The 72,089-nt window shown below is 38.5% G+C and overlaps 2 protein-coding genes across 2 annotated transcripts; both read left to right on the forward strand.

Moving 5' to 3' along the window:
* The first annotated feature begins 29,250 nt into the window (after positions 1-29,250).
* On the forward strand, positions 29,251-29,634 carry LOC147637147 (uncharacterized). The gene has a single exon (XM_086801012.1). It carries the CDS (start codon positions 29,251-29,253, stop codon positions 29,632-29,634), a length of 384 nt encoding a protein of 127 aa, XP_086657138.1.
* A 17,789-nt stretch (positions 29,635-47,423) lies between these two features.
* Positions 47,424-50,792, forward strand: LOC147637148 (G-type lectin S-receptor-like serine/threonine-protein kinase SD2-5). Its single transcript, XM_086800748.1, has one exon. The coding sequence runs from the start codon at positions 47,605-47,607 to the stop codon at positions 50,527-50,529; it is 2,925 nt and encodes a 974-aa protein (XP_086656874.1). The 5' UTR covers positions 47,424-47,604; the 3' UTR covers positions 50,530-50,792.
* The last annotated feature ends 21,297 nt before the right edge of the window (positions 50,793-72,089 follow it).

Here is a 72,089-nt window from a genome sequence, read left to right on the forward strand (position 1 = left end):
TTTGTTGTATTCGTGCCATCAACAAATAATATTTAATCGTTAACTTGAAATTGAAATCACAATACAAGTAGACACTTGGCAAGAATAAAAAAAATATTTTCATTAAATAAAGCATTTACATCATGATCACATGAGATTACATTGTGAAATATACATGAGATTATCCTAAACCCTAAACTACAGCTCATCATCACCATAATCTTCCCTCCACTTTCACATGCGTAGAACTAGCTGCATATCTTTGTCAGTGATGGCCCGTGACTCTTTTGGCATGGACTGCTACGTACATTGTGTCACCATATATGTCCACTAAAAAAGCTTCAGCAACCTCTTGAAGAGCTTCCAAAGCTACTACTGTCCATCGTGTGGGAGACTCACTATTGTCGACCCGACGATGCCATTGAGATAGCCGACTCGCGTTAAAATCATCCATAATCTCCCTAATGAGGGGTGATAAAAATGCCTCCTCGGGATCAGAAGGTATGCCGCCTTCTGATACTTTTTGATTTCCCGAAGAGCAACAGTGCCGGGTTTCCAACCAGTGACGTTTGCGATGTGTGGGTGGTGGTGGGGGCCTGACCTTCATGGGATTAACCCTCTTAGCAGTCTGCTTCGTGCAAGCCATGTTCTTGAAGAAGATAAACAAGAATAGAATGAAAATGAAAGACTCTAAACTTATATTTATAACTTCAAAAACTGAAAATATAACTTATATTTATTTTTATAGAATGAAAATAAATAGGTCTTAAATTTTTTAGTAATTTTTATTATATTTAGTAATTTTCTTATTTATAAGAGCCCCTCTAATGTAACATCTCACTAATTTCCTAGGGTTTCTAGAACTTCGTTCCATGTTTAAAGTAATATAATTTTTAGAGTAATTTTTATTATATTTTTTTAGTAAAGATAAAATTTTTAAAACTTCTAAATTCATTGAAATTTTATACACATAGTCTTTCATGCACACATGTTGTGTGAAAAATCCTAAATCCATATAAGGCCTGTGAAATAAAAAATAATGCTTTCGATAAACTTGAAAAACTTTACGAGAGAAAAAGATAATAACACCCAAGATATTGAGAAAGAAACATCAAATTGTACTTGTATTAAAAACACTTCTCATAGATTACAAGTACATTGAAACACAGGTTTACAACATATTGTATGATTTACTCAAATCATATTATCCATATTCAAACTAAAGGCATCACCATTATTACAAATCCTTTGTACAAGTCTCAAATCCTTTGTACAAGTCTCAAATCCTTGTCCATAAGAGTGATACGCCTGGCATGAATAGCTGCCAACTAACCATCATGCATGAGGTCCACCGAATATGCCTCAGCTACTTCTTGAAGAGCTAGTAACATTTGGGCTGACCATCTCGGCACATTGTTGACTGTAGAACTAAGTCTTGCATAGAACCTATTACGAGACATTCACTAGAGATCTTGCAATATCTCTCTCACCAATCTTGCAAATGGCGCCCTCGGTATGATTAAGTTTGTACTTTTCTGATACTTCCTTATTTCTCGAAGAGCAGCAGTGCCTGGTCTCCATCTACGCTTCTTGTGATGTGGCGGATGTGGATGCGTTGTACCTGTAGTAGTGCCTCCTGGATTGTTAGATTGAGTGCGCTCACTATCAGTCTCCGTTGGTATATTGACCTCGGGCTATGTTGGGCGAGTCTTAGTAGGGTACCTCTTAGCACTTTGCTTGGTGTGTGCCATGGCTTGAAAGCTAGAAGACGATAAAATGTAAATGTCTCACCACTTATAAGCACTTATAAGTAATAGTTTAGTCAACTTTAAAAATAACACAACTATTCACACACAAGTATGTATATACTCTCACACACAAGTATGCATATCAACACTATCAAAAAGTTATCCATGTTGACTTTAGTAAACAGTTATTTTGAAAAAGTTATCCATGTTGACTTTAGAAAACACCTATTTCTTCAAAACATTGGATTGCTCCGATACTCTCATAAACATCAAATGTTATTTCATAATTACGATTCTATTGATATTTTCATTTGCTACCGACTCTCTCTTGGGTTGTCAACCATCCTGCATGATGTACCACTCTAACTATATCATGTGTAATGCAATTTGAAGTCCATGCCTCTGTCATTGAGTTATGAAAGTTTACAACCGCCTCTTTAAATGCATTGGCATCATCAGAAAACAACTATAATTTGCTATTTTATACATGACTAAATCACATTTAGAACAATAAGATGGTCAAAATAGAAAAGAAAACAAAATAGCTCAGACAATATTAAATCATAACAAAACAATCCAAATAGCACAGAAATAACATCATTAAACTCAACTATTATCTTATATTTCACACATGACTAAATCACATTTAGAATAACAAGATTAACATTAATAAAAAAACATAATAACTCAGACAAAATTAAACCATAACAAAATACAATAACAGATAACAGTAATGATCATACCTCCATTGCTCTCTTGTTCTTGATTCTTTTGCAGAGATTGATGAATAGAAATAGCCACAAAATAGTCTTCGCCACCAAATCGAGACATAACATATTATTAAACATAACATATAGACTTCAATATATCCTAAAACTAAATCATAACTATTTATTAATCAACAATTATATTTCACATACTTATTTCACTCAAAAAATCACTAATAAACAATCTAAATAACACAGAAATAGCATCCTTAAACTCAACTATTATCTGCTATTTTATACATGACTAAATCACATTTAGAACAATAAGATGGTCAAAATAGAAAAGAAAACAAAATAACTCAGACAATATTAAATCATAACAAAACAATTCAAATAGCACAAAAATAACATCATTAAACTCAACTATTATCTTCTATTTCACACATGACTAAATCACATTTAGAATAACAAGATTAACATTAATAGAAAAGAAAACATAATAATTCAGACAAAACAACATAACAGATAACAGTAATGATCATACCTCCATTGCTCTCTTGTTCTTGATTCTTTTGCAGAAATTGATAAACAGAAAGATGATTGAAGGGGAAGATGAATATGTGGTTCTAACTAAATGACACCCAATAATCAACCTACCTGTCAATTTCTCTGCTACTACAGAAGAGAATAAACCCCATGATTGAGAATATCTAAACTCATTAATGTGGTTTAGGAGGGAAAGAAAGCTCTTGAGCATAGCTACTAAAGAAAACAAACACAGATTTGAATTTCCTCTGTACAAAGGAGGGAAAGTGAAAAACCTAAAGCAATATCTCATCAAAGCAAACTAAAATCACCCTAAACTGAAAACCCTACTTTTCTTATTCTAAAAAATCTAGAGAAGTCTCTAAATGAAGAAAATATTCATAAACCCCTGTATACTTAATGAAAAATGACAAAAATTAACAGTCACACTCTTAGAGCATAGAGGTAGGCGTGGGTAAAAAGAAATTTAAAAATCTGATATCTACATCAAGTTATTCCGTTTTTTAACTTTTTCCATTTTGAAATACGTAAATGTAATCTATTTGGAAGGATTTAGAAGCTGAAAAGTCAAGTGGGCATTTAAGATAGTCACATCTTAGATGCTTCACATTTTTAGATCAAATAGAATATTATTATTTCAGATTTGAGAATTTTGAGGACAGGTGGTCCTAACTTTGGAGATGGGATAGTACTACAATAAAATAATAGGTGAATCTCTTTTAAAAACAATATAAAGAGATCTCCTTGATTCTACAAGAGCTAATATTATAACATTATTTTAGAATCTTTTTCTAGAGAGAGAGAAGTGAGAGAAACCCCTTAAGGGGAAAAATGGAGAGTCCATATTTCTCCTAATGATAAGGCTAAGTGCCTTAGAGCTAGAGAATTGTTACATCCTCTAGAGATTCCTTTTAGCAAGTGGGAAAGTTGGAAAACTCCCTCGATGAACGCTTTCTAACAACATATAATCATGCTCTATGATGAGCACTATTAATAGATTACAATGCATTGCATATCTGCTGAGAAATATATAGCCGCATCAATCTTTATGCCCTTAAGTCTTGATATAGTTACCGGAGATCTATGTTGGTAATCGTACATCAGCATAAATAGAATGTAAGCATTAGTCAAATACTTTGCACTATTGTAGGAGGGCAACTCGACCATTGAGATGTATGTCTCCCAATTTGAGGTGTATGCACAAAGCATACCCTCCAGAACCTGATTCCCTCTCTTTGGCTGCCCATCAAAGTGAGTATGATTAGAGGAACTCATACTTAGTGTAGTCTCCAACTTCTCGAAACTAGCTACTAGAAGTGTCCAAAAAACTGAGTCCCTGACACTTACTATGTCACAAGGCAACCCATATGACTTGAAATGCTACACAACAAATTGTTGCATACCAAACCAATTGCTGTAGGTGAAAGTCTCACCGTCTTTGTCAGCCTGTCTACTACCCTCCAGAACCTGATTCCCTCTCTTTGGCTGCCCATCAAAGTGAGTATGATTAGAGGAACTCATACTTAGTGTAGTCTCCAACTTCTCGAAACTAGCTACTAGAAGTGTCCAAAAAACTTTGAGTCCCTGACACTTACTATGTCACAAGGCAACCCATATGACTTGAAATGCTACACAACAAATTGTTGCATACCAAACCAATTGCTGTAGGTGAAAGTCTCACCGTCTTTGTCAGCCTGTCTACTACCACCACCCAGATAGTATCATGCCCTCTGCTAGTTCGTGGAAATTTGATAATAAAATCCATGGAAATAGGGAATGCTTGTTATCTACAAATAACCAAGGGAGTTTTTCGAGGGAGTTTTCCAAGGGAATGATTGGTTATCCAAGATTTCTAAGATGTTATAGAAAGGGAAGGTAAGGAAGTTATCCCTTAGGTACTGTGGACCTTACCCAATCCTAAAAGAGTTGATAAGATGGCTTATAAGTTAGAATTTCCCCCTAATGTAAAAGTTCATCCAATTTTTCATGTGAGAAGACTCAAGAAGAATCTAGGAATTGAGGATACATCTCAAGAACTGGTCGAGGTTAAGCACTTGTCCTTTGTTTCTCATATGAGCCAGAGCTTATAATAGATTTTAGGGTCAGGAAGCTTAGAAATAAGCCGATCCCTGAGTTAAGATTAAGGGGAGAGACAAGGCGGTGCAAGACTCAACTTAGGAGATAGTTTCTAGTTTAGAGTGGAGATTCCCTAACTTTGTTTTGTGGTGAGGAAATGTCTTAGGAGGGAAAGTATGTTATGTACCTAGCACTAATCCTCAAGATTAGGTCCTACGCTAGGCAAGGTTGGGAAGCCCTGAGAGTAGGGAGAAGGCTGTAGCATATAGGTTAAGGTGGCTAGGGCTTATTATTATTGATAATCCAAGGTTTTGCTAGCTATTTATGACTGGATGGTTATTTGGTGACAATAGTCACTATATAAATTACTTATGGGTTATTCAGTTCTTAAGTTGTCTCACTGGTGGACAGTTGGTTAGTGTGCCGCCTGACCGGAGTAGTCTTGCTCCCTCATAGCATAAACATGGCGGTACACATGCGATCTTGTCGAGGGTCCCTTAGGGCATGCTCTAGTGGTATGGGATGCCATGGCTAACTAGCTTGGCCTATAGGGAGTGAAACCTTAGCCTCTGGCTCATGAGAGATTCTTGATGGAATCTACAATCGTCGGGAGGTGAGTTTGTCTGCACCCTTCTATATGTCCTAACTGTTTTCATTTAGCTTGTGTATCAAGTGATCTTAACCCTCAAGATTCCTAATAGAATCTATGGTTGGAAGGTGAGTTTGCCTCCACCCTTCTATGTGTCCTAACCTTGTGTGTTTAGCTTGTGTATAAGGTGATCTTATGGGAGCTTCACAATGGAGAAGGTGAATCAGGGGATTCCACCTACGGCCTGGGTGGATGCTTTCTAGGAGTCCATGTGAGGGGGTAGAATCTCTCTCCAACCTAGTACATGGTAAAACACTTTGGTGAGGAAATGCCCAACCACTATCTTGGTCTAGGGATGCTTGCATTGGTATGATAGCTCATTGTGGTAGTACCCTACCTATTTGCAAATCCCTAGATCACTCACAACCATGCTAGTGTGTTGATTGTGCACTTGTTGTACCTGGTTGTTGGCCACTTCAAATGGGTGTAGATGGTCATACCTTGTGCTAGCAGGACACGTTATGGGCCTTAGAATATGTTCCCACTTTACTATGATGTGGGCCTTATGATATGTTCTTGATCTACTATGATGTGGGTTTCATTAGTGTCAATGATTCCATGCACATGCATACTTCTCCTCGTGCAAGACTTAAGTGTTCTTTATTTGGTGAATAAAATAGTAGGTCTCTTAGTTCTTACTTTCTTTATCTCAACACTAGGAGGTGAGTGTTTGCTACTTGCCTTTCTCTATCTCAACACTAGAAAGTTCAGTGTTTGTCTATAGGAACCCATCTGGTGGTACTATCCAATCCCTATCAAAGTGGCCTTTAGTCCCACACTTAAAAGCATGTATTAGGGGTATTATGGAGATTCCTATAATCTACCCTTTGGGAGAAGCATTCCCCTATATTGAGCCACTATGTCAATTTTCCCTGACAAATCATCTTGAGGATCTAGCATGAGACAAACTTGTGTGAATGGGGTTTGAGGGTGACAAATTCTTCCACTTACAACATATGAACTTGTCCTATGGTTGAAGTTATGGTCAGAAGGAAGGGACATTGACAAATCTCAATCTAAGGAATTCAACCCAAACAGCTATCTTCTTAGGCTAGGGTTTTTCAAGATGAAAACCTCGAAAGGCTGTTGTTTCTAATAGAGTAGGAGTTCCGAGGTACAACTCTTCTAAATATTACAAGTGACTCCATAGATGAAGCAAATATACCCAATGATCATAAATCTAATATGACAGACGTTGATGCCTCGCTTACCCCAAACATCCCTCACCCAATGAGTTAACACGTGAAGGGAGGGTCTTGAGCCATGGACAAAACCTATAATTGTTTGAGCAAACATCGAGAGAGTATTGTCTTCTACATCAGAGAGGCAATAAGAGGGACACGAGGCTTACCCGAGCCAGTTTCTCTCCAAAGTGAGAATAAGACGATCCGATCGAGCGAATTCCATAAATAAATAAATAAAAGTAGCTATTGCATGAATAAAAGATTTCTTTTGGCACACTCATGCCCATTGCAAGGGGAGTTAACTCGAGGCCTGACGCCTCTTTAAAAGTACTTGTGTTTATAATCACAAATTTTACCAAAAATTGACTTGGTTTTATAATCACAACCTTTAGAAATGATTCTATGAACTCATCATTAATGACTCTTGGCAAAAGCAAAGCGTACTCATCATTCTACGTCTCTATTAATTAATTAGTTCCCTTACACGCACTAATTAATTAATCGAGGCATAAGGTTTAAACCTTAATCGTTAAGGTTTAAACCGTGTTCTCAGGTTTCGCTTCTATGAACCACACGCCCTTTCGCTTTCCCTTCTCTCCCGCATCCTCTCTCTCACCGGCCTTTCGATTTCCCTTCTCTCCCGCATCCTCTCTCTCTCTCTCTCTCTCTCGTAGCCTTTCGCCCAGGATGAGTTGTGCGGTAAGCCGGTTCTCGAATGATTTTTCTCTTTTTTTTTAATCTCCCTATAGACACGTTAGCTGCCTACGGTTAATAAACCTAAAGAAAATTAAACCTAAGCGTAAGGTCCTGTTGCCTCAACTAATTAATTAATGCCAAAGAAAATTTGGCACCCATATTGGGAACTCACATAAAATAAAAACCTCCCAACAAGCCTTCAACATTAGAACTCATATATTTTTATGGCATGGTGACACCATAAGATGAAAATGATAAGGGTCTCAAGGGACCTCTTGTTCTATGTGTGAATACAATCTTTATGCAGTGTCTTATTCCCCTATGGTTTATCCCATTACTATCACATGCATACAACATACATGAAGACTAACAGGCCTCTTTAGTTCTTTGATAAACCTACTATGCACCAAGTCACATAAAGCAATACTTTGAGAATCATCTTATATTTTTAAAATATTTTAAACCATGTGTTTGAGTAATGTAACCCTTGCTTGCTTGACTCCAATATCATGCCCCATTATCTCAAGGATAAGAACATTGCACCATTCTATAACAACATGCTTTACAAGATTTTATAATCAATCTTTCAAAACATACAGCATGAAGGAGGTCAATAGCATGTGGTACTTAATCATTTCTTTTGAGCACACCACTAGAGAGTCCAAACACTTCTTTTCCTTTCACAAGACCCTAGTTACATCTCCTTGAAATGAGCAAGATGTTTTCTCAATTTACCTCTTTACTTCATGACTATTATTGCATAGCTCAACATTTTGTGCTTCCATTGACTTTAGCTTTGCATCATGAAGTTATTCCATTATCACTTATCATGACCATATGTCTTCATCACCCTATCGATCATATTGCTAAAGTTTCATCTCTTAACTATTTGTTGACCAAGTGATCACACTTTCTACTTACAATTTTCTTTAAGCCTCTGCACATGTAACTAAGTGTAGCCAACTACGATATCCTATAAATGCATGAAGTCGAGGATAATAGACACCAAACGGCTGAAATCGAGCGAATAACATTTTTGAGCAAGTGAAAATAGTTTAGGCTTTGAATCTATGTATGAAAATATAAAATCATATTGTTACTATGTGGTAAGATAAACACATAAAAATATGAGAAACAAAAGTTACCAAAACACAACCGTATATATAAACCAATCATCCCCAAAGAAAGTAGGCATACTCGAGAGATTTAAAGGATTTCACTAAAGAAACACCACGCACACCAAAACATTTACTTGCGTCCAACACCACAAAACAAGTCTCATGTCTCTTCATAATCCTATCTACATAAGTAGTGCTTGAGAGCTGTAAAAGAACACACCAAAGAAATAACACACACACACCAGAAAATTTACTTCTTTCCAACACCATAAAATAAGATTCATTTCTCTTCATAATTCTATCTACATAACTACTGCTAAATCCCCCATTCATCACCATGCCATATCGTCATGTGAAGTAGTGTGACCTATGGCCTGAGAGTGCTTGGAACAATTCGACCTTTGATAGAGCTACTTGGTGCATGAAGCAATGAGCATGTGCATCCAAGTTGAGCCCTTCAAGAACACAAAGTTAATGTGTTTACATGGAACATAAGTAAGATGTATGCTCTCTCGTTTTTGAAATTCCTCTCACAAGTGCAATGAGGCAGATTTGAAATCATGACTGAAAAGTTCACACCCTTGGCACGTGATCCTTAGGTGTTGACATAAAATACATGTGATTCATAATTTACACAAGATGACCGCTTCATGCACCGCTTCAGTGTTGAGAGTTTTTCCCTTTTCTATTTTGTCATGGAATTCTTTTGTCAACTACTCTCTCCAATCAAACAACCCTGCCATCTCTATATTTAGGGCACATACTACTAATTGTCCTTGGAGGGGTAGGGTGAATTCTCTAGCTCTTGGAGTGCAAGGCTCTTGACTCCAAAACAAATCCGTTTGTGGGAAGATATGTAATCTCACCATCGGTCAGACATGTTTCCAAGGCAACGGGCCACACACTAGGAGAGCGGTGGGGCCTGTGGCCCAAGCACCTAGGAAGTATCAACATCCTATGAGTGGGTATTAATGGTGTTGTAGAACCATTTGAAACCCTCCAAAGTACCACCAAGGTAACGACGACACGACCCCAAAAACCAAGCACAAGGTTTCCCTCCTACATAGATTTGCCAGTAGGATTGATTTATTTTCCACAACGCATCTTGTTCTCAAGTAACAATCCAAAGCATGTGACCATGTTGTGTGGCTCACTTCTACAAATAGCCCAAAAGGTCTTGTTAACATTTTCCTTGACAACATCTCCACTGAATTGCCTTTCCTGTGACTATCATTCTCCAAAACTACTCCAAGGGTTGTGAGCATGGGGCATTTATTATACGACGCATGCTACATTGCTCTATGTTAACTTTGTTGCATCTTACGTGAGTTGATGCCTGCCTCCTCCACTGTTGAATGTGTCAAATTCACTAGCTTCTTAGTAGAGGTTGTACTTATCATCTCCCCACTATAGAACTTGTTTCTTGTGCCCTCGAGGCATGGTCTAGTTCCCAATTACTTCCCTATAAGGTATGCGTTATAGTTTATACTTTACAAAACTACCATTGGTGGCAAGTCAACACCAGTCACTTTGCACAAGGAAATTTGATTTTTAAATCCTACACTAGTCCTTATGCTGGAGTGTTTTGCCTCAGTACAAACAACCCTTCCTCATTCTGTGTAAGAAACCAAGACCCCCAATGGAAGGCCCTCATATCCCACCATGTAAGATAAGCTTCCAAGTAGAGAATCTCCCCCTACACACCATGATTCTTTCTCAAAAAAATTTGCAGCTCTTGCTTGCACTGTTTGGCTACCATATCCATGCGAGCATTTCTCCATTTTTTGCACAGAATCTTGTAATCCTTGCGAGCAGGCACATATACATTTTCTTGTGTGATTGATCATGCTCTGCTCCAAGTGGAAAACACATGATCTTTCCTTGCCCTTCATAACCTTTTTAGCACCACCATCATATACATTATGCACAACTATCCAATTTGCACTAGCCTCATCTGCCATGAATCCTAAAAATTCAGGAGTTACAAAGCCACACTTCTTCACCACAGAATTCAACATCTTCTAGAACTCAATTTAGGCATACCTATCTTCCACTTTGAACTCACATATTGCTATTTTCAACAAGGTGAATCCACGTGTCTTGCAGATTGCCTTCAGGGTGCATTCTATTGACAAAGTCCAAGCTACTCCTAGGGCCTAGAGTGGACATTTTAAATACATGTGGTTGTTATTTAGTGTCTAGGAAATAGAATGCTGTGAATAAACATATATCTACATTAAATTTTATTTTTAAGATCTAGCACTACATCCAAGCCTTTTGCACAAACCAAACTTGCCTTTTCTGCATCTTCCAACATTTTTGAACCCTCCTTTTATCCGAAAGTAGAATCATAACATCTAGAAGCTCTTCCTCACCAAACTAGCATGGCTTACATCCCCATCACCTAATAACATTTTCAGTACTAGTTCTTGGGCCACAATAACCCCCAATTGTTTAGCACAGTAGTGAGAGGATTGAATTGTGCACATGTAGCAGTAGAGAGAGGAATGAATTATGCATGCATAGAAATATTTTCCTCCACACACTACCTCTTCTACCTTGATGAACCCTCTTCATATCGATGATCAAGAAAACTCAGATGCATAGCACATCTTGTGGTAGAAAAGTGGTCCCTAGGTATGCAATGGTAGATCACTACTGGAAAAGTCAGTATACATTCAGGCATCTCACCACAATGTCTACACGCCAAACTTCCATGCTCTATACCAACCATTCCTACTAAGAATGTTCTTTTCAATCTTCCTTTCCACCAAAGGGTAAAGAAAAGCAAGGTAGAAAACCATTAGTGGGTTTTGAAAAACCACAAAACCACCTTCCTCAATTTTAATCCTCTTCATAGTCCATCCGTATGGATTGAATCAACAAATTGAGGAGGTCAAATCTCTGATTTTAGAATTGCTAAACCTATCCTCTTCTCAATTTGTATAATAGAGGGTTCTAAATTTTCCTTTCCCCTTTCTCCAAAAGCGTGCTACGTAGCTGATTTCAAGAGAGGAAGGAAGATTAAAGTCTTTATATATATATATATATATTCTCCTTCAAATTTTCTCTCATCTTCCTCTATTCGACCGAACAGCAACGTGAATTTCGATAGTGGCGAGAAGGTAGACTTCGCAAGGTGGCTTGAATGGTGGTTGTTAGGGGCTAATTCAAACATGCAAGTTTTTAAGCTTTTCTTTACAAAGCTTCATAAAATAAAAAATATATAAGCTTTTCTTTAGGCTGGATAATGCGCTGATGGCGGGTTTTATATTTTCTCTCTTCTTCGTTTCCATACTGTGCTTCACAGTGGGTTGCCTGTTTCGTCAAGCTTTTGATAAAGCTTAGTAAGCTTTACTTCAGGTTTAGTAGAGCTTTTATTAAAGCTTACACTTAAAAGCTTTAAAACTCAAAGCTTTAATCTTTATAAAAGTTTAATAAAAAAAGGGGGGCTAGATATTATGCTGGTTCATAGCCGTGATGAAGAAGGTTATTAAAAAAGCAGCTTAATACAAAAGCTTTAACATAAAGCTTATATATATATATATATATTTAAAGAGGCATTACACGTGGGAATCATCATGAATATTTCTGAATCCTTCTGGCTTCGACTTTCCATCTCAATTATTTGTTTTCAAAATTTATGAACGGAAAGTAGGATTATATTTTTGACAATGATATTTTCTCTGAATATGGCATTTATTGACTTCTTCGACATACCAATAAATAAAGATGTTTAATCTCTGGGGATTAGTTTGAATTTATATTATGAATTGAAACTAACTTGTAGACTAGTATATGTAATATCTCTAATGATTTGCCAATTAAGTATTTGCCTTGTGTAATTTGATTACTTGCATAAAATAAAAAATGTTATTTGTCAATTCGTTTTCTTCTAACAAATATTTTGTAGTCCAACCTAGGTAAGTTTCTCCAATTTCAATAATTTTAATCATCAACAAATTAAAACATCACATATACTTGTGATATTTATGTCCTTTTAATGATGTATTTTATAGCAAAGCTATCCAACACTTGCAAGTAAGTTGCTACACTGTGTAACTTAGTAAATAATTTCTCTGATATTTCTATGTAAGCTTTATCTTTCAAACAATGATCAAGCACTTTCCAAGTAAGCTTCTCATTATTATCCTTGCAATAGTGAGCATGCTTTAAATATAATCTTGTTGTATTTAACAAGTATAATATTTTTAATTCAATTGTTAAATAAGTTCATAATTATATTAACTAATTGTTTGTAGGAAAATCGATTTCTTATAATATTCTTGGAAGGTCTCTTTTGTGGTCGTGAATACAAATAACCAGTTTCATATTGAATTCGATCATTCGATAAATTCACACCCCAACCTCGGCATCAACATTTTTTAAACCTAAAATCTCTCGAAAATTATTTGACACATCTCTTAATGACCATAACACAAGTATTGACACCAAGGTAGATGTTTCACAAAAAGCTAATAAACATGATTCAAAGAAATGTTACAGGTGTAACGAGATTGGACATATCGCATCAAATTGTCCACGGAAGTCAAAGTTTATTTCACTTGGACTCAATATGACCAATGATGATGAAGAAGAAGAATACCATGACGACTACTCTGACTCTTGAGATAACATATTTATTTCATTTGATTATTTAACACTTTTTGGTAAATTTTAAGGAGAGATTTTATGCATCAAAAGTAGAATTTCTTGAAGGAATTAGCCCTTCCATCTTGAGCTATACATTATGAATTTTTCACTATGTATTAGTATTGTGGTATGGGACACGAGATTAATCCTATGTGAAAGATTCTGATGTATTAGTATTGTGGTATGGGACACGAGATTAATCCTATGTGAAAGATTAATCCTATGTGAAAGATTCCGATGCATACTTATCTCTAAATCTATATGGGATAATTTATAATCGTATGGGACACTAGAATTTATTACACATAGAATTCCTTGATATAATGTATTTTATTATAATTAGAAAAGATACTTGAATTCATATAGTATACGACAATTGATTTCCTTTGCTTGCAATAAGCAAACATGCATCTGAGGCCAGTTGCTTATCCAAGCAGGAGGGACGTTACATAATGTCCACCCTTTAGTTGTACAGTGACGCTCGGCTGCTAGTGCGCCATCCTAGTGAATTGGTATCATGGGTGACTCCACATTAAATATTGGTTACCTAGTGGTATTGGCATAGCTCGAGACCATGCTTGATGGGTGTTGTTGAGGTGTAATAAGTAGTGCCATATGCTTGACAACTGTATTGTGGTCAAAGTGAAACAAGTGGACTATGCTAGAAAACTCCACATGATCGAAGTGAAACAAGTGGTTTATGCAATTGATGTGCTATGCTCATTGGAGTGTAACAAGTGGTAACTCACAACATGCTAGATGATGTGTATAATTACACTCTCATCATAGCGAAACAAGTGGTGAATATATGTTGTGTTTGTGCGTATCAACGTTTCATATTGGGATTAACTGTAGAGAAACGCAATTAATTGTGATATATTTATAGAAATAGGTGATGAGCAGTGTGTGTGTCACACATAAGGGATCTTGTCTATATCATATTATTTTTATTTGATGAGTGAGGGTCACCAATTCAGGTGTCGTATGAGTTTTAGTGTTGTAGTTCATGTTCACCCGAGCCTCTGAGCCATGCTAGATCAATGAACCTTTGAGTCTGTTTGTGGTATTCCATGGCCTTAAGGACCTCTAAGCCATGACTTTGTGCCTCTATGCCATGTTTGGACCTCTAAGTTTACCTTGCAGTTTATGACATGGATAGGTACGAGCATAACGTTGTTGTTGTAGCATTTTCTTCTACAAAAGTGAGGATAGTTGCTTCCTCAAATGGGAGGACGGTTGCTTGATTTAATGTGTTTAGAGATCAGCTTAATGGAATGTGCAAATGTGCACAAGGTTATTATATGTGTGAATGGGTACAATGTTATTTATGAGATATTTTTGTTGGCCACGTGCCAAATGTTTGTACAAATTATTTATGCATGCTTGTGTATGGTGTTGCTATATTCCTAGCACATATACTAATTTTTTTTTTGATTATTTACACTTAGTGTGTAAATAAGCTCTAGTGCTTGAGCTATTTTTGTAAAAGTGGAAAAGTAAGCCCATTTTTTTTGTACAACTATTAATAGCTCCTTGGGCTATTTATTGAATACAATTCTCAAAATACTCATCTCCTGGAAGTGGAGCTACAGGCATGAGGAGGGAGATTTCACCCAATCTTGTCTTGATGGTGATGTTATTCTATTTCTCTTGTTTTATGCTATGCTATGCTCTTTCATATCAATTTGATTCAAGTCTTTGCTTCAATGTTTGATGTATTTGTGAGTTTTTAATTATTTCTTCAAGAAGTACAAAAGGTCTCGTGACATCTATGTTGATCTGTTAATTATCACGGGTGATGATGGTGATAACATTCATGAGGTGAAGATGATTCTTAAGAAAAGGTTTAAAATGAAGGATTTGGGTGAGTTACAATACTTTGTTGATATAGATGTTAGATGATGTGATGGGGTTTAGCTTTTTTAGAGGTAGTATTCTTTAGGTATAGGATGATATAGTGTAAGATAATCTTAGTGCTATTAGAATAGAACATGATGGTGTCTGAAAATATAGGTGCTCTTTTAGAGGACCTTAGTGTGTATGTGTATAGATTACTTTACATGACTATCACTAGACTAGATTACAGCTATTTGGTTGGACTAGGATGAGTCAGTCTATGTAGGCCCTGAGTAAGCTACATTTAGATGCAGCTAGGAGTATACTCAGGTATAAAGACCATAGCATAGTATGGACTTTTCTATGAGATTGGATTATAGGTTACATGTGCATGGATACACATAGATGCAACTTGGGCTGGGAGTGTCTCAGAGAGGATATCTACCAATGACTTTATGTTTTCTTTTAGGAGTGTTGTAAGCTAGAGTAGCAAGAAGTGATAGATGGTTGCTTTGTTAAGTGCAGGGGCTGAGTACATGGGTAATTCTATGCTTGCTGAAATTTGTGGTGTCGTTGAGGGCATGGTATGAGTAGAGGACTAAGATCAAGAGCATGCAACCACATCATCACACTTGGAAATTATCCCACATGAGCACACCTATAAGTGGTGTACCTTCCTTATATAAAAAGGGTCATTTTCAAGCAATGAGCTCTCAAGCCTCTCTATGAGAACAAGTTTTCATCTTGTAAAACCTGGTTGTGCTTAAGGCAATCTTGATAAAGTCATTTAGGATTATCATTATATTGTTAATTAGGCTACACCCACCATAGGATTAGTGTTCTTTAATCAAAATAATTAGGGTTAAGGACACCATAACCATGCATGCTTGAGGATCCATGTTTAATATTTTGACATAGTATCAGAGCCACTCCTCTCTTCATGAGCTTCTCCACTAGCTTAGCTTTAGTCCTCTCTAATCATTTTTTAGTTTCTTAGTGTTAATAAATCTCATTAAGCTAATTATCCCCAAGCTTATCCACACACCTCCTTGTGGACCAAATTTGAAGAGCTTCATTCTCTCATTCTCTATTTCCTTATAGCCATTGCTTAATCCATTCAAGGAGCAACTTCATCACATTAAGGCATTGAACTTCACCAAAAGAATTAAGTAATTTCATCACCACATTGTTTTGTTGACTAGTTTTTTTTGCCATTCGGCCTATGTGCGTCGAATTGAGCTAAGAACCTTTAGGGGTACCTTAGCAATCGTATGAGCTATCTTTAACCAAAGTTTCACCCCCTATTTCATCCATGGGTCACAACACTAGAAGGAAAAACATGGTCACCCATTTTCTGACTAATGCACATGTTTAAGGGTTGTTTAAATTACTTCTTTCTACTCTAGCATTTACATCTAATCAAGGCAAAGAGCTCTATGCAAAAACCCCCATCAATATTCCTTTCCATGAGCTCAATGGATCCCTCCAAATTCCATTCATACTAATTACCTTGTTTTCTCACTAAACACAATCATTAAGTGGTGATTAGTTAAAATTGGGTTCAATCAAGAGTAAAAGTAATATCTTTGGGGTATATTCATTTTGTACAAACATAAACATTCATCATTTGTCATTTGCTTAGGTTTTGGAAAGCCTTTAGAGCAGATTTCACGGGATCACATAACTACTTGCAACAACATTCAAAATGCCACTCTTGTAAGCAATTAGACACTACCGAGAAAAAAACTCTGGTAAGAGCATTATCATGAATGTTGAGAAGTTCTATGGGGAAGTATTTTACAACTGGGCCACACAAATGAAGTATCTTCTCATGCACAAGAAGATATGAAAATTAATTAAGGAGAATACACCCACTAATCCAATGGATGATTGGACTAAAAAAGATGAACATGAACTATCATTAATTAGATTGCACTTGGGTACAAACCTTATTCTTCAAATCGATTCCAAAACCATAGCAAAACAAAAATGGAATGAGTTAAACTTAATATTTGGTTCCAAGGCCAAAAATCAAGAAATCCATTTGAAAATAGAATTTTATGGCTTAAAGATGGAATTTCATGAGTCACTAGCACAATTCATAAGCAAAACAAAAAGCATCATGACCTAATTGGATGGCATTGATGCAAAGATAGGTGAAAAGGATGGCATTTGTTGCCACACTTATAGAAAGCATGCCAAAGGAATACGATGCAGTAGTGACCACTCTAAAGAATTTACCTAAACCAACATATTAGGGTTGTATTTCATCCCTACTTGAAGAAGAGAAGAGGCTAATGAATTGAACACAAATTACAATAAGGGAATAAACATTCTACACCAACAAAGGCATAAAAGAATTCTACCAGCGCGAAAGCAAAGGACACTTTAAAAGAGAGTGCAAACTCAAACACAAACCCAAATGTGGACACTACAATAAACTTGGGCATAAGGAAGAAGAATACAGACTGAAGAACTAGGAAGAAAACTACATGGAGGCTTCAAAAGCAAAGAACAAATCCCTTGAGGAGCATCTCTTCTAAGCCAAAGCTACATCAACAAGCCTCACCACCTTAGCCCATGATTATAAAAGATCACCAAATGAGTGGACAGTCTTTTGCTTTTACCACACCTGACCATCTGAGGATAGCAATTTATGCACCAAGGGAGGTGATGACATATTGTAACACCACACTTGACCACCTTAAGTAGCATGTTACACTAAGAGGAAGTGATGGATATTTTGTAACTCACATCCAACCACCTTGCAGTAGCCTATACATCATGGCACCAAGGGGGCTGTTAAAATTTGTGGTGCCATTGAGGGCAAGGTATGAGTAGAGGACCAAGATCAAAGGAGAATGCAACGACATCACACTTGGACATTATCCCACATGAGCACATCTATAAGAGGTGTACCCTCCTCACATAAAAAGGGTCATTTTCAAGAAATGAATGCAAGCTACTCTCAAGCCTCTCTATGAGTACAAGTTTCCATCTTATAACTAATTGTTCTTGAGGCAAGCTTAAGTTGTTAGGATCGTCATTATGTTGTTAATTAGGCTACACCCACCATAGCTTTAGTGCTCTTTAATCATAATAATTAGGATTAAGAACACCATAGCCATGCATGCTTAAGGGTCCATGTTCAATCTTCTAAAAATGATAACATGTGAGGAAGCTTGGTTTCACAAGCTACTTATAGATATGGGTGATTCAATCGATAGGTAGATGTCATTATTTGTGACAATAGGAGTATCATACAATTGGCCAAGGACCTAGTGTATTATGATAGGGGGAAGCACATTAAGGAGATGCACATTATCATTTTATGAGGGAGAAGGTTCTAGCAATAAGTGATCTGGATTGGTCTATGGTGGCACATAGGATCAAGTGACTCTAGGTTCTTCACGAAGGCAATGTGATGTGGATTGGTCTATGGTGGCACATAGGATCAAGTGATTCTAGCTTCTTCACGAAGGCAATGTGTACAAAGAAACTTCATAGGTTTAGAAGCTTGGAGTGTAGGGTATGGAGTATAGTTCAAGGGGGAGTATTGAGATATCGAGCTCAACTAATGTGGATATGGATGTGGATATGGATGATAAGGTGCCTGGAAAACATCTTCTCACTTATTCCACTAGCATGGTTGATAAGATTATGGTTGATATTCCACTAGTGGTTTATAGGTTGTATGTCACTTTAGTTTTACTAGAGCTATGGCATAATTACAATGCCAGCTTATATTATTGGGTCCACACTATGGACCTTATATATTCTAGGGTAGAGTACTTTCTCTTAGATTTGAGAAAGGTCCACACTATGACAAAGGCTCATGCCATCTAATGAGTTCCCCTCTTCATTTCTTTCTAAGTTATTGATGTGTATCCTCCATACATCTTAAGTAGCATACAATTCACCCAAAGAGAAATGTCGTAGCTTCTCAAAACATAGGGTCATGTCAACAATCACAGGAACCAAACACACATAGCTCATAGTCAGCATCATGCAAAGTTAAATGGGAATTGTCAATGCTGTCTTCCAATGTAGAATAACTTGGAAAATCTGAGGCACGATCCACTATGTGTATGTGCATGACCTAAACTATGCACCCCTCCCCCTGATATGTAAATCCCTTTATATGTATGTGTGATCCTCCAAGATAAGAATATGATCAATAGGACTATCATAATCATCATCATCATTGAAGATTGACCAAGTATCCAAATATGAGAGATAAGTGGAATCATTATCTATAAAATTGCTAACCCTAGAATCTCCAAATTCAATGAAGTGATCCACATAGAGGTAGGATATATCTCCATCAATAATGGATCTAAGAAAATATCTAAGTCAAATGTGAAACTCTCTAGATCCATATCAATAATAATGTGTCTCCTATGAGATATCACCTCAATAAAATTAACATTACCCTCATACTGATCAATACACCTGATAGCTCAAATGTATGCACTATAAAATTGCTAACCCTAGAATCTCCAAATTCAATGAAGTGATCCACATAGAGGTAGGATATATCTCCATCCATAATGGATCTAAGAAAATATCTAAATCAAATGTGAAACTCTCTAGATCCATATCAATAATAATGTGTCTCCTATGAGATATCACCTCAATAAAATTAACATTACCCTCATACTGATCAATACACCTGATAGCTCAAATGTATGCACTATATCCACATAAACATTTCTAGGTAAGCTATGAGAACTATGAGTAGTGGTATCATCAATATCCCCACATGAAAAGCCCTAGAAGAATAGCTTGCTAGATCTAGTAGAAGAAACTTAGGTCTATTCTCATGTGTATCCCATGACTCCACATACGAAGTAACAGTAACCTTGTGTGTGCTAATGAATGCATCACTAATGTTAATCTGTAAGGTCACATTAGGGGAAATTTAGACTCAAATCGGGCCCTTTAAGGATTGCTACATATTCTCTCTCTACAAAAATGGGCACATGGTGAAATGTTTGCAAATCAAAAGTCTCATAATATGACATACTCTCCCATTATGCAATTGATTCTTACTCTTTCTAATCCTCTTACTAATCTCTCTTCCTAATGCATGCTAGTGAGTGTGTGTGAGTGAAGTGAGGTGAGAGGAGGGACGAGTACCCATAGTGCAATGCGGCGGTGTGACAACGCTCGCGGGATGAGTGAAATTGCTTCTCAAGGAGTTTTAGAGCTTGGAGACCTCAAGGGTTATGAGCTCGGCCATTGGAAAGATCCTCAAGACAATTTTGGTTCACTAGGTAATCTCTTTTTGGATGTGTTTCAAGGAGAGTTAGGGTGAGCTATAACATTTTTTGTGCCATTGTCGGGGAGCCATCCCTTGTCTTTTTCCATCATTTTTCCTCTAATCTATGCATTACCCATTTTCGATTATCTTTATTAATGGTTTCCCATGAAAAATATGTGGATTTGATGGTGATTTATGTGTGATTTGTTTTAGAATAGCTCTCTTTTTTGTTTTTGAAAAGAATGCCTTTTGCTTATTTTTTAGCTTAATTTGTTGTTTTTGTTGTTTTTATTGTGGTTTTTCATGTTCTTAGGGCTTGCACATAGTTCGTATTAGGCTCAGTTTTGCATCCATTGCATCAAAAATGCAATTTTTAGTGAATGTTAGATCTCTTTAGTGTTAAACATAGAACTAAAATAATTAATTTTAGTACAATTGTGTGTTTGTTGTTGAAATTGTTTGCATTAGAGTGTTAGCAAGCATTAGGAGTAGCTTAATCTTTCAAAAAAAATTTGAAAATCATTAAAAAATTAAATTTAACTAATTTCTCTTAATGGACTGGTTTTGTCATTAACGATGATTAATCTTGTTCAAGAGAGGCAAAGAATTTAGAAAATGTGTTAATTGGGGTCTAAATTGATCATATGAGTAGTCAAAATTGGTGTTTTTAAGTGTTTTGAGAGCATCTAGATGCATCAAAACACCTAATTACATCAATTGTTTCATTAATTGGAGAAATTTGACGGTCTTTGCTTAATGATGTGCTCAATTATGTGAATTAATTATGGATTAGTAGTTAATTCAAGCCCTTGATTAGTATAACACAGGGAAAGATTAGTGAAAGGATTAATCTTGGATTAATTCTTAATCACTTTTTTTACATAACTTATTAAGGATAATGAGCATTAAATGAGTAGACTCTCATGAGTTGTCAAATTGTGCATTTTGGGGGTAATTTATGAAGGGTGTAAAGAGTGTCATAAAAAGGTTGACTTTTTTGATTCCCACTTACCTTTTTGGAAAAATGCCCATATCTCCTTAATTTTAAATTTAAAAAAATCCCCCCCCCCAAAAAGAAAATTCGTATTTCCCACTAGATTCTATTTTTTTTAAAATGGTTCACGCCATGAACCATTTCTGCAACTTCACGGCGTGAAACCCTAAGGGTTCACGGCGTGAGATCCTTCGTTCACGTGGCTTAAAAAAAGTCAAATTTAACTTTTCATGAAGTCCGCTTCATGACGTGAACTGTTGAGGGTTCATGACGTGAGACCCTTTGTTCATGCGACAAAAAAAATGAATTTAATTTTTTCGTGAAGTTTGCTTCACGACGTGAATTGTTAAGGGTTCACGATGTGAGACTCTTCATTCACGCAGCCCAAAAAAATCAAATTTAATTTTTTCGTGAAGTCTGCTTCATGACGTGAACTGTTAAGGGTTCATGGCGTAAGACCCTTGGTTCACGTAGCAAAAAAAAGACCAAAATTTATAAAATTCATCAATTCCGCTTCACAGCGTGAACTGCACCTTGCTAGTTCACGACGTGAAAGGGGATCCATCGACTCTGAAAAACACCCGTATTTGGAGGCCTCTATCTCCTAAATCGTATATCCAATGAAGGCTCCAGGGCTCATCAAAAAGCTAATATCGAGCTCTTAAACTTTGTACATGGCCATCCGAAGTCAAAATCGATCATTTTGGCCTCCAACCAGCAGCCTCAAAATTTGACCCGAAAAATCAAAGCAAAAAACAACACAAAAACCACTGCAAATCGTAAAAAACAGCTCTAAAACGATGACAAACCATATTCAGGCTATTTTTGAGAATCTAGAAACTGGCTCGGGTAAGCCTCGTGTCCCTCTTATTGCCTCTCTGATGTGGAAGACAATACTATTTGGATGTTTACTCAAACAATTATAGGTTTTGTCCATGGCTCAAGACCCTCCCTTAACGTGTTAACTCATTGGGTGAAGGATGTTTGGGGTAAGCAAGGCATCAACGTCTGTCATATTAGATTTATGATCATTGGGTATATTTGCTTCATCTATGGAGTCACTTGTAATATTTAGAAGAGTTGTACCTCGGAACTCCTACTCTATTAGAAACAACAGCCTCTCGAGGTTTTCAACTTGAAAAACCCTAGCCTAAGAAGATAGCTGTTTGGGTTGAATTCCCTAGATTGAGATTTGTCAATGTCCCTTCCTTCTGACCATAACTTCAACCATAGGACAAGTTCATATGTTGTAAGTGGAAGAATTTGTCACCCTCAAACCCCATTCACACAAGTTTGTCTCATGCTAGATACTCAATATAATTTGTCAGGGAAAATTGACATAGTGGCTCAATATAGGGGAATGCTTCTCCCAAAGGGTAGATTATAGGAATCTCCATAATACCCCTAATACATGCTTTTAAGTGTGGGACTAAAGGTCACTTTGATAGGGATCGGATAGAGATGGGTTCCTATAGACAAACACTGAACTTTCTAGTGTTGAGATAGAGAAAGGCAAGGAGCAAACACTCACCTCCTAGTGTTGAGATAAAGAAAGGTAAGGAGCAATCTCAAAAAGAGGATAAGGTATAAGGGCTATCTCCTCTGAGCTTGGAGAGCCTTCTAGCCCATTATTATAAGACCTTAAGGGAATAAAGACATGGGAGGGATCCATGCAAGCAAATCCCTTATTTGGGAGGAAGATTTTTAGAACTTCTCTTCTCCTAAAATGAACATTCATGAGAGTAGAATCGATTTCTATCTCTCCTAGCTCTTCTGCATCTTGTGGAATTGCTGATGGTCATAAGTTTTGCATGTTGAGGTCTTCTTTGTAGCTACTTGTAGAATACGAGGCCAATGAAGGAGCATATATTTTACTAGAAGTTGAAGAAGGGCCACAAGATATGGACATTGGAAAATACCTTCCTTTGTTGTCCCCTATTAAGATTAAACATGGTTTGGACAAAGTAAGAACTAAGAGACCTACTATTTTATTCACCAAATAAAGAACACTTGAGTCTTGCACGAGGAGAAGTATGCATGTGCATGGAATCATTGACACTAATGAAACCCACATCATAGTAGATCAAGAACATATCATAAGGCCCACATCATAGTAAAGTGGGAACATATTCTAAGGCCCATAACGTGTCCTGCTAGCACAAGGTATGACCATCTACACCCATTTGAAGTGGCCAACAACCAGGTACAACAAGTGCACAATCAACACACTAGCATGGTTGTGAGTGATCTAGGGATTTGCAAATAGGTAGGGTACTACCACAACAATGAGCTATCGTACCAATGCAAGCATCCCTAGAGCAAGATAGTGGTTGGGCATTTCCTCACCAAAGTGTTTTACCATGTACTAGGTTGGAGAGAGATTCTACCCCCTCACATGGACTCCTAGAAAGCATCCACCCAGGCCGTAGGTGGAATCCCCTGATTCACCTTCTCCATTGTGAAGCTCCCATAAGATCACCTTATACACAAGCTAAACACACAAGGTTAGGACACATAGAAGGGTGGAGGCAAACTCACCTTCCAACCATAGATTCTATTAGGAATCTTGAGGGTTAAGATCACTTGATACACAAGCTAAATGAAAACGGTTAGGACATATAGAAGGGTGCAGACAAACTCACCTCCCGACGATTGTAGATTCCATCAAGAATCTCTCATGAGCCAGAGGCTAAGGTTTCACTCCCTACAGGCCAAGCTAGTTAACCATGGCATCCCATACCACTAGAGCATGCCCTAAGGGACCCTCGACAAGACCGCATGTGTACCGCCATGTTTATGCTATGAGGGAGCAAGACTACTCCGGTCAGGCACACTAACCAATTGTCCAGTGAGACAACTTAAGAAGTGAATAACCCATAAGTAATTTATATAGTGACTATTGTCACCAAATAACCATCCAGTCATAAATAGCTAGTAAAACCTTGGATTATCAATAATAATAAGCCCTAGCCACCTTAACCTATATGCTATAGCCTTCTCCCTACTCTTAGGGCTTCCCAACCTCGCCTAGCGTAGGACCTAATCTTGAGGATTAGTGCTAGGTACATAACATACTTTCCCTCCTAAGACATTTCCTCACCACAAAACAAAGTTAGGGAATCTCCACTCTAAACTAGCAACTATCTCCTAAGTTGAGTCCTGCACCGCCTTGTCTCTCCCCTTAATCTTAACTCAGGGATCAGCTTATTTCTAAGCTTCCTGTCCCTAAAATCTATTATAAGCTCTGGCTCATATGAGAAACAAAGGACAAGTGCTTAACCTCGACCAGTTCTTGAGATGTATCCTCAATTCCTAGATTCTTCTTGAGTCTTCTCACATGAAAAATTGGATGAACTTTTACATTAGGGGGAAATTCTAACTTATAAGCCATCTTATCAACTCTTTTAGGATTGGGTAAGGTCCATAGTACCTAAGGGATAACTTCCTAACCTTCCCTTTCTATAACATCTTAGAAATCTTGGATAACCAATCATTCCCTCGGAAAACTCCCTCGAAAAACTCCCTTGGTTATTTGTAGATAACAAGCATTCCCTATTTCCATGGATTTTATTATCAAATTTCCACGGACTAGCAGAGGGCATGATACTATCTGGGTGGTGGTAGTAGACAGGCTGACAAAGACGGTGAGACTTTCACCCTACAGCAATTGATTTGGTATGCAACAGTTTGTTGTGTAGCATTTCAAGTCATATGGGTTGCCTTGTGACATAGTAAGTGTCAGGGACTCAAAGTTTTTTGGACACTTCTAGTAGTTAGTTTTGAGAAGTTGGAGACTACACTAAGTATGAGTTCCTCTGATCATACTCAATTTGATGGGCAGCCAAAGAGAGGGAATCAGGTTCTGGAGGGTATGCTTTGTGCATACACCTCAAATTGGGAGACATACATCTCAATGGTCGAGTTGCCCTCCTACAATAGTGCAAAGTACTTGACTAATGCTTACATTCTATTTATGCTGATGTACGATTACCAACATAGATCTCCGGTAACTATATCAAGACTTAAGGGCATAAAGATTGATGCAGCTAGATATTTCTCAGCAGATATGCAATGCATTGTAATCTATTAATAGTGCTCATGATAGAGCATGATTATATGTTGTTATCATCGAAGGAGTTTTCCAACTTTCCCACTTGCTAAAAGGAATCTCTAGAGGATGTAACAATTCTCTAGCTCTAAGGCACTTAGCCTTATCATCATTAGGAGAAATATGGACTCTCCATTTTTTCCCTTAAGGGGTTTCTCTCACTTCTCTCTCTCTAGAAAAAGATTCTAAAATAATGTTATAATATTAGCTCTTGTAGAATCAAGGAGATCTCTTTATATTGTTTTTAAAAGAGATTCACCTATTATTTTATTGTAGTACTATCCCATCTCCAAAGTTAGGACCACTTGTCCTCAAAATTCTCAAATCTGAAATAATAATATTCTATTTGATCTAAAAATGTGAAGCATCTAAGATGTGACTATCTTAAATGCCCACTTGACTTTTCAGCTTCTAAATCCTTCCAAATAGATTACATTTACGTATTTCAAAATGGGAAAAGTTAAAAAACGGAATAACTTGATGTAGATATCAGATTTTCAAATTTCTTTTTACCTACGCCTACCTCTATGCTCTAAGAGTGTGACTGTTAATTTTTGTCATTTTTCATTAAGTATACAGGGGTTTATGAATATTTTCTTCATTTAGAGACTTCTCTAGATTTTTTAGAATAAGAAAAGTAGGGTTTTCAGTTTAGGGTGATTTTAGTTTGCTTTGATGAGATATTGCTTTAGGTTTTTCACTTTCGCTCCTTTGTACAGAGGAAATTCAAATCTGTGTTTGTTTTCTTTAGTAGCTATGCTCAAGAGCTTTCTTTCCCTCCTAAACCACATTAATGAGTTTAGATATTCTCAATCATGGGGTTTCTTCTCTTCTGTTAGCAGAGAAATTGACAGGTAGGTTGATTATTGGGTGTCATTTAGTTAGAACCACATATTCATCTTCCCTTCAATCATCTTTCTGTTTATCAATTTCTGCAAAAGAATCAAGAACAAGGGAGCAATGGAGGTATGATCATTACTGTTATCTGTTATGTTGTTTTGTTATGGTTTAAATTTGTCTGAAATACTATGTTTTCTTTTCTATTAATGTTAATCTTGTTATTCTAAATGTGATTTAGTCATGTGTGAAATAGAAGATAATAGTTGAGTTTAATGATGTTATTTTTGTGCTATTTGAATTGTTTTGTTATGATTTAATATTGTCTGAGTTATTTTGTTTTCTTTTCTATTTTGACCATCTTATTATTCTAAATGTGATTTAGTCATGTATAAAATAGCAGATAATAGTTGAGTTTAAGGATGCTATTTCTGTGTTATTTAGATTTTTTATTAGTGATTTTCTGAGTGAAATAAGTATGTGAAAATATAATTGTTGATTAATAGTTATGATTTAGTTTTAGGATATATTGAAGTCTATATGTTATGTTTAATAATATGTTATGTCCCCATTCGGTGGCGAAGACTATTTTGTGGCTATTTCTATTCATCAATCTCTGCAAAAGAATCAAGAACAAGAGAGCAATGGAGGTATGATCATTACTGTTATCTGTTATGTTGTTTTGTTATGGTTTAATTTTGTCTGAGTTATTATGTTTTTTTATTAATGTTAATCTTGTTATTCTAAATGTGATTTAGTCATGTGTGAAATATAAGATAATAGTTGAGTTTAATGATGTTATTTCTGTGCTATTTGGATTGTTTTGTTATGATTTAATATTGTCTGAGTTATTTTGTTTTCTTTTCTATTTTGACCATCTTATTGTTCTAAATGTGATTTAGTCATGTATAAAATAGCAGATTGTAGTTGTTTTCTGATTATGCCAATGCATTTAAAGAGGCGGTTGTAAACTTTCATAACTCAATGACAGAGGCATGGACTTCAAATTGCATTACACATGATATAGTTAGAGTGGTCTCCATTTTATTTTTACAATTAAATTGTGAATCTAATATTTTGAGTTTAATTGTGGATCCTGTATTTTTGAATGTAGCACATACTTGAGGCTCATGGTCCATACTTTGCTGAACAAGGAAGTTTGGCAATATGGTCCACACAAGGCATGGAACGATCTCATTTTGCAAGATTGATGCAGATTCCAAAAAGCAACGGCACATGGAGGTGGAATCAATGATTCCAATCCTATGAGGAAGTTACTCCAATGGTGGTATAGGAGAATAGAGATAAGATATGAGGACAAATTAATAAAGTTCAAATCCAATGATATAGAAGCTGTTCGCAGGGCAATATATGAAGTGAAGAAAGCAAGATATGAAAATAGCATTGTCCAAAGAACATCTTGCAGGATGGTTGACAACCCAAGAGAGAGTCGGTAGCAAATGAAAATATCAATAGAATCGTAATTATGAAATAACATTTGATGTTTATGAGAGTATCGGAGCAATCCAATGTTTTGAAGAAATAGGTGTTTTTTGAAGTCAACATGGATAACTTTTTCAAAATAACTGTTTACTAAAGTCAACATGGATAATTTTTTGATAGTGTTGATATGCATACTTGTGTGTGAGAGTATATGCATACTTGTGTGTGAATAGTTGTGTTATTTTTAAAGTTGACTAAACTATTACTTATAAGTGCTTATAAGTGGCGAGACATTTACATTTTATCGTCTTCTAGCTTTCAAGCCATGGCACACACCAAGCAAAGTGCTAAGAGGAACCCTACTAAGACTCGCCCAACACAACCCGAGGTCAATATACCAACGGAGACTGATAGTGAGTGCACTTAATCTGACAATCCAGGAGGCACTACTACAGGTACAATGCATCCACATCCGCCACATCACAAGAAGCGTAGATGGAGACCAGGCACTGCTGCTCTTCGAGAAATAAGGAAGTATCAGAAAAGTATAAACTTAATCATACCGAGGGTGCCATTTGCAAGATTGGTGAGAGAGATATTGCAAGATCTCTAGTGAATGTCTCGTAATAGGTTCTATGCAAGACTTAGTTCTATAGTCAACAATGTGCCGAGATGGTCAGCCCAAACGTTACTAGCTCTTCAAGAAGCAGTTGAGGCATATTCGGTGGACCTCATGCATGATGGTCAGTTTTGACAGCTATTCATGCGAGGCGTATCACTCTTATGGACAAGGATTTGAGACTTGTACAAAGGATTTGTAATAATGGTGATGCCTTTAGTTTGAATATGGATAATATGATTTGAGTAAATCATACGATGCGTTGTAAACCTATGTTTCAATGTACTTGTAATCTATGAGAAGTGTTTTTAATACAAGCACAATTTGATGTTTCTTTCTCAATATCTTGGGTGTTATTATCTTTTTCTCTCGTAAAGTTTTTCAAGATTATCGAAAGCATTATTTTTTATTCACAGGGCTCATATGGATTTAGGATTTTTCACACAACATGTGTGCATGAAAGACTATGTGTATAAAATTTCAATGAATTTAGAAGTTTTAAAAATTTTATCTTTACTAAAAAAATATAATAAAAATTACTCTAAAAATTATATTACTTTAAACATGAAACGAAGTTCTAGAAACCCTAGGGAATTAGTGAGATGTTACATCAAAGGGGCTCTTATAAATAAGGAAATTACTAAATATAATAAAAATTACTAAAAAAATTTAAGAGCTATTTATTTTCATTCTATAAAAATAAAATATAAGTTATATTTTCAGTTTTTGAAGTTATAAATATAAGTTTAGAGTCTTTCATTTTCATTCTATTCTTGTTTATCTTCTTCAAGAACATGGCTTGCACGAAGCAGACTCCTAAGAGGGTTGATCCCATGAAGGTCAGGCCCCCACCACCACCCACACATCGCAAACGTCACTGGTTGTTGGAAACCCGGCACTGTTGCTCTTCGGGAAATCAAAAAGTATCAGAAGACGGCATACCTTCTGATCTCGAGGAGGCATTTTTATCACCCCTCGTTAGGGAGATTATGGATGATTTTAACGTGAGTCGGCTATCTCAATGGCATCGTTGGGTCGACAATAGTGAGTCTCCCACACGATGGACAGCAGTAGATTTGGAAGCTCTTCAAGAGGTTGCTGAAGCTTTTTTAGTGGACATATATGGTGACACAATGTACGTAGCAGTCCATGCCAAAAGAGTCACGGGCCATCACTGACAAAGATATGCAGCTAGTTCTACGCATGCGAAAGTGGAGGGAAGATTATGGTGATGATGAGCCACAGTTTAGGGTTTAGGATAATCTCATGTATATTTCACAATGTAATCTCATGTGATCATGATGTAAATGCTTTACTTAATGAAAATATTTTTTTTGATCCTTGCCAAGTGTCTACTTGTATTGTGATTTCAATTTCAAATTAACGATTAAATATTATTTGTTGATCGCACGAATGCAACAAAACTTCAAAAATATATTTTTTGTTAATATAGAAACTGCTACATCATGACATAGAAGCAAGTAAAAAAACCCTAAACTCTGTGCCTCTTAGAACTAGGCTCAGCAGAGGCAATAGGAGGTTTAACACTAGTTTGGTACCAAAACAGGACACTTGAGTGTCCTTTTTTGGGGTTGCGAAAAAAAATCAAACTCCTAATGTAGGCTTTAAAAACCAAAATGCTTCATTGGGCATGTAGAACATAACCCTATGCTTATGTAAAAAATGCTAAACATATAAAATGCCTTTTTATTTGGAAGTACATAAGCAACAAAGTAGCATATGTCTTGAAAATGAACATTTTTCAGGATTTTTCCAAATATGCAAGCATCATTCTCTCAAAAAAAAATCCAATGATATCAATAGCATTTTTCCCAAGATATTTTGATAGCATACATCAGTCCAAGGAGGTAGAAGTTCACTAAAAAAATCATTTTCCTTTCCTAGAATTTTTTCCAAAAAAGTTGCATAAAATCAGTAAAAGTAACGCGTATTATCAAAACTCAATCACGCCACTAAAAAATAATGTAGCCCTATCAATAAGAATGTTGATTATTGGCTTTTATGCTTGAGATGAGATAAATAAGCCATAATTTGATGTGTATGACACTAACTTAGCCTCCACTTAAGTAGGTTCTTATCGCCTAGTTCTAAAAAAACTGTAAAAAATAAAAATGCAAAATTTGATCACCTTTTATCAAAAACTAATCATAACTATGCTTGCACAAGTAGTCTACACCTATAGTTACAACAAATAATGCACTTACACAGCTTTCCCCTTTGATGAAAATCAAAATTAGGCTCATAATTAGACATTTTATGTATTAAAAACACGTTGCGCAAAAGGCCATGTATGAGAAGAGGCCCAAAAAGTGGCTCTAAAGTTTTGGAAAATTATAAACAAAGTAGTATTTACCCTATATAACATGGGTGCACCTCAAGTTTTATATTATTAGCTTGCATATGGAAGGAGAAAAATTCATGCTCCACCTGTATAAAAAACATCATTTCAATATTAGCGAGTCAAAAATTTATCCAATAATTATCGTTTGATGATTCCAGGATTTAGTTTACATCATGGGCTTTCCATCAAGCCAAATTTCATGATCAAACTATGTCCCTTCTAAAAGTTATGTCCAAATTACTACTATTTTGAAAACAGCAAAAATCATGCGTTTTATCAGCATGTGTCTAAGAAAATTAAAATATTGCCTTGCAAAAGCTAAGAAAAGTGCAATTTAAAAAATCTCAAGGATTTTTTGGGTCTTGAGGAACATCTGTGGATGTTAAGCATTTCAAAACTCTTAATAGATTGCCCACAAAAATTCAAGAAAAATGCTAACTTTTCAGGACACTTTAGTGTCCAATTACAGAACTAGTGTTAAGCAAAGGAATTACAACAAAATTTCCTTCGATCTCGAGTTGGATAGCATGAAGATCAATCTTTCTAGTGGTAAGACCTAGGCAAACTAGTGGAATGAATCTTCCCTCCACGTTGAGCTTCGAACAAGTATAGGAGCTTGCAGCGCTTCACAAGCACCACCTTCTCTAAGCTTGATTTCACAGGCATGGACTTGAATGCAGTAGCCTTTGTTAAAGACTTGATCTTCATGAGAGAGACTTGTCCATTAGGGAAGCATACTTTGTGAAAGACAATAATGTCTTGAAAGATTTTGCTAATGTACTTCAAAGCTCCATCCTGGACTCTTCCTCCACCGCCCCTTGTTCCACCAGCTCTAGATACAAACTCATCGACAAAGACAATTTCTTGAAGAAAAAATTTGCATGCAAAAATAAAATATTAAAAATTATTCCAAAATACAATTGCATGAAAAATAATATTTTCAGATGAGATGAAATTGTCTGTGCGGGGCCTCAAGGGCCCTGGGACCCCACACATGTAATCTGGGATGCATCAAGGCCCTGCAGGCATGCCAACCGAAGGCTAGCGAGATGATGGCCCTGAATCTGCAGATTCAGGGACATCCTCGCCAGCCTTTGGCTGGCATTGCAGATTCAGGGCCATCCTCACCAGCCTTCGGCTGGCATAATGCTTGGAGGGTGCTGATGCATCCCAGATTACATGTGTGGGGTCCCAAGGCCCTTGAGGCCCCACACCAAAATTTTCAAGAAGATTTAAATTTTTTTAAACGTACCTTCTCAGCCTCATCATTTTGTTTCCCATCTTATGCATCTAGGGATGCCCCAGGGATGACTCTATCACCATGTACAGGGTCCGAGAGGTCAATGCGTGATCGAGGTCCAAAGGGCTGTTTGACATTCCGACCAATTATTTCGAGCTCATTTGGTGGATCTCTTGATCAGTGCCAGATTCACACTGTGATTGCGAGGATGGGCTATTTGAGCTTTCCTTTCAACCCAAGAGCTACTTCTATCTGCTTCAGAGGCTCGAGATGTGTACTATGCATATCCATTTGATCTGGAAGGATGCTTCGTGGTGGTTTCTTATCTTTTCTATCAAGATTGCCACATGAAACCATTGCCTTGGAGTTGGCATGCTTCAGATTTCCTTTTGATCTAAGTGGAAGCTTAGCTAGCTTCATCATTTACATTAGGTATCTACATTTTTCATTTGACCCAGGTGGTTAGAGAGCCATTGTCTTGGACTTCACATGGCTTGGACTTCCATTTGATCCAGATGGTTGCATCATTACCTTCATCATTGAAGGAATTCCATTATCCTTTCCATTTGACCCCGTCATATGACTCATGTGTTAGTCTTCTCTGACATTGACATTTAGTCATGGTTGTGATTTTTAGCTTTTTGTACATAGCCACTTGTATATATATTTTTTATGTGCATTACCACCCTTCCATTTTGAGTATGAAATCATTATAGGAGGAGATGGTTTGTAACAAAGTAATCATATATGCACATACACATGTATGGGTTTGGGCATAGGCACATGGATCTTAGGCATAGATTTGTGGCATTGACATATTCTTATCTAGTGTGAAATGGCCAAACACTATATAAGTAGCCATGGTCTAGCCTATTATACCTTTTATGATGACCATTATGATCTTTTGACTACTATGTCATTTCTTGGTGCTTATGCCGAAGCTTTCATGTGGCTGATGCATGGTAGTCTTTGTATGTCTAGGTGCTTCTCCCTATGATGAGTGGGACATGTGTGTACTCTATGCTAATGAGTGCAATCTCCTAGGTCCCTTCATTGTGCAACTCTTCGATATTCTTCCTCGAAAAAGACTCCTAGAGACCACTCTTCCTCAAAAAGGACGTGTGAGAGTATTCAAATTCCACTGGAATGTGGTGAGAAATGCCGATAGGGTTCACTCCATGAGCAAAGAGGATCAAAGACTTAGAAATTGAAATATTTTAGAGTAGATGCCCTAGTTAAAGTTAAGGAATCATTAAGTCCCAGATGAGGATACACATCGATAACTTAGAAAGAAATGAAGAGGGGAACTCATTAGATGGCATGAACCTTTCTCACAGTGTGGACCTTTCTTGAATCTAAGAGAAAGTTCTCTACCCCAAAACACATAAGGTACATAATGTGGACCCAAAATATAAGCTGGCATTGTAATTATGCCATAGCTCTAGTAAAACTAAAGTGACATACAACCTATAAACCACTAGTGGAATATCTACCATAATCTTATCAACAATCATGCTAGTAGAATAAGTGAGAAGATGTTTTCCAGGCACCATATCATCCATATCCACATTGGTTGAGCTCGATATCTCAATACTCCCCCTTGAACTATACTCCATACCCTACACTCCAAGCTTCTAAACCTATGAAGCTTCTCTGTACACATTGCCTTCGTGAAGAAACTAGAGTCACTTGATCCTATGTGCCACCATAGACCAATCCACATCACATTGCCTTCGTGAAGAACCTAGAGTCACTTGATCCTATGTGCCACCATAGACCAATCCAGATCACTTATTACTAGAACCTTCTCCCTCATCAAATGATAATGTGCATCTCCTTAATGTGCTTCCCCCTAGCATAATACACTAGTTGTATGATACTCCTATTGTCACACAAATAATGACATCTACCTATCGATTGGATCACCCATATCTATAAGTAGCTTGTGAAACCAAGCTTCCTCACATGTCACCATTTTTAGAAGATTGAACATGGACCCTCAAGCATGCATGGCTATGGTGTTCTTAATCCTAATTTTTGTGATTAAAGAGCACTAAAGCTATGGTGGGTGTAGCCTAATTAACAACATAATGATGATCCTAAACTTAAGCTTACCTCAAGAACAATTAGTTATAAGATGGAAACTTGTACTCATAGAGAGGCTTGCGAGTAGCTTGTATTCATTTCTTGAAAATGACCCTTTTTATGTGAGGAGGGTACACCTCTTATAGATGTGCTCATGTGGGATAATGTCCAAGTGTGATGTGGTTGCATTCTCCTTTGATCTTGGTCCTCTACTCATACCTTGCCCTTAAAATGGCACCACAAATTTTAACAGCCCCCTTGGTGCCATGATGTACAGGCTATTGCAAGGTGGTTGGATGTGAGTTACAAAATATGCATCACTTCCCCTTAGTGTAACATGCTACTTAAGGTGGTCAAGTGTGGTGTTAAAATATGTCATCACCCCCCCTTGGTGCATAAATTGCTACCCTCAGATGGTTAGGTGTGGTAAAAGCAAAAGAGTATGTCTACTCATTTGGTGATCTTTTATAATCATGGGCTAAGGTGGTGAGGCTTGTTGATGTAGCTTTGGCTTAGAAGAGATGCTCCTCGGGGGAGTTGTCTTCCTAGTTCTTCAGTATGTATTCTTCTTTCTTATGCCCAAGTTTATTGTAGTGTCCACATTTGGGCTTGTGTTTGAGTTTGCACTCTCTTTTGAAGTGTCCTTTGCTTTCGCACACTGGTAGCATTCTTTTATGCCTTTGTTGGTGTAGAATGTTTATTCCCTTATTGTACTTTGTGTTTAATTCATTAACCTCTTCTCTTCTTCAAGTAGGGATGAAATACAACCCTAATATGTTGGTTCAGGTAAATTCTTTAGAGTAGTGCACCATATTCCTTTGGCATGCTTTCTATAAGTATGGCAAAAAATGCCATCCTTTTCACCTATCTTTGCATCACTGCCATCCAATTGGGTCATGATGCTTTTCGTTTTGCTTATGAATTGTGCTAGTGACTCATGAAATTCCATCTTTAAGCCATAAAATTCTATTTTCAAATGGATTTCTTGATTTTTAGCCTTGGAACCAAATATTAAGTTTAACTCGTCCCATTCTTGTTTTGCTATGGTTTTGGAATCGATTTGATGAATAAGGTTTGTGTCCAAGTGTAATCTAATCAATGATAGTTCTTGTTCATCTTTTTTAGTCCAATCATCCATTAGATTAGCGGGTGTATTCTCCTTAATTAATTTTCATATGTTCTTGTGCATGAGAAGATACTTCATTTGTGTGGCCCAGTTGTAAAATACTTCCCCGTAGAACTTCTCAACATTCATGATAATGCTCTTACCAGAGTTTTTTTCTCAGTAGTGTCTAATTGCTTACAAGAGTGGCATTTTGAATGTTGTTGCAAGTGATCCCGTGAAATCTTCTCTAAAGGCTTCCCAAAACCTAAGCAAATGACAAATGATGAATGTTTATGCTTGTACAAAACTAATATACCCCAAAGATATTAATTTTACTCTTGATTGAACCCAATTTTAACTAATGGTTGTGTTTAGTGAGAAAACAAGGTAATTAGTATGAATGGAATTTGGAGGGATCCATTGAGCTCATGGAAAGGAATATTGATGGGGGGTTTTTGCATAGAGCTCTTTGCCTTGATGAGATGTAAATGCTAGAGTAGAAAGAAGTGATTTAAACAACCCTTAAACATGTGCATTAGTGAGAAAACGGGTGGCCATGTTTTTCCTTCTAGTGTTGTGACCCGTTGATGAAATAGGGTTGAAGATCGCTCATACGATTGCTAAGTTACCCCTAAAGGTTCTTAGCTCAATTCGACGCACATAGGGCAAATGGCAAAAAAAATAGTCAACAAAACAATGTGATTTTTGGGTACAGTGATGAAATTACTTAATTCTTTTGGTGAAGTTCAATGCCTTGATGTGATGAAGTTGCTCCTTGAATGGATTGAGCAATGGCTATAAGGAAATAGAGAATGGGAGAATGAAGCTCTTCAAATTTGGTCTACAAGGAGGTGTGTGGATAATCTTGGGGATAATTAGCTTAATGAGATTTATTAACACTAAGAAACTAAAAAATGATTAGAGAGGACTAAAGCTAAGCTAGTGGAGAAGCTCATGAAGAAAGGAGTAGCTCTGATACTATGTCAAAATATTAAACATGGATTCTCAAGCATGCATGGCTATGCTGTGCTTAACCCTAATTATTTTGATTAAAGAATAGTAATCCTATGGTGGGTGTAGCCTAATTAACAATATAATGATAATCCTAATGACTTAATCAAGATTGCCTTAAGGAGATTTGTAAATCAAATAAAACACTATCTCAAAGTGTGTGGTGAGAACGTTTTCCATTCCAATACACATGCTTATGTGGGCCCAAGGTTTCTTTTTGACACACATTAATGCTGTCAAATCTGTGTACGATGAATTATTGTGGGTTGTAACTTTCTTTTGGGTGCTTATTTATGGCTCAATTTTCATGAATGCTTCAACTTAGAATAGATTGCAACTTTGAAAAGAAATATATTAGAAGAGGACATAATAGTCCACTATTTGTGAGGTTGAGAGCTCAACCCATAATGCTAGAATTTGAAGGTGGCACTACCCTTATAAAAAAATGGGTAGAAAATGTTTTTCCTTCAAATGAAAGACTAAAAGAATAATAGTTTGCCCTTTCAAATTCTTTACATAGGAATGTAGATTTTACATGAGCCCTTCAAATGAAATTTGAGGATCACCTTTCAAGTTTGAGGACTATCTTTAGCCAAGTCCAAAACTACCTTGAGTGGACATTGCCCCAATGATGTTAGTGACATTCTGGTGTACATTCTAGCGTTGAAAATGAACCTTTTTTTTTCTCACCAATAAAAAAAGGATCACCTTTAAGATCAACAGGTATTTATTGAAAGCAATGCATTGGAAGTTAATTGGTTTTGTAACTAAAATTTCAAAATTTTGAATCTTTAATTCAAGGCTAGGCAAAATTACAACCGGTTTTTTCTCAATCTGAGTTGTGAAAAATTACACTAAAGGAGGACGCTTTTTTCTAACACTCATACACTCGTGTCATGATGTTTGAAAAGGCTTACTACCTAAGGGTGTGAGTTTGAATGCTATTGTACACAACACATGCAAGGTGTCTACCTCAATGGCATAATTTCAGTACCAAAAATCCTACCAAAAAAAGGGTTCGGATGAGGCAAGGGTGAAAAATGTTCTTTTTTCAACCAAAAAACTTGAAAGGTAAAAGGTCAAACTCAAAAACGTATTTTTTTTTCTCTCAATTGGAAAAAGGAGGTCAAGGCTCTTGATAAAGGGGGTCACGACATCAAAGACTCAAAGGCAAGTCTACCGTCTAGACTCCACCAATTGGAAAAAGGAGGTCAAGGCTCTTGATAAAGGGGGTCACGACATCAAAGACTCAAAGGCAAGTCTACCGTCTAGACTCCACCATAGGCATAATGTGGCCTTGAGATGAGATTTATAAATCGAATAAAACACTATCTCAAAGTGAGTGTGAACGTTTTCCATTTCAATACGCATACTTATGTGGGCCCATGGTTGCTTTTTGATGCACATCAATGCTGTCAAATCCATGAATGTGGGCCCATGGTTGCTTTTTGATGCACATCAATGCTATCAAATCCATGAATGATGAATTATTGTCGGTTGAAACTTGCTTTTGGATGCTTATTTATGGCCTCTTTATGGCTCAATTTTTGTGAATGATTGAACTTAGAATAGATTGCACCTTTGAAAACAAATATATTAGAAGAGGACATAATAGTCCACTATTTGTGGGGTTGAGAGCTTAACGCATAATGCTAGAATTTGAAGGTTGCACTACCCTTGTTTTAAAAAAAAGTGTAGAAAATTTTTTCCCTTCAAATGAAAGGCTAAAAAATAATAGTTTGCCCTCTCAAATTCTTTTCATAGGAATGTAGATTTTACATGAGCCCTTCAAATGAAATTTGAGGATCACCTTTCAAGTTCGAGGGCTATGTTTAGCCAAGTCTAAAACTACCTTGAGTGGACATTGGCCCAATGACATTAGTAGTGACATTTTGGCATGCACTCCGGCGTCGTCGAAAATAAACTTTTCTTTTTAACTAGTGAAAAAAAGAATCACCTTTAAGCTAAATGGGTTTTTATTAAAAAAAATGCATAGGAGGTTAATTGGTTTTGTAACTAAACTTTCAAAAATTTGAATCTTTAATTCAAGACTAGGCAAAATTACAACCGATTTTTTCTCAATTTGAGCCGTGAAAAAGTACACTAAAGGAGGACGTTTTTTTTTCTAACACTCATACACTCCTGTCATGTTTGAAAAGGCTTGCTTTCCCAGGGGTGCGAGTTTGAATGCTATTGTAGACAACACATGCAAGGTGTCTACCTCAATGGCATAATTTCAATACCAAAAATCTTCACAAAACAAAAGGATTTGGATCAAGGAAAAAAATAGGGGCTAATCTTTGCCAATTGGCTATTTTTTGTGGTTTTTCACAAAAATATTCGCTCGATATCTTAAATCATTTGCCCAAATTTTGGCCATTTTGAAGGTTTTTAGAAAATATTCACCCAATTTGAACATTTTAGGGCATTTTTTAAAGCATTCACCCAATTTTCTATAATTTAAGATTTATATAGGAGGAATAATCGCCAACCCACCTACACTTGTATATTCATGGAGGTATCTTATTTTTTTTACTCTAATTCGGATGAGGCAAGGGTAAAAAATGTTCTTTTTTATGACCTTCCCATTTTAGCCACGTCCAAAACTACCTTGAGTGGAAATTGGCCAAGTTTATTGTAGTGTCCACATTTGGGCTTGTGTTTGAGTTTGCACTCTCTTTTGAAGTGTCCTTTGCTTTCGCACACTGGTAGCATTCTTTTATGCCTTTATTGGTGTAGAATGTTTATTCCCTTATTGTACTTTGTGTTCAATTCATTAGCCTCTTCTCTTCTTCAAGTAGGGATGAAATACAACCCTAATATGTTGGTTCAGGTAAATTCTTTAGAGTAGTGCACCATATTCCTTTGGCATGCTTTCTATAAGTATGGCAAAAAATGCCATCCTTTTCATCTATCTTTGCATCACTGCCATCCAATTGGGTCATGATGCTTTTCGTTTTGCTTATGAATTGTGCTAGTGACTCATGAAATTCCATCTTTAAGCCATAAAATTCTATTTTCAAATGGATTTCTTGATTTTTAGCCTTGGAACCAAATATTAAGTTTAACTCATCCCATTCTTGTTTTGCTATGGTTTTGGAATCGATTTGATGAATAAGGTTTGTGTCCAAGTGTAATCTAATCAATGATAGTTCCTGTTCATCTTTTTTAGTCCAATCATCCATTGGATTAGCAGGTGTATTCTCCTTAATTAATTTTCATATCTTCTTGTGCATGAGAAGATACTTCATTTGTGTGGCCCAGTTGTAAAATACTTCCCCGTAGAACTTCTCAACATTCATGATAATGCTCTTACCAGAGTTTTTTTCTCAGTAGTGTCTAATTGCTTACAAGAGTGGCATTTTGAATGTTGTTGCAAGTGATCCCGTGAAATCTTCTCTAAAGGCTTCCCAAAACCTAAGCAAATGACAAATGATGAATGTTTATGCTTGTACAAAACTAATATACCCCAAAGATATTAATTTTACTCTTGATTGAACCCAATTTTAACTAATGGTTGTGTTTAGTGAGAAAACAAGGTAATTAGTATGAATGGAATTTGGAGGGATCCATTGAGCTCATGGAAAGGAATATTGATGGGGGGTTTTTGCATAGAGCTCTTTGCCTTGATGAGATGTAAATGCTAGAGTAGAAAGAAGTGATTTAAACAACCCTTAAACATGTGCATTAGTGAGAAAACGGGTGGCCATGTTTTTCCTTCTAGTGTTGTGACCCGTTGATGAAATAGGGTTGAAGATCGCTCATACGATTGCTAAGTTACCCCTAAAGGTTCTTAGCTCAATTCGACGCACATAGGGCAAATGGCAAAAAAAATAGTCAACAAAACAATGTGATTTTTGGGTACAGTGATGAAATTACTTAATTCTTTTGGTGAAGTTCAATGCCTTGATGTGATGAAGTTGCTCCTTGAATGGATTGAGCAATGGCTATAAGGAAATAGAGAATGGGAGAATGAAGCTCTTCAAATTTGGTCTACAAGGAGGTGTGTGGATAATCTTGGGAATAATTAGCTTAATGAGATTTATTAACACTAAGAAACTAAAAAATGATTAGAGAGGACTAAAGCTAAGCTAGTGGAGAAGCTCATGAAGAAAGGAGTAGCTCTGATACTATGTCAAAATATTAAACATGGATTCTCAAGCATGCATGGCTATGCTGTGCTTAACCCTAATTATTTTGATTAAAGAACAGTAATCCTATGGTGGGTGTAGCCTAATTAACAATATAATGATAATCCTAATGACTTAATCAAGATTGCCTTAAGGAGATTTGTAAATCAAATAAAACACTATCTCAAAGTGTGTGGTGAGAACGTTTTCCATTCCAATACACATGCTTATGTGGGCCCAAGGTTTCTTTTTGACACACATTAATGCTGTCAAATCTATGTACGATGAATTATTGTGGGTTGTAACTTTCTTTTGGGTGCTTATTTATGGCTCAATTTTCATGAATGCTTCAACTTAGAATAGATTGCAACTTTGAAAAGAAATATATTAGAAGAGGACATAATAGTCCACTATTTGTGAGGTTGAGAGCTCAACCCATAATGCTAGAATTTGAAGGTGGCACTACCCTTATAAAAAAATGGGTAGAAAATGTTTTTCCTTCAAATGAAAGACTAAAAGAATAATAGTTTGCCCTTTCAAATTCTTTACATAGGAATGTAGATTTTACATGAGCCCTTCAAATGAAATTTGAGGATCACCTTTCAAGTTTGAGGACTATCTTTAGCCAAGTCCAAAACTACCTTGAGTGGACATTGCCCCAATGATGTTAGTGACATTCTGGTGTACATTCTAGCATTGAAAATGAACTTTTTTTTCTCACCAATAAAAAAAGGATCACCTTTAAGCTCAATAGGTTTTTATTGAAAGCAATGCATTGGAAGTTAAATGGTTTTGTAACTAAAATTTCAAAATTTTGAATCTTTAATTCAAGGCTAGGCAAAATTACAACCGGTTTTTTCTCAATCTGAGTTGTGAAAAATTACATTAAAAAAGGACGCTTTTATCTAACACTCATACACTCGTGTCATGATGTTTGAAAAGGCTTACTACCTAAGGGTGTGAGTTTGAATGCTATTGTACACAACACATGCAAGGTGTCTACCTCAATGGCATAATTTCAGTACCAAAAATCCTACCAAAAAAAGGGTTCGGATGAGGCAAGGGTGAAAAATGTTCTTTTTTCAACCAAAAAACTTGAAAGGTAAAAGGTCAAACTCAAAAACGTATTTTTTTTTCTCTCAATTGGAAAAAGGAGGTCAAGGCTCTTGATAAAGGGGGTCACGACATCAAAGACTCAAAGGCAAGTCTACCGTCTAGACTCCACCAATTGGAAAAAGGAGGTCAAGGCTCTTGATAAAGGGGGTCACGACATCAAAGACTCAAAGGCAAGTCTACCGTCTAGACTCCACCATAGGCATAATGTGGCCTTGAGATGAGATTTATAAATCGAATAAAACACTATCTCAAAGTGAGTGTGAACGTTTTCCATTTCAATACGCATACTTATGTGGGCCCATGGTTGCTTTTTGATGCACATCAATGCTGTCAAATCCATGAATGTGGGCCCATGGTTGCTTTTTGATGCACATCAATGCTATCAAATCCATGAATGATGAATTATTGTCGGTTGAAACTTGCTTTTGGATGCTTATTTATGGCCTCTTTATGGCTCAATTTTTGTGAATGATTGAACTTAGAATAGATTGCACCTTTGAAAACAAATATATTAGAAGAGGACATAATAGTCCACTATTTGTGGGGTTGAGAGCTTAATGCATAATGCTAGAATTTGAAGGTTGCACTACCCTTGTTTAAAAAAAAAGTGTAGAAAATTTTTTCCCTTCAAATGAAAGGCTAAAAAATAATAGTTTGCCCTCTCAAATTCTTTTCATAGGAATGTAGATTTTACATGAGCCCTTCAAATGAAATTTGAGGATCACCTTTCAAGTTCGAGGGCTATGTTTAGCCAAGTCTAAAACTACCTTGAGTGGACATTGGCCCAATGACATTAGTAGTGACATTTTGGCATGCACTCCGGCGTCGTCGAAAATAAACTTTTCTTTTTAACTAGTGAAAAAAAGAATCACCTTTAAGCTAAATGGGTTTTTATTAAAAAAAATGCATAGGAGGTTAATTGGTTTTGTAACTAAACTTTCAAAAATTTGAATCTTTAATTCAAGACTAGGCAAAATTACAACCGATTTTTTCTCAATTTGAGCTGTGAAAAAGTACACTAAAGGAGGACGTTTTTTTTTCTAACACTCATACACTCCTGTCATGTTTGAAAAGGCTTGCTTTCCCAGGGGTGCGAGTTTGAATGCTATTGTAGACAACACATGCAAGGTGTCTACCTCAATGGCATAATTTCAATACCAAAAATCTTCACAAAACAAAAGGATTTGGATCAAGGAAAAAAATAGGGGCTAATCTTTGCCAATTGGCTATTTTTTGTGGTTTTTCACAAAAATATTCGTTCGATATCTTAAATCATTTGCCCAAATTTTGGCCATTTTGAAGGTTTTTAGAAAATATTCACCCAATTTGAACATTTTAGGGCATTTTTTAAAGCATTCACCCAATTTTCTATAATTTAAGATTTATATAGGAGGAATAATCGCCAACCCACCTACACTTGTATATTCATGGAGGTATCTTATTTTTTTTACTCTAATTCGGATGAGGCAAGGGTAAAAAATGTTCTTTTTTATGACCTTCCCATTTTAGCCACGTCCAAAACTACCTTGAGTGGAAATTGGCCAAGTTTATTGTAGTGTCCACATTTGGGCTTGTGTTTGAGTTTGCACTCTCTTTTGAAGTGTCCTTTGCTTTCGCACACTGGTAGCATTCTTTTATGCCTTTATTGGTGTAGAATGTTTATTCCCTTATTGTACTTTGTGTTCAATTCATTAGCCTCTTCTCTTCTTCAAGTAGGGATGAAATACAACCCTAATATGTTGGTTCAGGTAAATTCTTTAGAGTAGTGCACCATATTCCTTTGGCATGCTTTCTATAAGTATGGCAAAAAATGCCATCCTTTTCATCTATCTTTGCATCACTGCCATCCAATTGGGTCATGATGCTTTTCGTTTTGCTTATGAATTGTGCTAGTGACTCATGAAATTCCATCTTTAAGCCATAAAATTCTATTTTCAAATGGATTTCTTGATTTTTAGCCTTGGAACCAAATATTAAGTTTAACTCATCCCATTCTTGTTTTGCTATGGTTTTGGAATCGATTTGATGAATAAGGTTTGTGTCCAAGTGTAATCTAATCAATGATAGTTCCTGTTCATCTTTTTTAGTCCAATCATCCATTGGATTAGCAGGTGTATTCTCCTTAATTAATTTTCATATCTTCTTGTGCATGAGAAGATACTTCATTTGTGTGGCCCAGTTGTAAAATACTTCCCCGTAGAACTTCTCAACATTCATGATAATGCTCTTACCAGAGTTTTTTTCTCAGTAGTGTCTAATTGCTTACAAGAGTGGCATTTTGAATGTTGTTGCAAGTGATCCCGTGAAATCTTCTCTAAAGGCTTCCCAAAACCTAAGCAAATGACAAATGATGAATGTTTATGCTTGTACAAAACTAATATACCCCAAAGATATTAATTTTACTCTTGATTGAACCCAATTTTAACTAATGGTTGTGTTTAGTGAGAAAACAAGGTAATTAGTATGAATGGAATTTGGAGGGATCCATTGAGCTCATGGAAAGGAATATTGATGGGGGGTTTTTGCATAGAGCTCTTTGCCTTGATGAGATGTAAATGCTAGAGTAGAAAGAAGTGATTTAAACAACCCTTAAACATGTGCATTAGTGAGAAAACGGGTGGCCATGTTTTTCCTTCTAGTGTTGTGACCCGTTGATGAAATAGGGTTGAAGATCGCTCATACGATTGCTAAGTTACCCCTAAAGGTTCTTAGCTCAATTCGACGCACATAGGGCAAATGGCAAAAAAAATAGTCAACAAAACAATGTGATTTTTGGGTACAGTGATGAAATTACTTAATTCTTTTGGTGAAGTTCAATGCCTTGATGTGATGAAGTTGCTCCTTGAATGGATTGAGCAATGGCTATAAGGAAATAGAGAATGGGAGAATGAAGCTCTTCAAATTTGGTCTACAAGGAGGTGTGTGGATAATCTTGGGGATAATTAGCTTAATGAGATTTATTAACACTAAGAAACTAAAAAATGATTAGAGAGGACTAAAGCTAAGCTAGTGGAGAAGCTCATGAAGAAAGGAGTAGCTTTGATACTATGTCAAAATATTAAACATGGATTCTCAAGCATGCATGGCTATGCTGTGCTTAACCCTAATTATTTTGATTAAAGAACAGTAATCCTATGGTGGGTGTAGCCTAATTAACAATATAATGATAATCCTAATGACTTAATCAAGATTGCCTTAAGGAGATTTGTAAATCAAATAAAACACTATCTCAAAGTGTGTGGTGAGAACGTTTTCCATTCCAATACACATGCTTATGTGGGCCCAAGGTTTCTTTTTGACACACATTAATGCTGTCAAATCTGTGTACGATGAATTATTGTGGGTTGTAACTTTCTTTTGGGTGCTTATTTATGGCTCAATTTTCATGAATGCTTCAACTTAGAATAGATTGCAACTTTGAAAAGAAATATATTAGAAGAGGACATAATAGTCCACTATTTGTGAGGTTGAGAGCTCAACCCATAATGCTAGAATTTGAAGGTGGCACTACCCTTATAAAAAAATGGGTAGAAAATGTTTTTCCTTCAAATGAAAGACTAAAAGAATAATAGTTTGCCCTTTCAAATTCTTTACATAGGAATGTAGATTTTACATGAGCCCTTCAAATGAAATTTGAGGATCACCTTTCAAGTTTGAGGACTATCTTTAGCCAAGTCCAAAACTACCTTGAGTGGACATTGCCCCAATGATGTTAGTGACATTCTGGTGTACATTCTAGCGTTGAAAATGAACTTTTTTTTTCTCACCAATAAAAAAAGGATCACCTTTAAGCTCAACAGGTATTTATTGAAAGCAATGCATTGGAAGTTAATTGGTTTTGTAACTAAAATTTCAAAATTTTGAATCTTTAATTCAAGGCTAGGCAAAATTACAACCGGTTTTTTCTCAATCTGAGTTGTGAAAAATTACACTAAAGGAGGACGCTTTTTTCTAACACTCATACACTCGTGTCATGATGTTTGAAAAGGCTTACTACCTAAGGGTGTGAGTTTGAATGCTATTGTACACAACACATGCAAGGTGTCTACCTCAATGGCATAATTTCAGTACCAAAAATCCTACCAAAAAAAGGGTTCGGATGAGGCAAGGGCGAAAAATGTTCTTTTTTCAACCAAAAAACTTGAAAGGTAAAAGGTCAAACTCAAAAACGTATTTTTTTTCTCTCAATTGGAAAAAGGAGGTCAAGGCTCTTGATAAAGGAGGTCGCGACATCAAAGACTCAAAGGCAAGTCTACCGTCTAGACTCCACCAATTGGAAAAAGGAGGTCAAGGCTCTTGATAAAGGGGGTCACGACATCAAAGACTCAAAGGCAAGTCTACCGTCTAGACTCCACCATAGGCATAATGTGGCCTTGAGATGAGATTTATAAATCGAATAAAACACTATCTCAAAGTGAGTGCGAACGTTTTCCATTTCAATACGCATACTTATGTGGGCCCATGGTTGCTTTTTCATGCACATCAATGCTGTCAAATCCATGAATGTGGGCCCATGGTTGCTTTTTGATGCACATCAATGCTATCAAATCCATGAATGATGAATTATTGTGGGTTGAAACTTGCTTTTGGATGCTTATTTATGGCTCAATTTTCGTGAATGATTGAACTTAGAATAGATTGCACCTTTGAAAAGAAATATATTAGAAGAGGACATAATAGTCCACTATTTGTGGGGTTGAGAGCTTAATGCATAATGCTAGAATTTGAAGGTTGCACTACCCTTGTTTTAAAAAAAAAGGGTAGAAATTTTTTTCCCTTCAAATGAAAGGCTAAAAAATAATAGTTTGCCCTTTCAAATTCTTTTCATAGGAATGTAGATTTTACATGAGCCCTTCAAATGAAATTTGAGGATCACCTTTCAAGTTCGAGGGCTATGTTTAGCCAAGTCTAAAACTACCTTGAGTGGACATTGGCCCAATGACATTAGTAGTGACATTTTGGCATGCACTCCGGCGTCGTCGAAAATAAACTTTTCTTTTTAACTAGTGAAAAAAAGAATCACCTTTAAGCTAAATGGGTTTTTATTGAAAAAAATGCATAGGAAGTTAATTGGTTTTGTAACTAAACTTTCAAAAATTTGAATCTTTAATTCAAGACTAGGCAAAATTACAACCGATTTTTTCTCAATTTGAGCTGTGAAAAAGTACACTAAAGGAGGACATTTTTTTTTCTAACACTCATACACTCCTGTCATGTTTGAAAAGGCTTGCTTTCCCAGGGGTGCGAGTTTGAATGCTATTGTAGACAACACATGCAAGGTGTCTACCTCAATGGCATAATTTCAATACCAAAAATCTTCACAAAAAAAAAAGGATTTGGATCAAGGAAAAAAATAGGGGCTAATCTTTGCCAATTGGCTATTTTTTTGTGGTTTTTCACAAAAATATTCGCTCGATATCTTAAATCATTTGCCCAAATTTTGGCCATTTTGAAGGTTTTTAGAAAATATTCACCCAATTTGAACATTTTAGGGCATTTTTTTAAAACATTCATCCAATTTTCTATAATTTAAGATTTATATAGGAGGAATAATCGCCAACCCACCTACACTTGTATATTCATGGAGGTATCTTATTTTTTTACTGTGATTCAGATGAGGCAAGGGTGAAAAATGTTCTTTTTTATGACCTTCCCATTTTAGCCACGTCCAAAACTACCTTGAGTGGAAATTGGCCCAATGCCAATAATGACATTTTGGTGTCCACTACTAGTCGAGTGAAAAAAAGATGACCTTTAACCTCAACGGCTTTTTATTACCCCCAAAAAAAATGCATATAGGAGGTTAATAGAATTTGCAACTAAATTTTCAAAAAATGCATATAGGAGGTTAATTGAATTTGCATATAGGAGGTAAAGGGCGTCTTGGTCTTTAAGGATAAGGCGTCTAAGACTCAAATGCTAAATGATCACGACGTCAAAGACTCAAAGCCATGCCTGCCCACTCACGCCTTGCCTGCTGGCCTCTAAAAGGCCTCACTATGCATACTCTGCAGTTAGAGAGCCTGTTGCTGCTGCTGCCGCCTCAAGTGAGCTACGTACATAATATACCTCTGTTTAGGCTCTCATATAGATGAGGAGATGTTGGCAAGCACTGTATATATTGTGGTGCTGTGTTTCATGATCCTTCAATCTGCTGATCACCTTGCCACTTCTGCTCCTGATGATCCTTCTTTGCTAGTTTTAAATGTCGGCCTAAACCTGTCTATGCTCGCATCCTTCGACGCCAGTACTGGCTATGCCGTTTCCCAAGACCTTCTCTTTACGACAGCCATTGCAGCCTATGACGATGGCGCCTTCTTGCCTATTCTGAGCTCCCCGGGCTTCAACAGCACCAATTCGTCTGAAAGCATGGGCTTTTCTCTTGGTTTCTTCTTCTCACCAAGTGTTTCTCCTGATGATTATCATCAGCAGATCTACTTGGCTGTGTGTGGCGGGCTATCAGGCAACTATTCCAACTCCAGTGCTTACTACCAATTTTATCTGAGAGGAAGTGATGACAATAACTTTAACCTGCAACCATTAGCAGTTGCTGATGGCTTTGTAGTGCCTGTGTGGATTGCCAATCTGGATCATCCTCTTACGTCTGTGAATTCGTCTCTGGTGGTGGTGGCTGCGGGCAGCAGCAACGAGTTGCAGCTGAGGGATCACAATGGCAGTGTAGTCTGGAATGTAAGCAATGTTAGCATGATGGAGATGCAGGACACAGGAAATCTGGTCATCTACGACACAAAGAGCAGAACAAATGTGGTGTGGCAAAGCTCGACCAGAGACACTCTTCTTCAAGGGCAGAAGTTGACGGTGGGCAAGGAGCTGAGAAGTAATGACTCCTCCTACTTGGCTCGCATGGAAAAGGGAGGGCTTGTGCTCTATCTCAATACAGCTCAGTACTTTATTGAACAACCATCTCCGTATTGGGTCATCCCTATAATCCCCCCCTTTCAGAGCTGGATAGACACCAATTTGCTCGATCTCAATACACTGGTTTCATCGTCACCATGCGGCACAAATGATACAGCTTACAGCATGCTAACCAAAACTTTAGATTTTAGCCTCGACGCAGGACCCTGCAGTAATTATACCACGGACATCTCGCCCAATTTTGAAAATATACAGATTTCCTGGAGCTTCATAAAATTGGAAACCGATGGGAGGCTCTACGCCTACGCAGTTTCTACTGGAACCATCCCTCCCTCATCAATTGGAAGATCTGCACTAGGCCAGGTAATATCTGTGTCAGGATCCTCAGGAGCCGTTGCTAGTCCCTGGATGGCATCTTGGTGGGGTGAGTGCGATGTCCCCATGTCTTGCGGGCCTCTCAGTGTATGTACACCATTTGCTGCAACCCTCTGCGCATGCCCGGCTGATTATTCCTCACGTCTGGAAGGGGTGAGTTTCTTTGATCCTATTGACACCAACGACAACTCAAAGGGCTGCAGACGCTCTACCTCTCTGCCAAACTGCAGTGAGGGTAATGAGCATATCAACACCACCGACTTCCTACAGTTGGACCAGACGGCAAGCATCTTCCTTTTTGGCGGATGGGCCTTCACCAGCTCCACTTCCGCGCCGGTGGGAGAATGCAAGAAGTCATGCTCCTCCAACTGCTCCTGCAACGGGTTCTTCTTCCAATCCAACAGTTCCGCTTGCTTTTTTATAACCGATGAGATCTCCTTGCTCAATGTAACTGACAAAAACTTGTCTGACCCTATTTCTTTTTGGCTGGGCTGGGTGTCAACTGAAATCTTTGCAAGGAATTATGTCGCCTATTTGAAAGTTACATCTGCAGCAAATAACTCAAGCGGCTCAAGTCCAGCTGCAAGTTCGATCGTAGCAGGTAATCACAAACATACCGTGATAATTGCCATCGCAATTCTATCCTCTTTTGTGGCTTGTTTAGTGCTTGGATTAGCTGTGTATGTCGTCAGTGCAAGAAAGAGCAAACAAGCAAGCCAAGCTAAAGAAGAGCAGGAACTGCGGGACATTCTTCCTCTGCTGCCCAGCAGGTTCTCATACCAGGATCTGCACGACGCAACAAAGGCCTTCCGCAACCTCCTGGGCGCTGGCGGGTGCGGCTCTGTATACGCGGGCGTGCTTCCAGATGGGAGGAGAGTTGCCGTGAAGAGACTGGAGTCCCTATTGAAAGGCCAGTCGAAGCAGTTCCTGGCTGAAGTGGCCACAATAGGACGCACTAGCCATCACAACATAGTTCGCCTTGTTGGGTTCTGCTGGGAGGTCTCGCACCGGCTGCTTGTGTACGAGTATGTGGAAAGGGGGTCTTTGGACCACTGGCTTTTTAATGTCAAAGGTGAAGCTCATGATCATGGGTACTCAGCAGCATCTGATGATGGTGCGCCAGCTCCTCTGCTTGACTGGCAGACTCGTTACAACGTGGCGCTTGGGATCGCTCGAGGCTTGAGTTACCTGCACGAGGAATGCGCGCAACCCATCTTGCATTTCGACATCAAGCCGCAGAACATCCTGCTGGATGGTGCATTTGTGCCCAAGCTGGCGGACTTCGGCATGTCCAGGCTAATGCAGAGGGACGTTTCAGAGGTGGTGACTGGGGTGAGGGGAACTCCAGGTTACATAGCTCCCGAATGGCTTTCCCACGGAGCTGTGAGCAAGAAGGGCGATGTGTACAGCATGGGCATGGTAATGTTGGAGATTGTGGGAGGCAGAAGGAATCTGGACTTTTCAATGCTAAACAATGCTCTAATTGACCCAGAGGAGTGGCATTTCCCCAGCTGGGCTGCAGGGAAGTGCGAGCAAGGCTTGATGATGGAGATCGTGGATAAGCGCCTCCAAATATGTGGCTTTGACGAGGAGCAATTAGTGCAGAGGCTCATCCAGACTGCATTCTGGTGCATCCAAGATGACCCAGGCATGAGGCCTTACGCCCCGACCGTGGTGCAGTGGCTGGAAGGGAGCTCTCCTGTGAAGCAGCCTCCCTTTTCCACCGCTGTCCACGCTCCTTCCCGTGTTAAACCCACCTCCTCGTCCTAGATTCTCAGTTCCTTTGGTTTTACCTCCAGTAGTAGTAGTATGCCAGTCTTATTAGTAGTAACTCCACATCATGTTGTATTACTTTCTGCAATGTATAATGTCCTATATCACAGCAATTCCAAAGATGGGTGTAGGGTTCTCTTGTTGTAGTTATATGAACTACATAATAGAAGTTGCCAATGCCTACTGCAGATTATGTTATTGTGAACAATTACTTTAACAATTTTATAATCATGTGACTTTTATTACTCGGGACTTCAACATATGACTTTATTTTTTATAATCTCTTTCTTCTAGCTGAAATTTGCAGAAGAACCGACAAAGGATCATCCGAGCCCTTATTTTAAGGAATGAAATTTCATACATTTTAGTCATGAAATTGGTTTGTAGAATGCATTATCATCATGAAAATTGGTTGAAATTAAATATTTTAATTGGTTGGGAACAAGAAAATTTCTATAAAGGAGAAGTGAGTGTGGCATCCCTACCTTTAAAATATATAGGGGCCAGGTAACTTGGCTCCCTTTTTTGGCCCGCTTCCACCTCCCCACCCATATCCACACCTATCTTATAGAGCATGTTTTTGCAAAGTTGGGTAAATGAACCACTAGGTGTGCCCTCTCCCTACACCCTGCCTCACCCCACCAAAAGTTCTTGTGTATTAAACTAGATATTTTATCAAATGAGACTTTGTGAGCTATAACTATATGTTGTGTCATGCATGGCTCAATATTATAGGGGTTGTGGATTAGCAAGGGAAATAAGAATGTTGCAAGGGTTTTCATAGAAGTGTGTGTGTGTGTGTGGTGCATGTATGCATGCTTGAGAGAGAGAGAGAGAGAGAGAGAGAGAGAGAGAGAGAGAGATTCACTCATTGGGCAACAACAATAGATCTCGAAGAAGGGTGGGTTGCATAGGCAAGAAGCATGGGTGGTGGGCCGAAAGGAAGAAAAAGTGGTGTGGTGAATGGTTCACGTGTGTCCATGTCTTTACATGTGTATTTATGTACATGTGCATATATATGTGTCCATGTCTTTACATGTGTATTTATGTACATGTGCATATATATGTCTATGTGTGTGTGCACGTGCATGCATGTGTCTATGTGTGTGTGCACGTGCATAAGAGAGAGAGAGAGAGAATAATGTTTCAATGTGTGTAGGCATCAAGAGGTTTGAGCCAGGTGAAGGTCCCTTTCCATGAGATGGAGACTTCAAATGGGCACGGTGGTGGGAGCTTTCTTTTACTTGGCAATAGTGTTAACTCCTCTCCTATGAGTATAACCTCTCCAACCCGTTCACCTACTTATATCATGTTGAGATTAGCTCCTCCCCTCAAAACATTTGTTTTGCCTCTACTTTTTGTAACGCATTCTTAGCAACATCAAGGTCACTACCTTGTCATAGTAGTGGTATTGTTCTTGGTTCATGATAACTCTCTGAGCACTTTATTGTTTTAGGTTTTACTTCCTCATGATTGGCTCCACTTCTCCCTCAATTTCTTTTGGGTTTTTTGTGCCCTTCTTTGTCGATAACTTCCTCCCCTCATCATCCACATCCGCATCAATTGTGCATGGCACTTGCTTCATGATACCTCTTCATCACTTTTGGCCTGACACAACTTATGATCGACTCAACTTGCATCAGGCCCAAATGGTGGCTAACTCAGCTTGCATTAGGCCCAAATGGTGGCCGACTCAACTCATGGGGCCAATACGACTTGTGGGCCCCCCTTGTGATCCCTTCACCATACATGCCATCACCTTGTGCCAAACCAATGCACATTAAGCACTCTAGGTTTCCCATGCACATGTACCCCAAATCTCTCCTTAGGCCTTGTAATATTCTATATATCTCTCACTCTTCTTCTCAAATGTAATCCCCTCTCTCTTGTTAGCAAGGTGTCTGGTGGCACGACGATCACTTTTGCATGAATGGGCACTACAACTGTAACAAACAAGGGCATGCTGCCCTTAAATAGGCCAACTAGAGTAGATAACACGGGACTAGTCCCAATTTAGCCTTTGTAGGGCTCTGTTCATACTCTTTGTAGGGTTTCACCCATACCCAATTTAGCCTTTGTAGGGTTCCACCTATACCTTATTTCACTTATATGGGATAATTGCACACGCTTTGGTCTAACCATGACCTCACATAGTCATTGCAGGTATGGACATAGCCAAGATACACTCCCTCCATCCCGAGGGTGTGTGGGCCCATAACCTTTGATAGTAGCAGAATGAGCATAAGAGAGATTAGTGGCACCACGCTTAGATTGAATCACATAGTTAGTTAAGATTACCAACTAGTTGGTTGTGTGCATCCTAATATAGGCGCCCTCGTTACATTAGGAAGTTCCTTCCACTAGAGTTCAGTTTATGGTTACCTTTCAAGTCTAACTGCCTTTTGTTTTACATGCCTTATGCTCATCTTTCAAGTCTAACTACCTTTTGTTTTACATGCATTATGGTTTTACATGTTTTATATTTGTTGCCCCTTTTACACATGCCAGTTGTATGGACACTACCACCTTTATCTCTTGAACGTAATCTTCCCCTCTACACTTTTCCCCTCTCCATAATGGCTCCTTTAATATCCCTCTCTACTTGGACTAGCTAGACTTTGCATTAAAGGGGACCAATAAGGCCATGTTGGTTTGACCAATGAGGACTTGGTAATGGTAGATGTTGGTTTGACACAAGTATATAGTGTAATCTTGTGTGGCATATTGCTCATCTACTTATTGTAATGTGTTATTTATCCTATGTATTTCACTTATTCTTGTGTGAGATTACGAGAGAGAGAGAGAGAGAGAGAGAGAGAGAGAGAGAGAGAGAGAGAGAGAGCAAATGCATCTATGATATTAGGCTAGAATTGTGTTACCATGAGGAGTGTGTGTGTGTGTGTGTGTGTGTGTGTGTGTGTGTGTGTGAGTGAGTGAGTGAGTGAGTGAGTGTGTGTGTGTGTGTGTGTGTGTGTGTGTGTGTGTGTGTGTGTGTGAGAGAGAGAGAGAGAGAGAGAGAGAGAGAGAGAGAGCAAGTGCATCTATGATATTAGGCTAGAGTTATATTTCCATGAGGAGTGTGACAAACATTGTAGTTGCATCCTTGAAGGGTGTGTGGCACCTTTCCTTACCATGCATATTGCTCAGAGTATAATCCATTAATACCTTGTCTCCTTACTAGACTACCTTACTTCCACCATGTCTGCACATACAACCTCTATGGAAATTTCAAGAACTTGTCATGCATTTGTAAGAATATCTACCTTATTTAACTTAGGGAGGATTGTTGGATCATGGCTTTCATCTTGAAAAACCCTGGCCTAAGATGATAGATGTTTGGGTTGAATACCCTAGATTGATATTTGTCTTTGTCCCTTCCTTATGACCATAGCCTTAGCTATAGGAGAAGTTTATATGTTGGAAGTGGAAGAATTTGTCACCCTCAAACCCCATTCAAAAGTTTGTCTCATGCTAGATCCTCAAGAGGATTTGTCAGGGAAAATTGACATTGTGGCTTAATATAGGGGAATGCTTCTCCCAGAGGGTGGATTATAGGAATCTCCATAATACCCCTAATACATGCTTTTAAGTGTGGGACTAAAGGCCACTTTCCTAGGGATTAGATAGTACTAGTAGATGGGTTCTTATAGACAAACACCAAACTTTCTAATGTTGAGATAGAGAAAGGCAAGGAGCAATCACTCACCTCCTAGTGTTGAGATAGAGAAATGTAAGGAGCAATCTCAAAAAGAGGGTAAGGTATAAGAGCTATCTCCTCTGAGCTTGGAGAGCCGTCTAGCCCATTATTATAAGACCTTAAGGGTATAGAGATATGGGAGGGATCCATGAGAGTAAATCCCTTATTTGGGAGAAGATTTTTAGAACTTCTCTTCTTCTAAAATGAACATTCATGAGAGTTGAATCAATCTCTATCTCTCCTAGCTCTTTTGCATCTTGTGGAATCACTGAGGGTTGCAAGTTTTGCACGTTGAGGTCTTCTTTGTAGCTACTTATAGAATAAGAGGCCAATGAAGAAGCATATATTTTATTAGAAGAGGAAGAAGGGTCACAAGATATGGACGTTGGGAAATACCTTCCTTCGTTGTTGTCCCCTATTAAGATTAAACATGGTTTGGACAAAGTAAGAAATAAGAGACCTTCTATTCTATTCACCAAATAAAGAACACTTGAGTCTTGCACAAGGAGAAGTACATGCATGTGCATGGAATCATTGACGCTAATGAAACCCACATCATAGTAGATCAAGAACATATCATAAGGCCCACATCATAGTAAAGTGGGAACATATCCTCACACCCACATCATAGAAGAGTGGGAACATATCCTAAGGCCCATAACTTGTCCTGCTCTAGCATAAGTTATGACCATCTACATGCATTTGAAGTGGCCAACAACCAAGTACAACAAGTGCACAATCAACACATTGGCATGGCTAGGGATCTCCAAATAGGTAGGGTACTACCACAATGAGCTGTTGTACCAATGCAAGCATCCCTAGACCAAGATAGTGGCTGGGCATTTCCTAACCAAAGTACGTTACCATGTGTGAGGTTGGAGAGAGATTCCACCCCCTAACATGGAATCCTAAAAAGCATCCACCTAGGCCATAGGTGGAATCCCCCGATTCCCATTCTCCATTGTGAAGCTCCCATAAGATCACCTTACACACAAGCTAAATGCACAAGATTAGGAAACATAGAAGGGTGGAGGCAAGCTCACCTTCCAACCATAGATTCTATTGGGAATCTTGGGGGATAAGATCACTTGATACACAAGCTAAATGAAAAAGGTTAGGACATATAGAAGGGTGCAGACAAACTCACCTCTTGAGTGTAGATTCCATCAAGAATCTCTCATGAGCCAGAGGCTAAGGTTTCACTCCCTACAGGCCAAGATAGTTAGCCATGGCATCCCATACCACTAGAGCATGCCCTAAGGGACCCTCGATAAGACCGCATGTGTATCACCATGTTTATGCAGCCAGGAGCAAGACTATTCCGGTCAGGCACAAATTTACTGTCAAGTGAGACAAATTAAGAACTCAATAACCCATAAGTAATTTATAAAGTGACTATTGTCGCTAAATAACCATCCATAAGAAATTTATATAGTGACTATTGTCTCGCTAAATAACCATCCAGTCATAAATAACTAGTAAAACCATGGATCATGAACCCACCTTAACCTGTATGCTACAGCCTTCCCCCTACTCTTAGGGCTTCCCAACCTTGCCTAGATTCGGACCAAATCTCGAGGATTAGTGCTAGGTACATAACATACTTCCCCTCTTAAGACATTTCCTAACTAGGAAACAAAGTCAAGGAATCTCCACTCTAAACTAGGAACTATCTCCTAAGTGGAGTCCTGCATCACCTTGTCTCTCCCCTTAATCTTAACTTAGGGATCAACTTATTTCTAAGCTTCCTGTCCCTAAAATCTAATATAAGATCTGGCTCCTATGATGGAACAAAGGACAAGTGCTTAACCTCGACCAATTCTTGAGATGTATTCTCAATTCCTAGTTTCTTCTTGAGTCTTCTTACATGAAAAATTGGATAAACTTTTACATTAGGGGGAAGTTCTAATACACCACCTTATCAACTCTTTTAGGATTGGGTAAGGCCCATAGTACCTAAGGGATAACTTCCTAACCTTCCCTTTCTATAACCTCTTAGAAGTCTTGGATAAACAAACATTCCCTTGGAAAAATCTCTCAAAAAACTCCCCTGGGCATTTGTAGTTAACAAGCATTCCCTATTTTAATGGATCTGATTATTGAATTTTCACGAACTAGTAGAGGGCAAGATTGTTCTGTACTTTGCCAGCTTATGAGTTATCAGGAGGAGGAAGACATTTGAAGATTGCGATATGTTGAGGTTGATTTTGTGCCTAGATTGTTTATTTTGGGTAGACATCTTGGTGGAGTTGAGGAGGTATAACAATTGCATAAGGAGGGCATTCTTGCAAATATGCTCGAAGGTTCACCCACTGAGTGGAGACAAGCCTATGACATTTGTGGAGATGTAAGTTTTAAACCCTGCACTTTGTGTAGTGGGAGATGTAAGATTGTTTCCTAGGAGGATACGATGGAGCACTATCCAGATTATAATGACAATGGTATGATTATGTGCCTCTTGTATGTAACTAGTGATAGGCGATGATGCTTGTTGAGATTAGCTTTGAGGAATGCGATGAAGCCCTATAACATGTGGATGTGCTACGCTTGAAATAGTGTACAATGGAAATTTTGAGAGACCATATTATCAAGAAATATGCTATGCTCCAAATGCAAAAAGGGTCAAAGTTTGGCTCTTCCCTAAAGCATGCTGGTTGTGCCAAGGTTTAGAGAGTGGCTCATAGCCATATGTTAAACTTGTGGTGGTCGCGGTCACATAGCTGTAGAATGTCCCTTTGATCCTTTGGTGTTTCACGGGCTACGATATCGGCACTAAGGAATTGCAATGAAGGGACCTAGGGGATCCTTCATTTGATTCATACTAGTTTTGTGGTTCCTAAGCATGAGGATCGTCTACTATTGAGATGACATTTTTACAGCTTTCTTCTTTGAATTAGTAATCAAGACTCTCATCTTTCTTCTAGCCGAAATTCGCAGAAGAACCGACAAAGGATCATCCGAGCCCTTATTTTAAGGAATGAAATTTCATACATTTTAGTCATGAAATTGGTTTGTAGAATGCATTATCATCATGAAAATTGGTTGAAATTAAATATTTTAATTCGTTGGGAACAAGAAAATTTCTATAAAGGAGAAGTGAGTGTGGCATCCCTACCTTTAAAATATATAGGGGCCAGTAACTTGGCTCCCTTTTTTGGCCCGCTTCCACCTCCCCACCCATATCCACACCTATCTTATAGAGCATGTTTTTGCAAAGTTGGGTAAATTAACCACTACGTGTGCCCTCTCCCTACACCCTGCCTCACCCCACCAAAAGTTCTTGTGTATTAAACTAGATATTTTATCAAATGAGACTTTGTGAGCTATAACTATATGTTGTGTCATGCATGGCTCAATATTATAGGGGTTGTGGATTAGCAAGGGAAATAAGAATGTTGGAAGAGTTTTCATAGAAGTGTGTGTGTGTGTGTGGTGCATGTATGCATGCTTGAGAGAGAGAGAGAGAGAGAGAGAGAGAGATAGAGATTCACTCATTGGGCAACAACAATAGATCTCGAAGAAGGGTGGGTTGCATAGGCAAGAAGCATGGGTGGTGGGCCGAAAGGAAGAAAAAGTGGTGTGGCGAATGGTTCACGTGTGTCCATGTCTTTACATGTGTATTTATGTACATGTGCATATATATGTGTCCATGTCTTTACATGTGTATTTATGTACATGTGCATATATATGTGTCCATGTCTTTACATGTGTATTTATGTACATGTGCATATATATGTGTCCATGTCTTTACATGTGTATTTATGTACATGTGCATATATATGTTTATGTGTGTGTGCACGTGCATGCATGTGTCTATGTGTGTGTGCACGTGCATAAGAGAGAGAGAGAGAGAGAATAATGTTTCAATGTGTGTAGGCATCAAGAGATTTGAGCCAAGTGAAGGTCCCTTTCCATGAGATGGAGACTTCAAATGGGCAAGGTGGTGGGAGCTTTCTTTTACTTGGCAATAGTAATAACTCCTCTCCTATGAGTATAACCTCTCCAACCCGTTCACCTACTAATATCATGTTGAGATTAGCTCCTCCCCTCAAAACATTTGTTTTTCCTCTACTTTTTGTAATGCATTCTTAGCAACATCAAGGTCACTACCTTGTCATAGTAGTGGTATTGTTCTTGGTTCATGATAACTCTCTGAGCACTTTATTGTTTTAGGTTTTATTTCCTCATGATTGGCTCCACTTCTCCCTCAATTTATTTTGGGTTTCTATGCCCTTCTTTGTCGATAACTTCCTCCCCTCGTCATCCACATCCGCATCAATTGTGCATGGCACTTGCTTCATGATACCTCTTCATCACTTTTGGCCTGACACAACTTATGATCGACTCAACTTGCATCAGGCCCAAATGGTGGCTAACTCAGCTTGCATTAGGCCCAAATGGTGGCCGACTCAACTAATGGGGCCAGTATGACTTGTGGCCCCCCCCTTGTGATCCCTTCACCATACATGCCATCAGCTTGTGCCAAACCAATGCACATTAAGCACTCTAGGTTTCCCATGCATGTACCCCAAACCTCTCCTTAGGCCTTGTAATATTCTATATATCTCTCACTCTTCTTCTCAAATGTAATCCCCTCTCTCTTGTTAGCAAGGTGTCTGGTGGCACGACGATCACTTTTGGCATGAATGGGCACTACAACTGTAACAAACAAGGGCATGCTACCCTTAAATAGGCAAACTAGAGTAGATAACACGGGACTAGTCCCAGTTTAGCCTTTGTAGGGCTCCGTTCATACTCTTTGTAGGGTTTCACCCATACCCAATTTAGCCTTTGTAGGGTTCCACTGTTGCATGACGAATGAAGATCAATACAAGGATGCAACAAAAAAGACACTTAGGGCTCTTGAAAAGAGTTCCAAGTTGTGGATGAGTGTGGGAGTGGGTTTGACAATAATCCCACATGGGAACTTTTGGGAGTTTTAGAGTTTTTGTATAAAAAGTGGCTCATTTGAGAGCTTATGACACATTGGGAAAACTCATGTTTGAGCTCTCTTGAGACTAGCTCTCCCTCTTCTTCCATAGAGGTGCAAGCTCTTCTCTCCCCCCATCTACATTGTTGTAAGTTCTATTCTTTTGTTAATTCAATGCAATGAGTTGATATTTGTCTCTCTTCTCATGTCAATTCTCTAGTGTGCATGTTTCTTATTGATAGCTTCAAGGGTTGTGTGCATGCTAGGGAAATGAGTATTTGAGAATGAAGAATGCTTTGATCTTGTGTAAGCAATAGCTAAGATTTCTTCTTGTTTGGATGTATGGATGAGTGGAATGTGGAGTTGAGTGAGCAATAGCAAGATTGAGCTTGTGTGTGTGTTAAGTCTATGTCAATAGTAGTAGTATTCCTAGCATTCTCTCCATCAAATGGATAAGCTTTTGTGCACCGGTACGGGTTGAATCCCTAGCTCCGAAAGGGATGCAAATCCCATTGGATTGAGCTAAGTGTGGATCATACTACTCTTGCTACAAGTGAGAGAGTTTTTTCCGTCTCTCCATTGGCGCCGCTGCCGGGGAAAAGACTCAAATCCGGTTGAGAGTGTGTGGAAACCACCACTATTTCCTCTTTTGGTTGCAAAACCATTGAGTGATTAGGTTAAGTTCGTGTGTGTGATCTCGGTGTGAGTGGATATGGTTAGGATAAGAAAAAAAACCATTGAAGGTTGAGGTTTCTCCCGCATTGTTTTTTATGTTTTATTGCTTTTCAAGTACCGTCAGTATGCTTACATTCATTGTTTTTTTTTTGCCATTTAATGCTTTCATGCTCTTCGTTAACATGTAATTAGTATAAATAAATAAAAAGAAAAGAGGTGCGTTGCTAAGCTCTTCCATAGCTTATGCAAGCTCCATAGGCTCCCAAGCGTGAAGCCCGCTTAAGGAAGAGAGGAGAGAGGGAAAGAGAAGGGAGAAAGGAAAAAAAAAAGAGAGAGGTTGCAAATTTATTTTTTATTTCTGTTATATTTTTCTTTAAAAAAAAACACACAAAAGGCGTCGGCGGGCTGTGGGCGAAGACCAGTGAGTTAACTGGCCTGCGAGAGGCGGCTGTTGGCTAGCTGGCCGTTGAAAGCTGTCGAAGGCCGACCGTGTGGAAGGCGTGGAGGAGAAGCAAGAGTTGACCGGGCAGCTGTGCTGCTAAGCGGGCAGAGAAGGCGGTGGCCGGTGGCGTGGAGGCGACTGGCCGAAAGAGGAGGCCGTGTGGAAAGCAAGGCGTCAGCTGGGCGGCGAAGGATAAGCTGGTTCGAGGGCATCGTCACATGCAGCTAAGGCTGTAAACGTGGCTGAAGCAAACGAAGGCAGCTGCCGCAAGCAACAAGATGTCGGCTGGCTGAAGCAAGTGGAGGCGACCGGCAGCAGCAGCAGTAGCAGCAGAGGCGAACGCAAGAAAGGTGTAGCAGCTGGCTGTAGGTGGTGGCTGTGCAGCAGACTTGGAGAAGGTAGTAGCGAGCGAAGCCAAAAGAAAGCGAAGAGGTGGCCGCGAGTAAGCAGGCCGCTGGATTGAGAGCAATGAGCAGCGTCAGCAAAAAAGAAGGCCGGGCAACCGTGGTCTGAACTGGCGCTAGGGCGAAGCCACCGGTGAAGAGCTGCTGGCCGATGAAGGTGTGAAGAGGCGGCCGTGTGGGAAGGTGAAGGAGAGCCTGGCTGTGAAAGCGGTGGTAGCGAGCGAAGGCCGGCGTGGAGGCATGAAAGAGGTGTGAAGGAGGGCACCTGAAAGCGTAGAGGAAGGTTGGCGCAGCAGCAGTAAAAGAAGGCTGTGTTGAAGGCGGTTGCTCTGCAGTTGGCAAGGGCTGGAGCGAAAGTGAAGGCTACAGGTGAGAGGCAGTTGGCGAAGAAGCATTGAAGACGCCGGCGAGCGGCGCGGCGACGAATCCGGAAGCGGGCGAGCGGTGGATAAGGTTGGTGGATTTTTTATTTTTTTATTTTTTTTATTTTTTTATTTAATTTTCATGATTTTTGTATTTTTTTTAAAAAAATATAAATAAAAAAAGAGAAAAAAGAGAAAGAAAAAAAAGAAAAACAATTAAATTAAAAAAAAGAGATTAAAAAAGAAAAAGAAAGAAAGAAAAAAAAGAATAAAAAAAAGAAAAAGAAAAAAAAAGATAAAAAACAATTAAATTAAAAAAAAGAAAAAGAAAAAAAAACAATTTTTATTTTTTGAATCCATTGTTCCTTATTTAAATTTTTGCATAATTAAAGTAGCTTGAATTTTTTTATTTTTATTTTTTTAGAATTTTTATAAATGATACATAATTAGTAAATTCATATTTTTTATATTTGGCACGAAATTTATTAGTTTAAAAAAAAACAAACAAACAAACAAACAATTAAAAAAAAACCAACAAAAGGAGAAAAAAAACAAAAGAAAACAAAAGAAAAGTTAAAAAAATAAAATCAAAAATAAAATTTTAAGTGTTTTTAGGAGTCTACCTTTGTGCATATTTTGTAATTCTTCATTTAAATTTTTTGCATAATTTAGTATTTTCTTGCATTTTTTAATTTTTGTAACTTTGTGCATAATTAGTATTTTTTAAGTGTGATTCATAATTTTTGTGTAAATTTAAAAAAAATAAAAACATAAAAAACATAAATCCTTTAAAAAAAAATCATAATTAAATAAAAATAAAATAAAAAAAAGGATAGATAGTTACGCCACACATACTCATTTTAGTTGCATTTAGGGATTAGGTAGGTTAAAAAATATATATATATATACATATATATATATATATATATATATATATATTTTATTTAAAAAAAACAAACAAAACAAAACAAAACAAAAACACATAAAAAACCCCAAAAAAAAAAAATTTGACCTTATGCACTTGCGGTCGGGACGTCTTGTAGATTCTGCCATAGGGCCTAGGGCACCTTCTAGAGTACCTACGCAAGAAAGTGGGACCCAATCGGTAGGCAATGTGGCAGATATTGCTGAAACCCTTTCTGAATCCCAATCCGATACCCTTTCCTCTAGAACAACTAGTTCATTGTCCATGGACAATCTAGGGCCGACAAAAAGTCATCCCGTAGCCCCAAATAGAACACCCACAAGATCCTTTAATCCATTTGAAGCCGACACCATGGGGTTAACACTCAATGTGAGACTCCAATATGTCTACACAAATGCTCAAGGAGCTGAGATCTTTAGGGACCCACAACAACGATATCTTGTTAAGATCGCAGACATTTTCTCAGAACTTGATAGAGCACCTCTAGTCAATGACCAGGGTAACATGTACATGGGTGGAGATGGTGTTCGCTACGAAGTCACCTACCATCCAGAAAAGGTAGACAAATTAGGGGAGCTCTCTAAAACCGAGTTCTTAGACTTATCAGAACTTTCCAGAGCAAGGGAGTCTAGAGATGACTGGCTCATTCCAATGCCCAGTCCTCAAAACCATCCATAGATGATTTACTTCTTGTAGATCTAAATTTGGAAAGGGATAGGAAAGGCAAGAGTAAAATGGATCAGGGGGCTGAAAACCAATGGGAGTTGGTACGACAAATTCCAGTGACAAAGGTCTTACAGGATGACCCACTTCAAGAGGTCTATAAGGACTCGTTAGAGGGATATTATGCCACAACTAGATTGCCACAGCTGGATCTTCCTCTAGCTCATGTGGTGGTAGTTGAGAAGCTTGCAGGACACATGAACAGAATAATTGATAAATGGGCCAATGAATACCAAACCTTAGATTGGAAAGAGATTCGGGAACTCACGTGGAAAGGACAACCATTATTCATGGAAGTGTTCTCAACAAATACAGCCAAACCAGGAGAGACAGCCTTTCTTGGAGAAACTGTTGCTCCTCCCCTACGAGAGTTCACTAGAGAGGGACCTTCAACATCCAAGTGGACCACTGCTAGTAGCCCAACTCTAGCACCAAGATATCGTCCTACACCAAATGTGCGACCACCTGTCACACCACAACAACATCTTTCTCACTATAACAATCGGAGGGTAGGGTAGCTAACTCGGCCTCCCATTAATGCACCTCCTGAAATACGGGTGACAAGATCTTTGGAGGGGTTTGGTGAGGCTGGTAATAGGGTACCCACACCAATTTTGGAAACATGTGGACCATCTTTCCAAAGAGAGGAACAATTCCCACTGAGAGTAAGAGGCCGTAGGCCCTATGATGAGTATTCAAGACAAGTAAGGCCATCAACTCTTCAGAAACTGGTAAAGAAGTATGAAGGGTCGGGAGATCCATACGACCATGTAGCAGCATTTAGGCAAGCAGTTCGAGCTGAGCAAGTGGCTGATAAGCATACTCAAATTGAAGGATTTGGACTCACTCTTGAGGGAAAAGCCCTGGCTTGGTTTCAGGCATTAGAGGCTTCAGACAAATCTTCTTTATGAGTTTTGGAAGAGAGATTCATTGCTGCTTTTTCTTTGATGGGAATTCAACATGACACGGTAGCACACATCTACTCTTTCAAGCAAGGCGAGAACGAGAGTGTTAGAGACTGTGTAAATAGAATGAAGCAGTACATTAATCGTTGCCCAGAGGATGAGAAGCCCGCCCAAAGTCGATTAATTTCTCTCTTCTTAAAAGGACTCAAAAATTCGACTCTGCATACACATCTCTATGCGAAGAAGCATACAAATTTCAATGAATGTTGCCATGATGCTATGGATTTCACCGATAACTTCAAATTCCAAGATGGTTCTGGCCCAGAGGTGAAACCTAGAGATCAGTGGGGCGATGACCAAAGTTCAGGGTCTAGCGCGCTAGTAAATCCAGACCAGATAGCTAACCTAGTACTACGGAGATTGGGATAGACCTATCGTCCACCCTTGCAGCCACAACAACAGCAGCAGAGAATGAGGAGTGTACTTCCTACAGGTCCTCATCTTTGTGGAGCATGTGGCGGTAACCATAAAACAGAGGAATGTAATACCTTTTCTCCTCTAGTCACAAACCAACCCACAAAAAAGTGGTGCCAAGCTTGTGCTTGGAACTTTACCCATACCACACAGGAATGCACTCGCATTGCGAGAATGAGACAGGAACGTGAGCAGCCAAGGGGTGAAGTGGCTCCACAAATGTATCAACAGTATACTAATTTTGAACGTAAGCCACCGATGGCACAAGAGCAAGCACGACCTGTTCTTGGTGCTCAACCTCCTGCTCCAGGGACTGCTCCTGTGAGGGTTGTCGACTACGACAATTCAAATATGTGTAGAGAATTGGTAAACCCAGGCTATGTGGAGGAGGAATATGTATCATATTCATCCAAAGAAAATATCTTTGAAAGTCCCGCATACCCAAGCCCAGCACTGGACGTTCAACCAGGGGAACAAAACTCTTTAATGTTGCTAGGCGGCTACCAACCTAGGACTCCAGGCCCCTCAGGTCAATGGCAGCCAAGGAAAGTAGAGGCCAAACCAATGGGCCCCTCTTATGAGTGCGGAGAACCCCATTGGGCTCGTGATTGTCCACATCGCTCAAGGCAAGCATCTCGGTCCAATACAACAGTACAACAGTTTCCACCAATTGAAAGATATTGTCTAGGGTGTTGTGTAGAACACTTCCCAAAAGACTGTCTGCTGAAACCACATGAGGAAGGCTCCTCTCAACCAAAGGTCTCACTCAACCTTGTAGGGATAGTTCCATCTCCACCTTCATCTGAGAATGAGGATGTCGTGCCACTTAGAGTCATGACTAGATCACAGACACGAAATGCCGAAATACAGACTGATGAGACACCTCGAACTAGGGATGCAAAGACAAATCTAGTGGACAAGACCCTACAGTCCAATAGAAAAAAGACCACTAGGAGAAAGAAGAACCGAAACAAGCAAACTAAAAGTGCATCCACTAGTTCTCAAGAAGCCTCTAAACAAAACATGAGGGATAAAACTTTTACATCCCAAGAAGTGCATGAGGAACATCAACCTCAACCTGGGCCTAGTGTTAAACAAGATGAGGCTAGTACGACTGAGGATAGTTCTGGGGGTTCTGTTTTTGTGGATAAAGTGAATGAGACTCTAGAGGCCATCATTGATGCTCATAGAAGTCGCATTGCAGCTTTATCTGAGCTACCCAAGAAGCTTCAAGAATACCCAAACCCTCGTGAGGAGAAGATCAATCTAGCTGTACATCAGCAACTCATTAGGGAAGCTCAGTCAATACTTGAGGGACCACCACCACCTATTCCTAGGGGCCCAGCCTCTCTTTAGCCAACATTAGAAACCATACCAGAAGTGTCATCGAGTCGGGAAATGAAAAGTGAGCTCATTTCACAAGCTCATAGCGAAAGGTCTGCACCAATTGACACCCAATTGAAAGGGGGTAATCTGCCACCACCTAGCCTTGTCTTCCCATGCAATGATGAAGTTATTGATGCTAATGAGGACATGGCAAATGAGATGTGGGCCGCAGTTCATGAGAAAGTTCATGAGAACATGTCTTCTATTAGTTCGCCTCCATTCTCTGAGGTGGATTTTACCAGGGGCACGGAAAACAAATTTAGACACCCAAGCATCCGGGAGGACGTTCAAACAATTGTTTCTCCTAGAAGTAAGCATACAATGAAAACCTTACCATCATATCTGGGAGAATATGAGAACTATTCTCAAACCTTGAGGATACCCTCCATGCATAAAAGGTTGACTAAGGAGAAAGATATGAGTATGGTGCAAGCTATTTTGTCAGCACCAGTGGCTTGTACCTTACCTTTGCTTGATTTGATAAAAATTCGACCTGAGTTGTGGAATGATATTGCCACATGTTTGTCAGAGCAGGTATTGCTACAAAAGGGTCACCATGAGTGTACTATACACCCTGAGACAAAGCATGTAATGCCAGTTCCTATCAACAAAGTAGGAAAATTTTGTGAGGACGATCAGGGAAATGCTACCCTCCCATTAAAAGTACGAAAAGTATCTTCAACTGCAATACTTGATAGTGGCACAGGAGTGGGCATTGTGACAAGGTCAATTTGGGAAAAATGGGGCAAACCAGCTATTAGGAGTACCAGGATGCGCTTGCAGCTAGCAGATGGAAGCTTAGAACATCCCCTTGGACTGCTTGAGAACATATTGGTCACCACGTGTGGGATTGAATATGAGCACACCTTTGCAGTAGTGGATTTTGGAAAACATCCAAACTACGAAGTGATATTGGGTAGACCATTCATGCAACAATTTCAAATGATTCAAGATTGGGGATACAATTATTTGTACCTCCGACATGATTCTGTCATCACAAGGGTCAACCTAAGGAATCACTCATATCGTGATGTAACAAGGTCTCCAATAGATGAGTTTGATTCTGCTTCATCTGAGGGCTCAAGAGTTACATTGTCCGATGGACGAGAAGATCTATGGATGTGCGGAGCCTCACGTAGGGAGTTCAACACTGAGAGACTTAAGGGTAATCGAAGTGTATCAGACGAGGCATACATTCCACAACCCTTCCCTGAGCATTTAATTGATCCATTAGAATGGAGTCATGTCCTTGCAACATTATCGACATGTGCTTTACCGAAGCCAATTCAATTTTGTGACTCAGATGGATATGATATTATTCCTATACGCATGGTACAACCACGTGCCCTTCTAGATGATTTGTATTATAAAGATACATCCACAACAGCTATGCATGTCGAGGAAGTCTCAGTAGAGGACTTAACACTCGAATCTGCTAATGATGCTGATAAGGAAGATGGATGGGACTCTGATTTTAATAATGATGTGACAATCCCTGAGGAAGAGTTAGGAAAGGCACGCCTACTCTTGAGAGAAAGGGAGGTTCAGGTAGAGATCCCTCGAAGCCGACCTAAACGTAAATGCTATAAGAGCCATGAAAGAATCCGTAGACAAGATGAGCATGAACAACGTGAGAGACTACAAAAAGAAAAGGAGGAGTCTAAGAGTGAAAACTCTCGACCACCACCTCACTTCTCAGGAAAGAATGGATATCTATACTATGTCCAAGCACAAGATAGTATCAAAGACCAAATAAGACGATCAGATGGATTCCAAGCAGGGGAAAAGCTAACAACTGTTAGCAAAAATTGTAAAAAAACGAAGAAACAAAAACCAAAACTCACGTCTAAAACCGATTCAAAAAAGAGTGTGGGAAGTGCAAAGACAACGGTTGAACAAAAAAATCCGATGCAAGATGGCAAAGGAGAGCTCAAAACCGCATGGTCTTCAATGAGTGAAGACTCAAGTGGACAAGAACAAGGTCTCAATGTTCCTCCCAATTTCACACAGTACACTCTTCAAGATCGGAAGATTGTTCTTCAACAGCCCATGCGAGAAAAACCAAGCGTGCCAGGGGTTTCATACGATGGTCCAGAAGATGCAAAAAAGATTGATATTGCTAAGCCAGGAGAAGAGCCTCGCTATGTGTGGATTGCCACAGACTTGTCCTTAGATGAGGAGAAGTTATTAATACAAACAATAAAGGAGTATCGCGATGTTTTTGCTTGGAGTTATAAAGACCTCAAAGGAGTTGATCCAAGCATATGTCAGCATACAATTCCATTGCGAGAGGATGCAAAACCCTCCAAGCAACGTCCTTATACCTACAATGAAAATTTTGCACGGAAGATAAAGAAAGAAATAGACAAGCTCTTAGAGACAGAATTTATCTATGAGATTGAACACACTGAATGGGTCTCCCCTATTGTAGTGGTGCCCAAGAAAAATGGAAAACTTCGAGTATGTGTAAACCTCAAGAAGGTAAATGCAGCTACTGTGCGTGATCATTACCCACTTCCAATCACGGATCATGTTCTGGAACGAGTTGCAGGGAAAAAGGCATATAGTTTCTTGGATGGATTCTCCGGTTATAATCAAGTATCAATTGATCCAAAGGATCAACACAAGACAACCTTTGCTACTGAAGATGGCATCTTTGCCTATCATGTTATGCCATTTGGTCTAACAAATGCACCAGCAACCTTTCAGCGGTTAATGAGTCATGTATTCAAGGAGTACCTTAGGCAATTTCTTGAGATTTTCATGGATGATTTATGTGTTCACTCACAAGAGCGTGATGATCATATAGAACACCTGAGACTTGTGTTTCAAAAGTGTCAACTTTATCGTATATGCTTGAACCCTGACAAGTGCAAATTCATGGTAAGACAAGGGAAAATTTTGGGCCATATTGTTTCTCGCAATGGGATTTCAACAGATATGGATAAAATTGATGTCATTGTCTCATTACCTCGGCCTATCAACCCTAAAGGGGTACAAACATTCATGGGACATTGTGGCTATTACCGTAGATTCATCTACATGTATGCTGTCCTAGCCAGACCGTTATATGCTCTTCTTGTAAAGTTTAATTGGACGGATGAGTGTGAGGAATCCTTTGAAAAGTTGAAGCAAGCATTAGTGACTGCACCCATTTTACGGGCACCAGATTGGAACCAAATCTTTCATGTCCATATTAATGCTTCCAACTTTGCAATTGGATGTATTTTGGCTCAATCGGGAGAACACAATAAGGATTTCCCAATCTCATATGCTAGTCGACAGTTGAACAATGCTGAGAAGAATTACACCACAACAGAAAGAGAAGGATTGTCCATGATATATGCAGTGAAAAAGTTTTGCCATTACCTTTTGGCAAACAAATTCATATTTTTTGTGGACCATCAAGCATTGCTATATTTGGTAAATAAGCCTTGTGCAACTGGAAGGATTGTGAGGTGGTTTATCATCCTTCTTGAGTTTGATTTTGAAGTGGCAGTTCGAAAAGGAACAACTCATCTAAGGGCAGATCATTTGTCTCGAATCACCTCTGGCGAAGCTCCTGTGGGTGTGGATGATGATATGTTAGATTCAACACTTTTCCTTGTAGAGACAGCTCCTAGATGGTCTGAATCCATTTTAAAAATTTTGACAAGTGGGCAAATACAACTAGCGAGTCCTAATGTGGACCTATGGCGACCATTCAAGTTAATCTCAGGGAGATTATATCGTCAGGGTAATGATGGAGTGTTGAGGCTTATACCTAACCCCGACCAATATGAGGAGATCTTGGAATGGGCACATGCGGGTATCGATGGAATCCATGCATCAGCTACTACTTGTGTGCGACGTATATCTCAAGATGGGCAATGGTGGCCTACCATGCATGCAGACGCTGAAACATTTGTTCGTAATTGTGCTTCATGTAAAATTCAGAAGCCAATTCATAATGTCACATTATTCCAAATTTCAACTACACCAAGTTGGGGTAAGTATATTGTGGACTATCTTCAGCATGGTCATTTGGATCAAACAATTCCTAAACATCGAAAGCAGGCTATTAAAATTGAAGCAGCAAACTATATGCTAATAGAGGGCCAACTCTACAAGAGGGGCAAGGATGGCAACTTACGCATGTGTGTATGTGAAGCTGACTATCTGAAAATCTTAACTCATGCACATGCAGGTGGGGGTGGACACTTTTCGGGCAATACCACAGCCAAGTTGATTAGGTGGTCTGGGCTTTGGTGGCCAACCTTACAAATGGATGCCGAAGAATATGTGAAACGTTGTGACGATTGTCAAAGGACCAAACCTCCCATCACAAAGGACAATATGCCATTGCGACCTATGTTAAGCACACGTGCTTTTGCAAAATGGGGTATTGATTTTGTCGGTCCCATTAAACCTCCAGCTCGTAACACGCATGCAGAATATATTATAGTCGCAACCGACTATTTGACCAAATGGGTAGAGGCAAAGGCAACAGTCAAAAATGATGCCAGAACCACAGCCAAGTTCTTGTATGAGTACGTGTTTACACGCTATGGCTTACCAATTGAGATCGTTAGTGATCAAGGTGTACACTTTGTAAATGAAGTCATAGAATTTTTGCTTCAAGAATTTATGGTAATTCACAAGCGTTCGGCACCCTATCATCCCCAGACCAATGGACAAGCCGAGAGTACTAATAAGATTCTCTGCACAGCACTCACAAAGATTGTTGAGGGACATAGGACTGATTGGGAGCAAAAGTTGCACTCAGTTCTTTGGGCATATAGGACAGCCTATAAAACATCTGTGGGCACAACCCCATTTGAACTTGCTTTTGGGCTAGATGCAATTCTTCCCATTGAATTTCTTGTACCTACTCTACGAGTAGCTAAACAATTGGATTGGACTGGTCATGAGCTTTCACAACGCGTTGACGAATTGGAAAAGCTTGATGAGACCCGCTTATTGGCAGTAATGGGGATGTATGCCGAGAAAAGGAGACAAAAGCAATGGTATGATAGAAATGTAACAACTGGCCGATTCAAAAAAGGAGACCTGGTGCTCTTGTACACACTTAAGAAGCATAAGAGAAAGCTCAAAAAACGTGGCCTAGGACCGTTTGTGATTAATGAGCTTACTCCAAGTGGTGCAGTGCGTTTAGAGACACTAGACGGTGAGCAAATGCCTAACTTCATTAATGGAAGTCGTCTCAAGAAATACAATGAACCATTAACTGAAGCCATGCTTCAACAAACACGGAAAGAAGCACTTGACCTACTTAAACGTCAGGCTCAAGAGGAGGCTAAAGCTAGAGTTGCAAAAGCCAAGGAGCGTCGCAAAGCTTCTATGTTAGCCATACAGTTGGCTACTGATGAGCCATATGTCGAACCATTCAATATTCAAGTGTGCCTTCATCTTCATGAGACTACCTACTTTGTCTCTGCCTTAATTGACTCTGGTGCAGATTATAATGTTCTCTCGTTTGACACCTGGATAGCCTTGGGTCAACCACCACTTGTGCAAATTCCTGTGGACCTACGAAGCTTCTCCGGAGAAGATAACCCTATAGAGGAAAAATGTGTCATTATGATGACTATTCAGGATCACCAGATGTCAGTGCCCTTTTATGTGGCACGTAAGTCCAAGGCAGTAGTAGAGGTTGTTCTCGGTAGATCGTGGTTAGGTGCTACCAATTGCTCATTAGATTGGAAGAATAGACAATACAAGTTGCAAATTGATTCTGATTGCATCTTGGGATCTGCTACACCACGAGCTTTATCGTGTCAAAGGGGTAATGTTTCTACCTTACCCAACCCACAATCAAAATCTGCTCTTGAAGCTCCAAAACAAATGATGTGGATAATTGATGAGTACTCAAGTGAGGGCCATGGCTGGCATGTTCCAACTACTCTAGTTGCTGCTCAAAGAAGGCCAGGCAAGAAGGAATTATCAATGTGGCTACCCAAAGATGCGTACAAACTTGTACCATCTAGTACAATTGCTAAGCCTCCTAAGAAGCACATCATTTCCAAGCCTAAACCTCGGATTGTTAATCGATGGGTCCCAAAACATGTTCTTAAAGCACAAGGCTATTATGAGGGTGCAACAGCAATTTGGCTTCCAAAATGCCATGCTTTGCTAGGGGTAAAAGAGTGTTCCGAAAGGTGCCAAAAGCCACCCTTGATTGTCCATATCAGTGGGTGCAAAAGAAATCAACACAAACTCTTCAAGAAACGAAAGGTGGCTGTGATAGCACCTACAAAACTACTTGTGTTGATCTTCCTAAAACATGTATTGAAACACCGGTTGTCCCGATTTCTCCTTGTTACACAATTCAACCATCAACTTGTGTACCTAAGACAAGTCCAAATGAGTCTCATTTGAGCATAGATTCTAGCATTTCAATGCCTAAATCCTCTTATCTTGCTCGAATTCCAAGACAATTGCTAAAGTTTCCACCTCTTAAAAAGGATATACCAAAAACTAAAGATAAGGCATTAACACTACAATTAAAGCTCTTTGGTAAATCAATGTTTGAATAATGTAGTTCCTTATGCCTTTAGAAGATGTGTTCTCTTTGAGATAATCTTGTTTTTGATTGAAATTGTCATGATGGATATGAGTGTTCTAAATTTCATTG

This window comes from Cibotium barometz, chromosome 7, assembly GCF_041138505.1.
Source record: "Cibotium barometz isolate CiBa-2024 chromosome 7, ASM4113850v1, whole genome shotgun sequence".
Classification (NCBI taxonomy): Eukaryota; Viridiplantae; Streptophyta; class Polypodiopsida; order Cyatheales; family Cibotiaceae; genus Cibotium; species Cibotium barometz.

What these genes read in the sequence shown, in the direction of transcription:
- LOC147637147 (XM_086801012.1), top strand. Translation starts at nt 29,251, where the DNA reads ATGGCTTGCACGAAGCAGACTCCTAAGAGGGTTGATCCCATGAAGGTC.
- LOC147637148 (XM_086800748.1), top strand. Translation starts at nt 47,605, where the DNA reads ATGTTGGCAAGCACTGTATATATTGTGGTGCTGTGTTTCATGATCCTT.